The 71718-nt window shown below is 45.6% G+C and overlaps 2 protein-coding genes and 1 pseudogene across 3 annotated transcripts; 2 read left to right on the top strand and 1 right to left on the bottom strand.

The window, feature by feature from the left end:
- The first annotated feature begins 25721 nt into the window (after positions 1-25721).
- Positions 25722-26790, top strand: LOC102558343 (beta-1,3-galactosyl-O-glycosyl-glycoprotein beta-1,6-N-acetylglucosaminyltransferase 3-like; annotated as a pseudogene).
- An 8557-nt stretch (positions 26791-35347) lies between these two features.
- Positions 35348-38956, top strand: LOC102558113 (beta-1,3-galactosyl-O-glycosyl-glycoprotein beta-1,6-N-acetylglucosaminyltransferase 3). Its single transcript, XM_006272145.4, has one exon. It carries the CDS (start codon positions 35489-35491, stop codon positions 36809-36811), a length of 1323 nt encoding a protein of 440 aa, XP_006272207.3. The 5' UTR covers positions 35348-35488; the 3' UTR covers positions 36812-38956.
- Positions 38957-59379: 20423 nt separating this feature from the next.
- Positions 59380-69420, bottom strand: GTF2A2 (general transcription factor IIA subunit 2). 2 transcript variants are annotated; one of them, XR_009455625.1, is made up of 6 exons: positions 69284-69420; positions 68847-69000; positions 67162-67266; positions 64052-64178; positions 61450-62775; positions 59380-61187 (listed from the first exon to the last, which is right to left on the bottom strand). XR_009455625.1 is itself a non-coding variant. In XM_006260729.4 (5 exons), the coding sequence occupies exons 2-5, from the start codon at positions 68916-68918 to the stop codon at positions 62750-62752; spliced, it is 330 nt and encodes a 109-aa protein (XP_006260791.1). In that variant the 5' UTR covers positions 68919-69000; positions 69284-69420; the 3' UTR covers positions 59380-62749. The 2 variants fall into 2 exon arrangements, 1 of the variants encoding a protein (XP_006260791.1); XM_006260729.4 differs by having other exon boundaries at positions 59380-62775.
- Positions 69421-71718: the final 2298 nt, after the last annotated feature.

Here is a 71718-nt window from a genome sequence, read left to right as displayed (position 1 = left end):
AACTGTCCAGACATGACCAGACACTCCCTCTCCAAACTCTAGCCTCTGCTCGGGTCCTTCTCTGCACGTGCAAACCTGTTTTTCCCTGCAAACATCTGCCTGCACACCTGAACTGACCACCCTTCCAATGCAGTAGCTGGTAGACACCTGCAAACCCCAGTACCCTCTGTGGACTGTTGTGGGTGCCAATTTGAAGGCACATGCTGGCCCATATTAGTTATTGAGCATGGGACTTAAGGGTACCACAGACATCAAATACTGGAGGCTGTGAGAGGGAGAGGAATAGTGGGGAAAGAAAAAAACCCCCTGGGTGTAGTGCTTTTTTAAACCATGGCTTTGGCTAATTAGCAGCTCCCTGCTTAGCTGAGACACATTTGATGAGGATATGCCAATATCTACTGTAGAAGGAGGTATTACAGTTTTCTTGAATTTGGATGAAAAGTAGTTCTTTCTGAATACACTTTATCCTGGACAGTGCAGATTACCCTGAGCTGCCTTGGGAGCCTCCCTCCTTGTTTCCCTCTTCTCCTTGTCCTTTGAGAAGGCTTAGAGGAATCACTTCTTTAGCAATATGTTGATGTCATAATTATAGAATTATGACTTCACCGAAAGCTTCAGCAAAAGGAAAGGCAGGTCAGGAAGGGGGAACCTAAGCCCCAGCACCTGTCCTCACTGAGAAAGGGAATCCAGAGTGAACAGCCAAGTAAATTGCCTCTGCATAATTGCATTTCCTTCAGGTTGCCTGCATGGCAAGGAAGGACAAAGCAATCCTGAACAAAGTGATGAGCTCTCTCCAGGGGGGAGCACATTGAAGTGGAAGGCGGTGGGGGCCATCTGCAAACCCAACTCCAAAAAGGTGCTGCAAGAAGGGTTTTGTAAAGCAAACGTTGCATTGCAAAGAAAGCAAACGTTGCATTATATAGATTCATAGATGTAGGGTTGGAAGGGACCTTGTAGATCTTCTAGTCCGACGCCCTGCTCTGGGCAGGAGAGAAAACTGGGCTCAAATGACCCCATCTAGGTAAACATCAAGCCTCCTATTAAAGACCTCCAGGGCAGGAGCCAGCACCACTTCCCTTGGAAGTTGGCTCCAGATCCTAGCCGCCCTGACTGTGAAGTAGTGCTTCCTGATGTCTAGTCTAAACCTACTCTCTGACCACTTATGGCCGTTATTCCTTGTTACTCTGGGAGGCACTCGGGAGAACAAGGTCTCTACCAATCCCCACTGGTCCCCCCTAGTAAGTTTATAGACGGCCACCAGGTCCCCCCTCAGCATTCCCTTGTGAAGGCTGAACAGGTTCAGGTCCCGTAGCCTCTCCTTGTAGGGTCTGCCCCACTGTCCCCAGATCATGAGAGTGGCCCTCCTTTGGACCCTCTCCATGCTATCCACATCACTCCTGAAGTGCACAGTAAACAACCCCCCCCCAGACTTTTGCCATCCCTCCCCCCCACACAGACACACACATACACGTGCGTGCACACAGGGTCAGTGGACACATTACCTAAATATCACCCGGGACGCTGCGTACCCCAGGTGTCAGGTCTGGCAGGCAGCGTCCTGCTGCCCTTGGACTCATGGCTCTGGGATGGACTGTGATGAAGTTCAGGGTGCAATCTTAAGGAAGTCATGTAACCATTCACTCCCTCCCCTCCAAAGTTTCAAACTACTTGCAGAAAACTTACCATTATGCTGCTGCTGCCACTGCCATTGGGAGCCATGGTCACTGCATTGGCAGAAAACGGTGGGTGCAGGGGTCACAGCAGGTGGAGGGTACTGTGGGGGCTGGAGGACGGGAGGGTACACGGGCAGGGGGAGGACATAGACAATAGGTGGGGGGGCAACAATTAAGAGGGGGTAGAAAATGATGCTATTGCTCTCCCCTATTCTTTCAATCTTTTAAATAAAATAAGAATAAAATAAGAATAATGGTCAGTCCAGTCAACCAAGCAAACACATCCTGACCTGACCGCGGAGAAGGAAGGGGTGAGGAGTGAAAGAGGGTAAAAAAAGAACACACAGCGCCACCTACTGGCTAGAGGCTGGAACTCAGCGGCCCTTTGTGGCAAAGGGGATTAATTACAAGTCTTTGGAGTCTCTGGCTGTTTGCACGAACAAAATCCGCAGTTGGAGCAGTGTAATAGGAAAGCAATACAATTTAAAACATCTCTGAGTAGCATTAGTTTAAGGTGCTAAACGGACTTTAAAGCGGTGGGAAATCCTGGGTCATGCAAACACAAATGCAGTTGCATCAATGTAAATGGGAAATGGGTTTGTCTACACATGCCCATGGGTAGGAAATGGCAGGAATGAATGGATTCACTAATCCTTTTCAGCCTAGTCACATCCAAGACTAAGGTTAAATGACAGAATTACATGAGGAAGCTGTGCTGAAAGCAGTGTTTGTTCTTTGTACAAGAAGATATTAAAGTCAGTATAATGCTGTTGATTGACACCTAACCACAAACATTACATTCACTTACAATTTTTTAGCCAAGCCTATGCTGTGCAGTGATTTATGCTTTAGGATTCTTCAGGGTGATAAGAACTGATTCACAAAACAAAAATGAATTGGATTAAATACATTTGGCATTAGTTAAAAAATTTGTGTAAAAAACCCCCCAAACCCCTCCCCCCCAAATAAACAACAACAACAAAAACCTTTTTAATTGGGCATTTTATGAAATGCCCACAAACAATGAGCAAAATAAGGAGGCCATATTAGATATGGTATCATATGTGGATGGGAACTAACAGGACACTGTAGATCAATACAACCTAATCCACCCAAAAAGTAATAACTATAATTTTTCAGAGAGATGGGATACTTGATAACAAAAATCATCCAGGACATGAGAGCAGAAAGCAAATCAAATGGCTAGCAGTGAGATGCTTGCTCAGAGGAATGGGCAAATCAAGTGGCTGGCAGTGAGATGTTTACTCAGAGGAATGTTGTAGATTTGAGAAGTTAACTGGCTCTTTCTTTGCAGTACATGTGAGATCATGCATGTCCAGATTACTTTAGACAACTCCAGGGACTTCAGTATAAACAGTTAGAATAAATGTAAATGGAGTCAAAGAGCAATAAACATAATTAGGTATCTGAAGCAACTAATTCGAGATGAGATGAAGAAATTACATGGTCCTATGACAAAGGGATGTAATAAAAATATTAAACAGATATTTCATGAGGCCAGAAACTTATGGAAAAGGGGTTTCCTGATGTAGAATTAAAGGGTTATACATAGAAGCATTGGCATGGGAATAATAAAAGAAAAACAATCTGAGGAATCATTTCCCAACAGAGAAGGACATCAATTCAATTATGACATACTCTCCTAAAGAAAATACTGGGACTACCTGCACCCAAAGCGCTCAAGGATATAGTGACAGTATTACTTGTCACCTTGACCGTGGGACAGAGTGTTACTGCTCATCTGCTGAATGAAATTTAATATCTATACGTTAAAATGTATTATCCAAAATATTTTCATAAAGTATTAGTAAAATGGCCGAGTCATTATGTTTGAATTCCAATGAGTAACACAGTGTTTATCTTGTTCAAGCCAGAAAGGTATTATTTGCAGTGGATGGTATCATTGTATTAAAGTATTTGAACTACACTGTTCATGAATTAAACAAACAAACACCGGAACCAATAGTAGAGGCTGATCTCATGTATTCAAATTGGTCAGATCTCACATTTCCTTATACCAGAACCAGAAGTAGTGGTAATAAAGTAAGAAGTAGCAGACACCGCATACAGATCACTAGAGTTCCTGGTCTCAGGGTGTCATAGGCTAGGGACAGAAGTTGCACATAAACCAGTTTAAGTCATCAGAAACTGGTTTAAACCTGTAACAGAACAAAAGCTCAGTGCACATAAACCAGTTTCAAAATGGCTGAAACTGGTTTAAGACAAACCCTGTTGAATGTAGTATCAGGCTTAACTGATTTGGGTCAAACTGGTTTATGGAACTTCTGCCCCAGACCCCCTCCTGGTTCAAGTTAACTCACAGTCCCCCAGCATCCCAGCATGCTTTCCAGCCCTGGGCTGGGCTGGGCTGCGTTGTCTGCTCCAGCAGAGAAGGGTTGGGGGGCAAAGGCAGGGACTGTCCCCCTCCCCTCCCAGACAAACCCTGGCTGGGGTCTGAGGCCAGGGAGGCGAGTTAAATCCCTCTTTCCCCAAGTACAAAACTGCCCTGGCCTGCTAAATTTACTGAAAGTTACTGAAAGTTACTGTTGGCTGTGACTGGACTACAAGTTGCAGAGGCACCTGAAAGCAGCAGGCGGAAATAATGAGCAACCCTGCAGAGACCTGCTTCTATGATGCTGGACTGCACATCCCAGAGACCTTTGGGGCAGCAAGAAGAGGAAGTGCCAGAGAGCCATGCTCTAGTACCCCTGGCTTCTGGCCTAAGCTACTGCAGGCATATGGCTGTATTTCCTGAATCAAAGGTAAATGTGTGTCCAGTTGTTTCTCAGTTTAATCTTTGCACCTTAGACTAACCTGCAAAGACTGAATCAATTCAGCCTCGGGCTTTTTGACTGCCTGTACTCAGCCATAATGTTTAGTCCATCAATTTGCAAACAGAACAATCACTTTGTCTGTTGGGATATCTACCCATATTAGAGTCTGTCCTTTCCTCCAATACAAGGACAATTTTGAACCAAAATATTTGTAAGAAATAAAGTAAAGCTTCAAAATACTTTCTTTGAGACCTCCAAAAAGAATATTCAGACCCTAAATGAAATCAGAAAAAACATGGCAGATTGTCTAACTGAACAGCAAGTAATCATCTAAGTTACAATTCTCTTGTAGGCCAACCACCATTTCTCACCCTACCTTCTTGGTTGCCCATGTTCTTTTCTCCAACTAAACGCCCTTCTCTTCCTGGTCAAAAAAACATTCTTGCACCTTCTTCTCCTGCTGTGCTGTTGCAATACATTTTTGAACATCAATTATCTAGTCCTCCAACACAGATTGGACTTCACCTGCCTAAGATTTCTCAGATAAAACAATCTGAAGCATGTGTTCTTCTCCTGCTCATCTTCTTTATGATATACGAAAGACAGTCAAAGAAGTGTTTCTTCCCTTTTACACAATCCATTTAATATAACAAGTGCTAATAGATATGAAATAAGATCATAGAAAGATAACTTTTAGCCATCTTGGATCCCATTGTCAGATGTGATGTGTCATTCAAATGCCTAAGCTACTTTTGACAAGGGGTCAATATACCTTATATACATTTATAAAGTATATGGACTGAAACTGAAAAATAGGAGCAAGTCTTCAGTGTCTTCATTTCATTCTCTTGTGTAAAATATACCTATGAACATACCATTAACATTTTTCTAAAGGGACATAACTAAGGTATAAAAGTTATGTCCCTTTAGAAAGGGACTGACAAGAAGAACTTGAAGGTAAATGCCATTTAACTCCAGAAAATTATGAGGGACAAAAATAAAAGTTGACAGTTTTTTGTAACATTTTTCTCAGAGATTTTCAACATTCTGTTTCAATCAATATGGCCCATGAACTTTTGGTTTTTGTATTAATTACTAGCAGAATGTCACTCCAAAATATGTAAGAGTCTAATCCAGCTCCAACCTCACTTGGAATTTTCTCTTTCTATCAACTTTCAGGATGCATAGGGCTCAAAGCTATCAAAAAAAGTCTGGCTTGCCACTGGGCACGTGCTTCCTGATTTTAACAAACAGTCAAGCTCGGGCCACAAAACTCACTCAGAATGCAGAGCAAAACTGTCTGAAAATAATCCTCTAGCCCCAGAAAAGAGACTAGTTACATTCTTCCTTTATTACAAAAGAAACTGAGATGAGAGAAGCATGTCATTGCCATCTACTGTATTTAAATAACAGAAAAACTGAGGGCTTTACATTTTTCAGTATTCTGTGCAGCTCTAATGCCTACAATCAACCACAACTGGTGCAGCCTGATTTCCCCTTCCAGTATGGAAAAATAGTGTTGAGGATGTAAACAGGATCTTTAAAAGATCCTGGTGGATTTGTTCCATGACCTAAATATTCATCCTACATAACGAGTTTATTTTACTACTTATTTTTTCCATTTCACGGGAATAGTATTTTGTTTATTGAGGTAGGTAAATGGAAATTAATTCTAAAGCAAAGCATTAAAAGAATGAATGACTTTTGTAATGTTTTATGTTGACTATGAAAAGAGGCTTATCAGAGCTAGTAGTTAAATACTAGTGAGGTTTGTTATCTCAGAAGAAAGAACAATTGAAAAAAAAAACTCTCTCACACTCAGTTGGCTAACAATGAATTACTCGTTTCTTCCTTGTCAGAGAGATTACAGTACTGAAAATTGACTGCAAGTGTCAGAGGCAGGAACACGCCTCTATGGTTAGGAAACAAGATTATTCCCCGAGCCCCTGGAAATACACACACAAAGCTGCACCCTTCAGAGAAATGTTAAGAGAGTAAACGTTACTGGGAAAAAATGGGGAAGTGGGTTAAGCCCAAATTAATGCTGTTTCTCTAGTTCTCTAAACTCATTGCAAACCTTTTCCAAAGAATATTCAGGACTTTTGCTTTTCTTTAACCTCTTCCTGGTTTCCCTGCCCAAATAATTGACAAAATAACAGCCCAACCATGACCAACTTTCTGATATTTCCCTATAGCACCACAGCTCATTGTGTGTCAGACTGTGCAGGCATTCCATCCATTGTGTCTACTGTATATCTCATATGACTATTCTCAGTACCTGATGGAAAAGAGAAATCAAAGTGTATGACAGTGGTTCTCAACCTTTTTAGACTTGAGGCACCCCTGGATAAACTCAAAGCATCCCTTGGAAAATGCCAGACCTTAATTTTCACTCATGTTTTTTTTTACTACAGAAAACTAGAGCAGTTTTCCAGTTGCAAAGAACTCAGAAAGTTCTGTTGATTTCTATTTGAAATATCTAGGTTTATCTTATGAATCATGTTCACAAACCTAACAGTGCTAACATTGTTTGGCACCTGATTGGCACCCTTGAAAGGATCTCAAGATACCCTACAGTGCCATGGCACCCTAGTTAAGAATCACTGATGTATGTGGTAGAGGCACTGTAGTTTAATCACTTTCTGAAGTGGGCTAAGTGGGCTCTGAAATGGGAGATAGTGTTTTCTATAGTGGATCATATCTTCAGGCAGTTTTTTCTTGAAAAGAGGCCCTTTGATGCATCTGTGGACTAATTCCCTCTAGCTGATGAGAGTACTTGCCACTTGGTATTTGGAAGGGCTCAGGATTCATCCTATAGGCATAAGTGTATAAAAAGTCATGGGACCTTCTTGGAGACAGAAAACAAGAGCCTTTGTTGGACATAGGGCTGTGCGAAATTTTGGCAGCCATTTCGTTTCAGAGGTGTTTTGGGCCATTTTATCACCTGAAACACCGAATCCGAAGAACCCAGTGCTGGCACTAGCCCCAGCTGGCAGCGGCAGCCTGCTGTCATCCTGCACACAGATGTGGGGGTCCGCACCCCCTGGAGGGCTGTGCCAGACTCTTTCCAGGGCAGCGCGGGCCCCCAGATCTGCATGCCAAATGACAGCATGCTGCTGCTGCCGGCAAGTGATACTAGTTTTGCTTTGAACAGTTTCACAAAAAACCCTGCACCTATCTCCTTGAAAGTTGGCAGGCTTCATGCCCTCAGACAGGGCTACCATTCCTGCAATTTGCATCTGAATCAGGCAACAGATGACAAAGTTATAGGCATTTTAGTGATTCCCCATTATAGCCTATGGCTGAAACACTGAAACAATTTCGAAACTCTGAAACAGATTTGGCTGAATTGAAAAGGGACAGCGATCTGAAACAAGTAACTGTCCCTCCAAAACACTGAATCCCAAACTGAAATGAAACACAGCCATTTCACACAGCCCTAGTTGGGGGATCTTTCCACTGAAAAGTTTCTAGTTAGAAGCCAGGGTTTGTCTTTTGGATGGCCCACTATGTAAATGCTTTTTTTAATGGCTCCTGTAAATGCCAAAGCATTACCTCAAACGTCTGCATTTTTCAAAATATTAAAGAAAGCACATTTCATTTCATAACATCTGCTGGGCAAATCTCATTCCACTTTTTTTTTAAGATTTGATAATGCTCACAGTGTAAATTTGCACACAACTTCCATCAATCCAAGACCTAGTATAACTATGCTAATTTGCAGAGGGGGAAATTGAATCCTCATCACTAAAAAGGGACCACCCTAAGCATTTTGTTAGCTGAAATCTCTATTTAGTTTTAGAGAAGTGTAAACATGCACCACTACCCACATCCTATCCAATTTCTCACTCATCCTTCTGATACAAAGGCTGCTGATAGATGTTCACGTAGAGGTATTCTGATAACTCACCCCCAATCTCAACAGTCACACCTCCTGCCATGCCATATGCGTATGGCAGGACACCTGATTTTGGAATCAGATCCCAATCACCCTACTTGCCACTGCAGGGAGAGTCCTGGATCATGATCCCAGGCTTGCCCTCCACTGGACAGTTGAAAGCTGGGTGCCTGACAATAAGCCAATTGTCAGTTGGATCAGAACTGTACTGGGCTCAAACCAGCTCCAATGCAGTTCGCAAAGCTGGCCAATGACCAGCTGGCCAATGATCAGCTGAATCAGGACTGTACCAGGGCTCCAGCCAGCTACACTGTGGTCCTGGGAGCCATCTGATGATCAGTTTATCATTGGCTGGCACAGACCATACTGGTTCAATCCCCAGTCAATCCCCAGTACAGTCCCAGAGCCAGCTGATGATCTGCCAAAGGGGACTAAACCAGGGCCAGTTGTAGCCCCCAAACAGTCCTGGACCCAGCTGACAATCAGCTGATCAGCTGGCAGGGGTTGCACAGGGGCCAGTTTGAGTCCTGGTGCAGTCCCAAATTCAGTCAACCATCAGCTAATTGCTGGTCAGCAGGAACTCCACTGGAGCAGGTTGGAGATCCTGGTGCAGTTCTAACCCTGTGACACCTTCAATTTAAGGTGCAATGGAAACCAACCACAAAATTACTACACATTACTACACAAAATACTACATTATTTTGTGTGACTGGTTTCCATTTTTATGGAGCCATGAATTGCCTGAACTTGTGGCCAGGTTACCATTTAAGATGCAATTAACAGACTCATCACACCTTAAATGTAATGTCTACCAGGGCAAAAGAAACCTTTTCTACCTTTTCTCACTCCTTTGCCCATTGATAAATATCCATTTAAGTTTATTATGTTTGAGAATTACTGGTGATTTTAGATGAAAGATGCCTTTACAACTCAGATAGGTTTATAGTAGTTGCATTCTGTCTAGGGCATGTTTATGTAGCCCTTTACCGAAGCACGAGACATTCAACTTCATTGTCATTCCTGCAGTTCCCTTTGACTCCATTTTTTCCTACTCCACTGGGTGAAAGCAAATATTTTCATCTACAAATTAAATTTTTTTTAGGTAACCAGGTGATTTATCAATCAAAGTTCCTCCTTCAAATATATGTGCTAGGCATGTACATAGCAGTGAGAAATTTCTCTGACAAGTCTCAGTGGTAGGACAGTAATAGCCCATTGGCCAGGTTTTATATTCCATAAAATTAATGTAAGTGTGCGGGCCGGGAGCGGTCCGAGGCCCTTTTTTCGCGCGGCGGGCTGTGGCCAGCAGCCCAGACACGCCGGGTCGGGGAAGGCAGGCGGCACGCTAGAATTAGGCACGGACGCTTAATGATTGATTTAAGATTGTTTACTTACACCATAGATGGTCGCGGTGTAGGCTGGAAAACTTCCAGGAAAACTTCGCTTAAGTCCCAGTTTAAGGACTCGGACAGAGCTCTGGATTCACTCACATGAAGTTTGCTATGCTCCGTGGAACTTGCGCACAGGGAAGGGTACGTCGAGGGATCAGGCGGCAGCGGGGAGAGGCGAGAGGCTGATCAGACCCCTGTAGCCTTCTTGAAATACACGCTGGGTCCAATAGGCTCTGCAGAGCTTAGAGATCTTCACGAGACGTGAAGTCTCCTCCTCCTGATGTTCATGGAGTCCTCCAACTTGGGCGGAAACTGCTGAAGCCTCTTATACGGCTAGCAAGCCAATCGCTAGCCGCCACGTGGGAATAATTTAGAACTGGCCAATAGTGGGGAACAAATTTGCATGCGAATGGCGGGAACTCCTTGCAATGTGCATTTCTGTGTTGCAATGAAGAAATGCACCCTGCAAAGAAAGCTACAAGTGGCGGGAAATAATTTAGCAGTGCCGAAGCGCACACAAACAAAAAATCACACCCTTGGGTTGTGACATCCCCCCTTGCTGAAGGCATAGCTGAATTATGCTGCACGCTCGTCACTCGAGTAATCAAGAGCTCTTATCATGGGTCGTCGAACTAAACGGGTAAACACAAAATTCGCTAACATAAGAAGTTCATCCTCTAGGGATCGAATCAAATAATAACCAACACAAATACATATACACATAGTCAGATTCATAACAAAAAACTGCACGATCAGGGCTTCAGTGGGCGTCATGGCGAAGTCGCGCGTCAGGCCCTCACTTCTTTCTATGATGTTATCCTTCTTGGGGCTTCTCTTCACCACGCACTCTGAATTCCGGATCTGTAAATAAAACTCTCAAAAAATAAGTTAACGTATCTCAAAATATTTATAAAATTTCCATGGAACTATACTATCAATTTTAAAACATATAATACAGGTGTTTGCTACTTTGAACTACCCTCTCTTGTACGCTCAACTAGATGAAATCGTCGAGGAGCCGTCGTCTAATTCTTCTAGATAATGGAAACCTAACTCATAGGCCAGTTGCCATTGGCCTGCGTCCCCTAAAATCCGAAGTTGTCGCTTATTGAGTCCAGAACGCTGTAGGAGAAATCCAAACATGTATCGCTCCTCTGGTGTTCTTTGTGGCAATGATGGAAGATCGGATTCGTGATGTCTTGTGCCTTGAATCTCGGTCGGGTGTCGATGTTCCCGATCACTAGATAATCTTGGCTCCATCAGGATACGCATTCGAGACAACTGACGAAGGAGGTTACTCACAGGTTGGTTCACCATTGGGTTGAGCAGAATCCGGAGGACAGCGATGTTCTTTCGCCCGTAAACCTCAAGACAACTATCTATGCTGTGAACGGTCACTGGAACGGTTCCAGGATCTCATAGATGACGGCGAGGCCATGGTCTTATTTGCTGGAGTGATGTCAATCCCAGCGCACATGCTCTGGGGTTCCAGGCACAGTACAAGACTCCGATGATTGCCAGCATGAGATGTTCTGCGCCGGTATATTCTGGCCGTCCGTCATGCCATACGTGGGCTTTCTGACCGACCAGTCCTGCAACAAGCGCTGGCAGTGGAATAGGCCAGTGAACGTTAACCGCTACCATGTTGATGTCAGTGACATGTCCTCTACTCCATGAAGCTTGTCTTACCAAGAAGCTTGCTTCTTCCTGGTTCAGCAGGTCGGATCCAAGTTCCACGACCAAATGTCCCAACCATACAGCTAGAGTTTCTTCAGGTTGGATTCTTGATTCTCTGCATAAATCCTGTAGTTCAGTTCTGGTGCGAGCATAGTAGGCAGTAGCAACTCGGTTAGTTGTTGTTACAGGCTGAACTACTGCTGCGGGAGTTATTGTTGCTGTTATTGCTTCAGGCAGGAGGGGCGGATGCGCTCCTCCGCTCGATTCTCCCTTCCGTCGGCAAGAAGGCGTGGTCGCCGAAAGCGACGCTGCGTCGGTGGGCAGGATCACCGGAAACGACGCTGTGTCGGTGGGCGGAGTCGCTGACCGAACTCTCGCGGGTTTCTCCGAAGCTCCACCCTTCTCTTCTGGTTCTTCCATGCCGTCTCCCTCTTGCTCGGCACCATCTTGTCATGGCGTTTCAGGATTCTCTTTCGCAGCCGCTTCTTTGACCGCTCGAACGGCCATACGCAGCTGGGCTTTCAAACTTAAATTCTTATGCATTAGATCAGTTACAGTACGAAAAGTTGCAGTTAACACTCCCCCCTTGTTGTATTGTGGGGCCACCCTCTCATCTGCAGCACGTTCCTCCGTCTCCAGATCTTCGCGGAGCTCGGATGGAAGCTCGCGACCCCTTAATCTAGACACCAGCATAAAGGGGGTGAACCGGTCGATCAGCACCTGTTCTTCACTCTCCCGAGCACATCTTAGGCAACGGACACACTCCCAGGTGAGGGTTGGGTTTACTGCGCCTGCCGGGTTGACTCTGGCGAGGGACACAGTGTCGAGGGGCCTGAACAGGACCCGCTCATTGCTCATTATACACCCGAATGCCGTGGGGTGCAGATACACTTCCCTCTCTCTCGGGGCTCCGTCTTCGGAAGCTCCCTCTTCTCCCTTCAGCGAAAGGCATCCACTGATAAACCTCTCACCCGTTCCGCCAGCCTGGTGGTTGTGCGCGCCGGGTCTGACCCCGGGTCGCTTACGTTGCTCTGCACGCGGGCTGTGGCCAGTAGCCCGGGCAGGCTGGGTCGGAGAGGGCGGGCGCCGAGCTAGAATTAGGCACAGACACGTAACGGTTGATTTTAAGATTATTTTACTTACACCGAGATGGTCGTGGTGTAGGCTGAGAACTTGCTTGAGTTGCGGTTACAACAAAAAACACGAACACACGTGGAGGTTGCAAGGCTCCACGCAGACAGAACACGACAAACTCCGGATGTCCAGGACAAGCGCGCATTAAACTCGTCGTTACGTCTTATAGTAGGCTCCGTTCGAAGACGGGAAGAGGTGGTGGATCAGGCCGCCAAACTCCTCTGAGCGACACACAGGGTTTCTATTACCCTGCCGCACACACCCAGAGTCCCCATGAGATGGATGAGGAGTCCTCTTCGGCTTGGGCGGAAACTGCTCAAGCCTCTTATACGGCTAGCAGGCCAATCGCTAGCCGCCACGTGTGAATAATTTAGAACTAGCCAATTGCGGGGCACAAATTTGCATACGACGAGCGGGAAACCTTTGCACCATGCATTTCTGTGCTGCAAAGGAAATGCACCCTGCAAAGATCGCTGCAAAGTGGCGGGAACACTTCCCTGCAGGCGGGTTCTCTGCACAGCAGAACTCCTCCGTGCAACGAAGTTGTAAACCCACGGGGATAATTCTTAGTGCCGAAGCACACACAAAAAAAATCAGACCTTTGGGTCGTGACAGTGGTAAGCGATATGCGCCTCCAGTTCCATAAGGTTTTCTACTTGGCGTTTTCCACTGCGCCAAGGGCAGTTCTTAACTAATTCTAGCTCCAGCGTGCTTTCCCCTGATCCCATCCTCGTTGCCATGTGCGGGTCAGGAGCGGTCCGAGGCCCTTTTTTCGCGTGGCGGGCTGTGGCCAGCAGCCCGGACATGCCGGGTCGGGGAAGGCAGGCGGCGCGCTAGAATTAGGCACGGACGCTTAATGGTTGATTTAAGATTGTTTACTTACACCGTAGATGGTCGCAGTGTAGGCTGGAAAACTTCCAGGAAAACTTCGCTTAAGTCCCAGTTTAAGGACTCGGACAGAGCTCTGGATTCACTCACACGAAGTTTGCTATGCTCCGTGGAACTTGCGTGCAGGGAAGGGTACGTCGAGGGATCAGGCGGCGGCGGGGAGAGGCGAGAGGCTGATCAGACCCCTGTAGCCTTCTTGAAATACACGCTGGGTCCAATAGGCTCTGCAGCGCTTAGAGATCTTCACGAGATGTGAAGTCTCCTCCTCCTGATGTTCATGGAGTCCTCCAACTTGGGCGGAAACTGTTCAAGCCTCTTATACGGCTAGCAAGCCAATCGCTAGCCGCCACGTGGGAATAATTTAGAACTGGCCAATAGTGGGGAACAAATTTGCATGCAAATGGCGGGAACTCCTTGCAACATGCATTTCTGTGTTGCAACGAAGAAATGCACCCTGCAAAGAAAGCTACAAGTGGCGGGAAATAATTCAGCAGTGCCGAAGCACACACAAACAAAAAATCACACCCTTGGGTTGTGACAGTAAGCACTCCTTAAAATAAAAAAAAAAGAAAAAAGAAACCAAACTGAGCATGTAAATTATAGAAATAACAGATGTTCAAAAATGTCTTATGCCTCTCTCTCTAGCACTGCCAGCACAACATGAATGTGTTATCCATAACAGGCTAATACAGAGGGACACCTATATGTTAGAAGCTCTGTACTACAATCATGGGGTGGCAGGCATTTATAACAAGAATCTACCATTATAAATTCAAAATGCTGTGGCTCTCTTTTCTGTATTAGTATGTTGAAATGAAGTACAGATCAGCAGCTTTAGAAGGTGGATAGCTATTGCTTTCTAGAACAGAGAAAAATTTATACCGTTAGAGACAAGATCTTTAATCATGTTGCATCAACCCATAACAGTCAACCATTTGTTGTATCGTGTGTGCACAATTATCAGTTCAAGCTGCTGAAACCAGCTTTTTGTAATTCTAGCTGTACCATACTATTCAGAAATACACTTTCCGAATGCCCTCAGCCCAGCCCCTCTGCAGGTTTCTTTAGTTTTGTGAAGAGTACTCATCCAATTTCAAATTACAGATTAACTCTCACAGATATTTCTCAAACATCTCTAAGGCTAAGTAAAGACTGTCAAAAAGCCTGAGGCTGAATTGATTCAGTCTTTCTAAGTTAGTCTAAACTGAACCGATTAAATGGAAACAGAAGTAAACAGACATCTACCTGTGATTCAGGAAACACAGCCACATGCCTGCAGTGGCTCAGGCCAGAAGCTGGGGGTGGGGCACCCCACTAGAGCATCGCTCTTTGGCTGTGAGTTCACTTCCTCTTCTTGCTGCCCCCAAGATCTCTGGGATTTCTAGTCCAGAACAACAGCAGCAGGACTCTGCAGGGTTGCTCATCACTTCCTCTTCCTGCTTCCAGGTGCCTCTGGGATTTGTAGTCCACAGTTGCAGCCAGAGGTAAGTTTGAGTGGGGAAGGGGTGTTTAGCTCCACTCCCTGTCCCCAGACCCCAGCCGGGGTTTGCCAGAGGGGGGCAGTCCCCCCACTCCCCCACCGCCATAGACTGGGCTGCATCCCCAGCTGGGCTTGCCAACATCCCTCCCTCCCTCTTCAGCCAAACCTCACGAGGAAGCAAAGGGTCAGAGCCAGCCCTGCTCTCTGAAGCAGACAGCACAACTCAGACCAGCCCAGGGCTGCAAAGCATGCTGGGAGACTGATTTAACTTGAATCAGAAAAGGGTCTGGGACAGAAGTTTCATAAATCAGTTAAGTCTGATACTACATTCAACCAGGTTTATCTTAAACCAGTTTCTGTCATTTTGAAATTGGTTTATGTGCACTGAGCTTCTGTTCTGTTACGGGTTTAAACCAGTTTCTGATCACTTAAACCTGTTTATGTGTAACTTCTGTCCCTAGTCTAATTGTTTAGGATCTGATATGGTTTGCGATGAAACTCTCTGCTCTGGCTTTCTCAGTTCCAACTATACAGCCTGTCAGTCACATCTGCATAATGATAGAAGGCTGTGCAGATCACTGAATAGTTCAGAAGTTTTTCCCTGGTTCTCTTCCGAATTTGTGTATTCACCAGCAGGTAAGTCTGTAGGAGGGGAAGGGGGGGCAGATCAAGGCAGAGGGAGAAAAAATTATTTGGGGGCACACCTCCCCAGCAGGTAAGTGCCACCTGGTCAGGACCCCACTTAACTTACCCCTGAGAGACTGTCCTTCATAGTGGGGGCCTCAATCTAGCCCCTGCTCCTTCCCTCCCCCACAGACTGACCTGCTGCGCTGGGGTACGCATGTGCATGTATGCGGGCACTCAGTCCCCCACCCCAGCCTCGGATTGACTTCAAGAGGCTCTGAGATCTACTGCAAGAGGTTCCAAGATCTGGTGGATCGAGATCCACTGGTTGGTGACGAAGATTGGTTGGATGAAGATTCACCTCTGAAGCAAATAAACTATACAGACTAGGGCTGTGTGAAACACCGTCGTTTTGTTTTGACGTCCGTTTCACCATTTCAAAGGGACAGTGTTTAGTTTCATTTCATTTCAAAGCACTGTTCCGTTTCATTTCGTTGAAACTGTTTTGCTGTTTCAACATTTCGCGCATAGACTATAATCGGGAATCATGAAAATGCCTAAAACTTTGTCATTTCTGGTCTGGATGAAAATTGCAGGGATGGTAGCCACTTCTGAGGGCATCAAGTCTGATAATTTCAAGGAGATAGGTGCAGAGGTTTCTTGGAAACTGCACCTCAAACTTCAAAAACCAAAACTCATGACGCTTCCTGGGTGTGGCAGCTTCCTGTCATCTGGCGTGCAGATCTAGGGTCCCGCACCCCCAGGAGGGCTGCAGGGCTGTGCCAGACTCCTCCCAGGGGTGCAGGCCCCCAGATCTGTGCACAGGATGACAGGAGGCTGCTGCTGCTGCCTGGGACTGGTGCTGGGCACAGCCTGCGCCAAGCACCAGGAAGACTGCCTGGGGCCAGTGGCCTTTGGCAGCAACAGCAGCCTCCTGTCATCCCCCATACAGATCCAGGGGCCCCCACCCCTGGGAGGGCTGCAGGACTGTGCCGGACTCCTCCCAGGGGTGCGGGCCCCTGGATCTACACTGGATAACAGAAAGCTGCCACTGCGCCTGGGACTGGTGCTGGGCGCAGTCCATGCCCAGTGCCAGGGAAAACCAACGCTGCACTGGCCTCGGGCAACAGCGGCAGCCTCCTGTTATCCGGCCTGGTGGTAGGAGGCAGGGGAAAGCCAGGGCTGCACTCCGAGCGGCTCTGCAGCCCCATGGAACTTAGCCCAGTGGCAGGAGGCGGAGCACAGCCCTGGGTCTGCCCGCCTCCCACCGCCAGGCTGTGCTCCATGGGGCTACGGAGCTGCCTGGAGCTCAGTCCTGGCTCTCCCCTGCCTCCCACCACTGGGCTGCTGTGAAACTCAAAACATTTCGAGTGCCCTCATTTTGTTTCAAAGCTGTTTTGAAGCTTTATTTCATTTCAATTTTGCTGTTTTGAGCTCAAAATGCATCAAAAAAGCTTCAAAACGAAACACTGGCGAAATTTTGCACAGCCCTAATACAGACTTTATTTCAAGCTTATGGTTTAACATACCCCAAGTTTCTAATTGAATTTCAGATTGAATGAAAGTGAAGTTCAGTTTAAGCCAGTGAGTTCTGCCTGGTTTGGGGTGAAAAGCAAACCAGTCTTCTAGAATTTGTAGTGAAATCTGATACAGGCTCCAGTTTGGTTCAAAGGATTTAGATTCAGGTTTCAGGATTGGAATGAGAAAAAAAAATGTGCAAAAAAAGGTTTACAGCAATGAAAGCTGGCAAAAGGATTACTTCTTGTTTCAAGATCTGGGTATAAAAATACTATTGAGAGCACACTATTTGAATGGAAGCAAACAGCTTGCACATCTTGATAAGGATGCAAGCATCTTCCCCTTTTTGAACTTGTCAGTAAGGTGAGTAATAGGTGTTCAGCCTGGCCAAGCATTCATTCTGACTGTTAATTGCTGGAGTCTATCGCTACAAGAAACATGACATGGTCTTATAGATTTGAGAAAAATGTCAAAATAAAAAAACTTACTGAAGAGAAATAAATATCCCCCCCCCCCCCCCCCGTGCTACCCTTGACTTATAAATCTGCATGCAGGAAACTGGCATAATTACAATCCAACTAGTTTGTATAGAATTAAAAATATTACAGAATACAGGATGAAATCACACACACACACTTTAGTTGTCGTTGTGGGAATGGAATGTTAATTGCCTTTTCAGAGTTTTTACATAACCAGCTCTACCTGTAGCCTAACTCACCCTTTCCAAAGTCTCAGAAAATAACACAAAGTCCAATAATGCACAAAGGCTGAGGAGAGATAAAGGAAATGAAACAACATTGTGGGTAATGGATTTGGTTCAGAAAGACAAAGTTAGTTATCTGGTATATAAAGGAACAAGGTTGATAAAAATTGGGTTCCCAGGAAAAGGTCCTCACATAGCCTCACAGAAAAACAGAGCTGGAAGCAACCTCAGGAAGTCACCACTGCTGGTTCCCTACCAAAACACTATTCCCACTTACTGGAGGAGCAATCAGCTGGTGTTGGCTGTGGGCTAAAAGTACAGTGCTAAGAAGTGCCAAGGCCCCCATGGGCACAGGAAAGGACCATAGCAGCAGACTGACCAGAGTTACAGGGCACTGTTATGCCTGGGTTGTGGCTGGGATATACTTTAGGGATATCTGAGACAAGAGTGAGTAAGAGAGAAACTTATGCAGAAGATTTAAAAGGAGAAACCTATGAAAAGCATGAAACAGAGCAAGGAGGAAACGAAGAGTAATAAAGCCTCAAGGCTCCTTCTCTACAAACAATAAAGCTCTGGATTTGGTAGCAGCACTCATCTGTTTTCTTTGACATCCTATGGAATATGCAGTGTTCTTGGCAGAGTAGTTCTGCTGGCCAAGAAACAAGAAGCAAGGGTGTAGGCAGACAAGGTTCCTTCGGTGAATCTGATATCTTTTATTAGACCAACAAGCTTTCAGGTTCAAAAACCCTTCGTCGGGCTAAGGAAGTTTCAGCAGTTGGTGTGTGCTCTTCCTGGATGGAATGAAAATTCAAGAAGCCAGCAGCTGGGCTGGCATGCATACAAGACAGGTAGTCAGTGAAAATGTAGACTGAGGAGTCAATGGGTGAGAGACAGGCTGCGGGGGCGGGGAAGAGAGAGAAAGGGGATGAAAGTGGAGAGATACCTGGGGAGTCAGATGTCAGGCAGGTTATAATGTGTCATAAATCCAATGTCTATATTTAGTCCATGATTTTTAGTATCCAGGGGGTTGATGAAGTGGAGTTCATAGGCTCGTCTCTGAGAAGTGTTTTGTAAGTTTTGTAAGTATACTAAAAATCAGATAAATCACTAGCAAAGCAAATAGGGCCCGACAGTGTGTAACTGCTCATCATTCTGCGATTAGGTAGGCAGAAGTACTCTTAGCAGCAGCACTCCATTAAAAGGATGTTTCTCAGGGAAGATCAAACTCATCCTGGCTCTGAGAATGCTTTTATGTCCCAAGAGCCACAAGTATTTGAACTGAAATATTTGATTAGGAAAATAAATAAATACAGCACACTAAATGTGGTTTAAATGTTATATTCAAACAAATTCAAAGCTTTACGTGGAAAGAAATTATTTTTATTGGAATACTTGTAAAAATGTAAAGACAATACACAATAGCATGTACTTCCCTTGCATTGTTTATTTAAATTTAAGAAAAAAAAACAAAGGCACTGAAAAGTGTTGACACACTGATTTTAGCACACCCAAAGAACTGTGCATGATATGCCATGGTTGTCCACTCATCCACTTCAACAGAGTTTAACTCTCTTCCACTGAGGTCATTGTGACACCTCCAGTTTCACCGTCACTATTGGTAGAATCACTTGCACTACTTATTAGTTCCATTTCAGAATCAGACTGAGGCAAATCTGATTCAGAACTCATTGAACCATATTCTCTTTCACTTAAGGATGGTTTTACTAATGAGTCTATGGGTAAGGGCAACCTATCGTCACACTGCATCTTCTTCACTAATTGTTCTTCTGATTGATTCTCCAGAAGCAAGAGATTTTGAGAAATAGAAACAAGCTTAGCAGTGTATTCATTTGGTTTTGATTTGACCTGAACAGTCAATTATATGAATTCATAACTTGATTTTTGGTTTGGATTATTATGCGAATGTATTTACCCTCTTGTTTACAAATCAATAAAACATACGTGTACTCTCTCACACACTTTTAGGGATAATCACCTGAAAAAGATTAATTACAACTTTGAAACTGCCAAGCTTGCCTAATATTGTATAGGCATCCATTCGTTGTTACTAATGAATTTTATGAAACAATTAATTTTTTTAAATGGAAAAATTTCCCACAGAAAGATAAAGCACTGAAAAAATTTCTGCCCCACGTCTCTGGTTGTCATCAGTCCAGATGAGGAGGAAGAAGTTATCTAATATGCAAATTAGAAGAACCACGTGTTTCCACAAAGCCTGCAGATTTCTGGACTTTGCTTCTTGTTAGCGAGATTTATATAGGCAGGCTGAACGCTAACTGTTATAATTGTTGCTTGAAGTCAGATACAGAAGATATGCTAAAGGAAGTGGTTACCTAGGGTCAGTGGTCTAAACAGTGAATTAAAAAAAAAAGTTTACTGACCCTTCATAATCCTGGAGACTGCTGGTGTCAAGGATACAGAACACCATCAATGGCTTACCCAAGGCAGACCTGGATACCATGGCATGAAACAGAGCAGCAGCAAGCAAAAACATACGCTAGAAATGAGAGAAAGAGTACAGTGTAAAAAACAAAGGGCAAAGGTTGATCACATACAGGAGGCTAATAAACACTCACTGGGTGGATAACAATTAACTATTCCCAGTTCTTTTTTTCGAACTTGTCACAGCCAAACAACTGACTAGCTGGAGGGAAGAGGTTTCCGTTTCAAAGGCTCCTTTCCCATACATTTGCTTCAGTTCAACTTGAAGCACTTTGAAGTTCTTTGTTCCTCTTCCACTTTGGGAGAAAGGATAGTTTTATGATTAAAGCAATGAACTAGTAGTTAAGAAGCCTGAGCTCAAAGAGTTGGGGGAGAGAGAGCAGAAAAAGCAGAAAAGCAAGAGGGAGAAATGCATGTCCACATCAAAGAAAAACTGTCTTTTCACTACTTTTCCCTCTTTCCCAAAGCTAAGGAAATCATAGAATTTTCCACCTTCTGAGGAACCATAGAAAATTAGGGTTGAAAAGGACCTCAGGTGGTCATCTAGTCCAATCCCCTGCTCAAAGCAGGACCATCCCCAACTAGATCATCCCAGCCAAAGCTTTGTCTAGCTGGGTCTTTAAAACCTCCAAAGATGGAGAGTCTACCACCTCTCTGGATAACCTGTTCCAGTGTTTTACTACACTCCAAGTGAGAAAATTCTTCCTAATATCTAACCTAAACATCCCTTGCTGCAACTTGAAATGGTTGCTTCTTGTTCTTTCATCTGCCACCACTGAGAACAGTCTAACTCCATCCTCTTTTGAATCCCCCTTCAGGTAGTTGAAGGCTGCTACTACATCCCCTCTCAGTCTCCTCTTCTCTGGACTAAATAAGTTCAGTTCCTACAGCCTGTCCTCGTAAGTTACGTACCTCAGCCCCCACACCGTTTTTGTTGCCCTGCACTGGACTCTTTCCATTTTGTCCACATCCTTTCTGTAGTGGGGGCCCAAAACTGGACACAGTTCTACAGATGTGGTCCTACCAGTGTTGAATATAGGGGAATAATCACTTATCTTGACCCACTGGCAACACACCTACCAATGCAGCCCAGTATGCTGTTAGCCTTCTTGGCAACTAGGGCACACTGCTGACTCATATTCAGCTTAATATCCACTGTAAACCCCAGGTCCTTTCCTGAAGAGCTGCTGCCCAGCCAGGCAGCCCCCAGCCTGTACTGATGCATGGGCTTGTTCTGTCCTAAGTGCAGGACTTTTGACTTATTCTTGTTGAACCTCATGATATTCCTTTTGGCCCAATCCTCTAATTTGTCTAGGTCACTCTGAATCCTAGCTCTAGCCTCCAACATATCTACTACTCCCCCCCAGCTTGGTGTCATCTGCAGACTTGATGAAGATGCACTTTAAGCCACCTTCCAGATCGCTGATGAAGACATTGAACAAAACCGGCACCAGGACTGACCCTGGGGCACTTCACTTAATACCAGCTACCAACTAAACATTGAGTCATTGATTACTACTCTCTAAGCCTAATGCTCCAGCCAGTTTTCTATCCACCTTACAATCCATTCATTCATCCTATAATTCCTTAGCTTGCCTGTGAGAATGTTGTGGGAGACTGTATCAAAAGAACTGTCTCTCTAACGGTTTTGACCAGCCTAATGTTCAAGAGGGTCACAAATCCTATGCTGGTAAACCTAGAAACAATGGATAGGATCCAACAGAGCAGAGGAAGCCTTTGTCTATGAACTTCATTCCAATTCTGCATAACCAAGCATTAGAAATGGAAGAAACCCTGTTACTTCCCTAAACCCACAGTCTAGCCAATATTCCCTACTGCATTTTTGCAGAATATCCCCTAGCCAAGGGCTTCTCTTGGATGTATTATGCTAAACTGTATTAAGTAGGCATTTTGTTTATCATGAAAATATTAACTCATCCAGACGGACATTGCAATTGCTAAAGTGTATTTAGCAGGTTCTATTTAAAAGAAACTTTCCTGGTCCCTCAATTTTTTTTCCACTGGTGACAGGTAACAAAGCAGCCCACATTCTTGAAATAAGAGTAATGAATCTACCACAAATTCTAGTGCCCATGGAAGCTGAAGTCATACAACAGGTGAAAGGGGAAAAGACCTCCTTTGCTAATCACCCAGATGGTGAATCCTCTCAGCATTCGTATTTCAACAGTTTTTAGGGAAAAATCTAAGATCACTGTCCCAGCTCCATCCTAGCTCAACAGAGTCCCAGTCGTGGGATGAATCCCACCAGGTTTCTGTTAGCCCTACTAAACACCTATGACTTAGTAGGGCTAACAGAAACCTGGTGGGATTCGTCCCACGACTGGGCGGTACATATTGAGGGTTATAGGCTGTACAGAAAGGACAGGGTGGGGAAGAAAGGGGGAGGGGTTGCGCTCTATGTCAATGAGCAATATACATCGACCCTCATCAAGACGGAATCGAAGGATGAGGAAGTAGAAGGATTGTGGGTTAGGTTACATGGGGGGCAAGGAGAAAGGGATTTGGTGGTAGGGGTCTGCTACAGACCCCCACACCAAGGGGAAGAACTAGATTTGGGGCTCCTGAGGCAGCTCTCGGAGACCATAAAAGCTAAGGAGGAGGTAGTCATGGGGGACCTAAACTACCCGGACATCTGCTGGGAGACACAGACAGCAAAGTCCCACCATTCACGCAGGTTTCTAACCTGTGTACAGGACCTCCACCTGACACAGGAGGTACACGGTCCTACTAGGGGGAATGCCTTACTGGATCTGGTATTGGCAACGGATGACATGGTAGGGGACCTACAGATCGGTAGCCGTCTGGGGGACAGTGATCACCTAATAATAGAATTCTTCATAAGACGTTGGGTGGGTAAGGTAACTACTAGGGTGAAAGTGGTAGACTTTAGGAAAGCTGATTTCAATGAACTCAGGCGAGTAGTCAAGGATGCACTGCAGAGTAGGAGTTCTGAAGTGATGGGAGCCCAAGAAGGGTGGCTGTGCCTTAAGGAAATGATCCTTCGGGCACAAAGGGAGACGATCCCAATGCAAGGAAAAAAGGGAAAGGGCCTAGGAGGCTTCCTTGGCTGACCAGACAAATCCAGGGCAGCCTATGGGCCAAAAGGGGGGCACATAAAAAGTGGAAACGGGGAGAGATTACCAAAGAGGAGTATACCTCCTCTGCTCGTGCTTGTAGGGAGGCAGTTAGATGGGCCAAAGCTACTATGGAGCTGAGGATGGCATCCCAAGTAAAAGACAACAAGAAATTATTCTTTAGATATATAGGGAGTAAAAGGAAGGCCCAGAGAGGAATAGGACCCCTGCTAAATGGGCAGAAGCAATTGGTGACAGACAGGGGGGACAAGGCTGAACTCCTCAATGAGTTCTTTGCCTCAGTGTTCCTAAGCGAGGGGCAGGACATGGCTCTCACTGCGGTTGTAGAGAGGCAGCAGCAAGGCACCAGACTACCAAGCGTAGACCCTGAGATGGTGCAGAGTCTCTTGGAAGAACTGGATGCCTTTAAGGCGGCAGGCCCGGATGAGCTCCATCCAGGGGTACAGAAGGCACTGGCCGACGTCATTGCACAGCCACTGGTGGGAATATTTGAATGCTCGTGGCGCATGGGGAAGTCCCGGAGGACTGGAAAAGGGCCAATGTGGTCCCCATTTTCAAGAAGGGGAGGAAGGAGGACCCGGGCAACTATAGGCCAGTCAGTCTCACCTCCATCCTAGGCAAAGTCTTTGAAAAAATTATCAAGGCTCACATATGCGAGAGCCCGGCAGGACAAATTATGCTGAGGGGAAACCAGCACGGGTTCGTAGCAGGTAGATCATGCCTGACTAATCTAGTCTCTTTTTATGACCAGGTTACGAAATTCCTGGACACAGGAGGAGGGGTGGATGTCGTATACTTAGACTTCAGGAAGGCCTTCGATACGGTATCCCACCCCATACTGGTGAACAAGTTAAGAGGCTGTAACTTGGATGACTACACAGTCCGGTGGGTGGCGAATTGGCTGGAGGGTCACACCCAGAGAGTCGTGGTGGATGGGTCGGTTTCGACCTGGAAGGGTGTGGGCAGTGGGGTCCCACAGGGCTCGGTCCTTGGACCGATACTCTTTAACGTCTTCATCAGCAACTTGGACGAGGGAGAGAAGTGTACTCTGTCCAAGTTTGCGGATGACACAAAGCTATGGGGAGATGTGGACACGCCGGAGGGCAGGGAACAGCTGCAAGCAGACCTGGATAGGTTGGACAAGTGGGCAGAAAACAACAGAATGCAATTCAACAAGGAGAAATGCAAAGTGCTGCACCTAGGGAGGAAAAATGTCCAGCACACCTACTGCCTAGGAAATGACCTGCTGGGTGGCACGGAAGTGGAAAGGGATGTTGGAGTCCTAGTGGACTCCAAGATGAACACGAGTCGGCAGTGTGACGAAGCCATCAGAAAAGCTTATGGCACTTTATCGTGCATCAGCAGATGCATGACGAATAGATCCAAAGAGGTGATACTTCCCCTCTATCGGGTGCTGGTCAGACCGCAGTTGGAGTACTGCGTGCAATTCTGGGCACCGCACTTCAAGAGGGATGCGGATAACCTGGAGAGGGTCCAGAGAAGGGCCACTCGTATGGTTAAGGGCTTGCAGGCCAAGCCCTACGATGAGAGACTAGGGCACCTGGACCTCTTCAGCCTCCACAAGAGAAGGTTGAGAGGCGACCTTGTGGCTGCCTATAAGTTCATCACAGGGGCACAGAAGGGAATTGGTGAGGTTTTATTCACCAAGGCGCGCTCGGGGGTTACAAGTAATAATGGCCACAAGCTAGCAGAGAGCAGATTTAGGCTGGACATTAGGAAGAACTTCTTCACAGTTCGAGTGGCCAAGGTGTGGAACAGGCTCCCAAGGGAGGTGGTGCTTTCCCCTACCCTGGGGGTCTTCAAGAAGAGGTTGGATATGCATCTAGCTGGGGTCATCTAGACCCAGCACTCTTTCCTGCCTATGCAGGGGGTCGGACTCGATGATCTATTGAGGTCCCTCCCGACCCTAACATCTATGAATCTATGAATCTATGAATACTAAGCGTGATGAGTGGGAAAAAACCCCCCAAACCACAGCAGGTAAGAAGTTTGTTCAAGGAGCTCTAATATCCTGGTTCCTGCTCTGGAAGCAAATTTGGTGACTTAGGGTTCTTGATGACTAAGGGGACATAGTTTTTTTACTTAGTGTAACTATGTCTTCTAATCTTTTCAAACCAGCTGTGAACTTTCACCGCCTGTGAGGATATATGGTGTTGTGAGAGAAAGTGGTTTTGTCAGAATCACTACCTGCTGCTTTGGAACTTGCTCATGCTGTTGCCCATTACAGCGAGGAAATTCACTGTTTGGGAGTGCAGCTTCCAAGTCTGGGGTATAACCACCTTATAGTACAAAAGCCAGTGTAAAAGGGTTAATTCTAATCAATGCCTGAGGCTATATTCCATGGGCAAAATCACGTGCTCTCAGATCATTAGAAGGGACATGGAAGCTATGCAGGCAGCTTGCTTGTGCAACCTGGACTTTAGGAAAAAAAGGAAGTCTTTAATACCAGCAGACAGCCTGAAACTAATAGCAAACTGCAGGCTCTTCAAAGCCAAGAACTAGTTTCTTGAGGTCCCACTGAGTGAGGAGGTGGATTGTACCCCCCGCCACACCACATAGTTCATGGTGATCCACAACAACATTGAGATGTGTGAGAGGCTGTTGCAGGCCCTGTATGCCCCGCAGAATCTCTGCTGTGTCCATACAGATGCCAAGCTCCTAAGGACTTCCAGAAGGCAGTACATGGGATCGTATCCTGTTTCCCCAATGTCTTTGGGCCAGCAATCTGAAGTGGGTGGTCTATGCATCCTGGTCAATGCTTCAGGCCAACATCAACTGCATGGAAGACCTGCTCCAGCATCCAATACCCTGGCAATTCTTCCTGAATACATGTGGCACTGACTTTGCACTCAAGATCAATGCCAAGATCCTCCAAGCCCTGAAGCTTCTGAAAGTAAAAAACAGCCTGAAGCCAGAAAAGCCCTCAGAGGCCAAGAAGTTCCATCGCTGGAAGTTCGCTTATGAAGTGGGTGACTCTACCAGTTGGCCAGACACATTGAAAAATCCACCAACCTATGGCAGTGTCTATGTGGTAGTCACTCTATTGCCCAACAGATCCTACAGTGGTCAAAGGATACATATAGCCCTGGTGAACACATCTGGGCCACCCTGCAAAGTATGCCAGAGATGCCACAAGGAGCCACTTACAATGACAAGCATGAGTTGTCAGACCTGAATGCCACTGTGCAGCTAGTCAAGTGGCAAGAGCTGGAAGGGGAGGCTAGCAAAGGGGTGCCCTACCCACCCTGAGCAGGCAGACAGTCTGTCTCTGTGGTGTCAGTGGCTGGCCCTGGACGTTCCAGAACCACCATCTGCTCGTCGACCAGCTTGGCCCACAGAAAGACGAGCAACAAGCCGGTGCCTGGAAGAATACCTGTGCTACAAAGCAGTGCCTGGGAAAGAGTTCTGAGCAGGGGAAAAGACTGATGACAGGGACAACTGTAGGACCCAACCATCCCAGTGCAAAATCCTCTCTCTGCCCCTTCACAATGTCCAGCAGTGGGAAGCTGGACAAGAAATTAAGGCACAGAGCCAGAGACTGTGGGCTGGCATACACCACACTGAGCCCAGAGACCTCGAAATCAACCTTTTTTTTTTTTTTCTATGGCAAGCTCTAAATGCTGCTTGCATATCAGTGAAACCTGCACAAGTCTGTCAACCCCTTGCCTTAAAATATGGACCAAGATATCCAGTATAAGTCTGCTCCACTTTTCAAGAAAAACCACCTCCAGAAAACGGTTTTCATCAATGCCTGGAGAGGCTTCTTGAGACTAATTCTGTTGTGCTCCTGTTCAGATGAGGCATAAAACTGAACAGAGAGTACAGTATAGTAACTCTGCTTCTGTGGTTTGTGTAGCAGGTCAGTGACCACGGGGTGGCTGTGACACCCTCTGGTGGCCGTGCAGCTCCTGCCTGGCTCAGGCCTGACTGCAGCCCTTCCCTTTTGATCTTGCCTATCATGCCTTGATTTTAATAAAGATTATAAAAGGGAGGCTGGCTGTGGGCTCCACGTGAGCCTGAGCCTGTGTTGATCTCCACTGGGCTCTCCCTGAGTCACCTCAATAATGGTCCTGCGCTCCCAGACCAGCAGGTCCTTTCAATCTGCCTGTGCCCCTCCTGGGCACAATCACCTTAGGGGCTCTTTGTGTGGCTCCTTAACCTCCCCTATACCACGTCCCAAGCCTCGCGGGTGTTATCATAATTATATTTGGCTCTTTTGTACACCAGGCCCCTGGCCCTGTCTGCTGGGCCCTTGATCCTCATCTGCTCACACCCCTTTCAGGCTCCAGGCCTCTGGCCCCCTGTCTGGCCCTGTAGCCTTACACCGTAGCCACATTGTACCCACTCTAGGCTCAACTGCTACTCAGGCCTCAGGGCTGCCCCTGGCAGAGCTCAAGGCTATCGCATGCCGCATGGGCACTAATGGGACGCCCATAACTGTCCCATGGTCTCAGCCCAAACCGCCAGAGTAAACTGTAACATATCCATAAGTCCCCGGGATATAACAAAAATACCAAGGTGAAGCAGCCCTCTGCCCCTTTAAGAGGGGAACCTTCCCTCACCCCTTAGCTAGGCATACCTTCTGGCTCCCTGCTCCTTGTGTGTCCTGAGCCTGGCTGCTCCCACAAGCAGCACAGCAGTCAGCCTAGCTCCCCAGGATGGAGCACCTACCCTGCAGCTGTGAGAGAGAGAGACCCCTGACCAACTTGGACTCTAGGCTTAGATATTTCCAGCCTGAGCCCTCTTCCCATCATGTGCCTCTCATTAACTCCCTGCCCCACCTGCAAGCAGCCTCACAGGCTGCTAGTTCCTGTAAGGGAGCAGGCACACCCCAGTGCCCTGCTACAGTTTACACTACAGGCTAAGGAAACTTCTACTCCAGAAAGGGAAGCCTGATTTAAAGTGGTCACCCAGCTCCAGTTTAGGATTTCCCTCCTCCTCTTTTCTGTAACCTGTATTATTCTCTCTATACAGGAGTTGAGCATAGGACCTATTCAGTCTCAAGACAAATCTGATGGTTGTTTCAGAGTCTGGCCAGACTATCCAGAGCTGTAACTGGTAGTTTATCTATATCCTTTACAAAAATCAAGTGTTCTAATTTGGGTGCGGTGGATACACATGCACTTACATCTCAGAGCTAAGAGGTCTGGACATGCAGAACATGTTTCTACACAATGCACACAAAAAGAAACTGAATTGTAGATATCTGGTTTTTTATGCATCTGATGATCACAGTTCAGTTTGTTGGAACACAGATTGAACAACTACCATTTAAAGTTTTATTAAATGTTCTGCAAAAAAAATGTTTAAAATGGCGGGGTATGCATTTGGGAAAAGAAAGAAACCTTTAAAAATTAAAAAAATTGCAGGCATGGCATATTTCTTTGTGGAGGAATAGCACAAAAGAATAACTTTATCTACAACGCATAAAAGTTCTAAAAGCTCTTTCCTGAATTATGGTAGATTCACCTTCAAGTCAGGCAAAACCAGGACTTGAACCTGGAAACTGATACCCTAAACACTAGCCTCTTAGTTCTGGTGGATCTGTTTCTCTGTCAACAGAATTACCAATGATCTGGAGGTTATTACAAATACTAATCGGGAAAAGTTAATTTTTTGCATAAAGGAAACCATGTTGACCCAGTGCCAATGGATTCACATTAAAACCAAGTTGGTCCCTAACAGCTGCATTTGAGAAAGGAGTAGAAGTAGGCCCTGAATAACTCCAAAGAACCTTCCCTGAAACCTTACAAATAAAATGAAAAATAACTGCTAACTGAAGCATCCAATGTAGCTGACTATGAATGAATATTCAGACCAAGATCTTGCTGTCCTTCAAACCCACCTGTAAAGTAAAATGTCTACTTCCAAATCCGTTGCATCAATTTCTTTTGAAATTTTGAGTGGTTGAGCATGGGATCCCTGATTAGTTCCTTAAGATTTTGTACTAAAACATTTTTCTAGCATGTGACTTTCCAACATAGGTAAACTTTAAATGAGATAGAAATATGTTTTTGGGGAGGACAGGTAAAAAGCTGGTAAAATGGCAGTATTTCTAGAATGGTAGCATATAGTTTCATACCCAACTCTTCCCTTATTTGGGGAATTAATCAAATTAGGTTCTTCTTTTCTCATTTCTGCCCAGAAGCCCTGCCATTTTTAATTTAATCTAGTATGAAACCTTTCATACTAAATGTTTGTCTACTATTTAAAGTACAGCTAAATCTTTATTAGATTAGACCAGCAACAGATCCAGTGTATTCTACTTGGGCTCCCTTTGTACAATCATAATGTCAAAACAGACCCAGAAGTAATAACTTAACTAGAGAAAGGAGGATCTGGCACTGTAGAAGAAGAAGATAAAAGCTTAGACATCACAAGAGAAGAAGTAGAAGACATCAGAAGCATGAAAAATGGAAAAGGAATTGGCCTGACAATATACCTGCAGAAATACTAAGAACAGGAAACAAGACGATTGACAGACTGTACAAAGTCTGCAATATGATATGGAAAAGGAAAACCTGGTCAACACAGTGGACAAAAATCAATAATAATCCCTATCCCAGAGAAGGGGAATCTATACCAATGTACCAGCTACTGCACCATTAGCCTCATCAGTCATCCAAGTAATGTGCTTCTTAAAATAATACTAAATAGGCTCAAGCCGCAAATAGAGACTGTATTAGCAGAAGAACAAGCTGGATTCAGCTCTAGAAGAAGCACCACAGAACAGATCTTCAACCTCAGAAGCAAGTGTGAAAAATACTGTGACCACCAAAAAGAACTCCATCATAATTTCATAGACTTTTTTAAAAGCTTTTGACAGGGTGTGGTGAAAAGCACTTTGTCTGACAATGAAGAAGCATAACATCAGTTCAACTTTCATTCTTTGGAGATGTCAGAACAACTATGGAGTCTCCCTATGCCTGAAGAAGGGTGCTTGTGCTTGAAAGCTTGCAAAGAACGTTGTTCCAAATACTCAGTCTAATAAAAGATACTACATCTACACAAAGAACCTTTCCTGCCTAACATCAGTCCCACCTTAATAAGTCTTCTAGAAGAACTCTACAACAATACAAGTAGTGGAGTCCTGCTTAACAACAACATTGTGGAGTAGTTTGCAACCTCAGTAGGAGTATGTCAAAACTGTCTTCTTTCACCATGCTTATTTAATTTATACCTGGAACAAATCTTGTCAGATGCCTTAGAAAACTTCACTGGAACAGTGTCAGTTGGAGGATGAGACATTAACAATCTTCCTTTTGCTGATGACATTGACCTTATAGCTAGAACTGTAGAAGAGCTTAAGGAAATAACAGAAAGGCTGCATAAGGCTACAAAGAGATATGGAATGGAAATTAGTGTGGAGAAAAGCAAAGTATTTATAACATCAGCCAGTAGCAATGATGATGCATCAATAACAATTGGTAATGAGAAGCTAGAAAAAAGTAACACATTTTAAATACCTTGGAACAACCATCACAGAAACAAGAAAAAGCTACATCAGAAAAAGAAGTAAAAACAAGTATAGCCATTGCCATTGGACAACTAGCAAAGCTGAAGAAAATCTGGACTAGCAGCAATGTCACAATGAAAACCAAACTACACCTACTATATGCTGTTGTCATTTCAACAATTCTGCAAGACCTAGACACGCACTACAGCACTGGAAAAGCAAATAGAGACCTCTGAAATGCAGTGCTATGCATACCCTACACTACATGCAGAACAAATGAATCTGTGAAAGATGAAATCAGATGAAGTTGACAAATACGAACCCTTACTTGAAATCGTAAGAAGAAAGATGCAGTGGTTTGGACACGTAACAAAAAGGCCCAGCACTCTTATCAACACCATTCTACAGGGTGCTGTGGATGGACAAAGAAGAAAAGGAAGACCTAGGACAAGCTAGACTACCATCAAAGACTGGACAGGAATAAAACTGACTGATTGTACAAGGATTGCAGAAGACCAGGAAGAATGGAATAAAATTATTGCCACACCAAAAGTGCCCCAACATTCAGTGCAGTCTTGGAACTAACTTGACTTGTCTTGACTTGGGCCCCCTCTACACATTACATGTATCACACAAATACTGGGTTAACTGTGCAATTAATTTAGACTAGCTACACATGCAAATTAACTATCATGCTATGAAAAGGTCTAACCAGCTATAAAGCTATTGTTGGAAAATGTGTAATAACTTTATAGGTAGTTCCCACCCTACTATACATGCAAATTAAAGCTGGATCTGTCCCTGCAGCTCGGAGACCCTGCAGCAGACCGGTAGGGGTGTGTGAAGCAGGCCCTATTCGATTCAGATTTGGACTGAATCAGGGGCAGTGATTTGATTAGTCGATTCAGATCACTGACCCCAATTCAATTCAGCCGAATCCGAACTTGAAGATTCGATGCCGATTCAGAGAATCTGAGATTCGGACATAGACACAGCTTTAAATGTTTTTTCTACATACCTTGAGGTACCAGCGCAGCTTGTGAATGCTGCGATGCTGGGGCGCATGAAGCATCCCACAGGAGTGAGGGGTGGGGCCCTCCACATGCCCAGCAGTGAACCTGGAAGTGGACCGGAAGTACTTCTGGTTCACTTCCAGGTCCGCCAGGGAGTGCACGGGTGCCCCACCCTGCGCCCTCCCAGTTTGGCCAGGAGGCACCAGTCACTGAGCCAGGGGAGACATTGTGGGGGGGAGGGGGGCAGAGCGCGCTCTCTGGTGGACCTAGAAGTGGACCGGAAGTGCTTTTGGTCCACTTCTGGGTCTGCTGCCGAGCGTGCTGGGGTACACTCCATCCGCCCCAGCATTGCAGCATTCATGAGCCTCCTGGTACCTAGAGGTATGTAGAAAAAACATTTAAAGCTGTGTCTATGTCCCAATCTACAAATCTTTCCGAATTGATTTGGAGGGTTCTGATTCGATTCGGAGAGATTAAAGGGTCCTCTGATTTGATATGGATTTGGAGATTTGGCCAACGAATCAGGCCGAGTCTCTGCCAAATCAAATCAGGGACCGAAGCTTCGCACAGCCCTACTGACCAGGCTCTCCACTTCAGGGGTGCACCATGTGCAATCAGGGCTGGGAGCCCCACAGCTGAAGGGACTCTCAACCCCAGCAGTGCCCAGCAGCTGCAGACTCTGGGTCCCGGCAGCACCCCACACAGGGCCCGCCTCTTGTTCCCAGCCGCCAGCAGGTGCTTCTGCAATTTCCCAGCCCCAGGGGTGCACGGGGCACCCTGCGGCTGGGAGATCACAGCAGCTCTGGGATCGGGCTTCCCTTGCACCAGCAATAAGGTGCAATGAGATCTAATGGGCAATTCCCAAAATCACACTTCCTGTCATGAATGTGTGACGTGGCAGGAGGCTTGATTGCATGGATCACATCTTAGATCCCATCACACTTTTACCTGCAAGTGTAGAGGGGCCCTTGGTTTAAGCTACATTTTGCTGGTGAAACTGAATCTCAGCATACTTGTGTCATTCAGAAGTAGATGAAGGGTGGGGGTAGATGGAGGATGGGTGGGGACTAAGCCATGGCCAACATAGTTAGGCAGACAGATTTTGCAAATGTAGATCAGTCCTCAAATACCATGAGAAAGGTTGCTTGTGTTTGTCATCGCTATCGTGATCAGAACCAGTAAAGATCATGCAGAGAACAGCTGGCTTACCTCAGCCTGTGCAGTTCTAGATCACAACACCTTGTCCTAGCACCCAGAAACCAGACAACCTGCTTTGTTTTTTTACTTTTTTTTAGTTAATGCACCACTCTCCTAAAGGCTACTATGCAGAGAAAACATAACCCTAAACCTAGTGTTAAAAACCCATACATTGTTCAGATGCAGTCATTGCTACTGAGCTTCTGTGCCCTGAACCTGGCATTACGCAGGGGCGGGCAGTTATTTTGGGTGGAGGGTTGCTTAATGAGTTTTGGCAAGCCATTGAGGGCCGCATGACAGGCAGCCAGGGGCAATATTAATTTTGTAAAAATTTTAGGGGCCCCGCAGGCTGGACAGAATGGCCTGGCAGGCCGCCTCTGGCCCACAGATTGCATTTTGCCCAACTCTGTATTATAGTCATATTCACAGTACTGGGTGCCACACTTCAAAAGGGATGTGGCCAGCCTGGAGAGGGTTCAGAGGAGGGCCACCCGCTTGGTGAGAGGGCAGCAGGACAGGCCTTATGAGGAAAGACTGAAGGACCTGAACCTGTTCAGCTTCAGCAAGAGGAGGCTGAGGGGGGACCTGGTGGCTGCCTACTAACTCATCAGGGGAGATCAACAACAAATAGGCAGAGCGCTTTTCTCCCCAGCACCACCTGGGGTGACGAGGAACAATGGTCATAAGCTGATGGAGAATAGGTTTAGGTTGGAGATCAGAAGGCAATATTTTACAGTTAGGGTGGCCACAATCTGGAACCAATTTCCCAGGGAAGTGGTCCTCGCCCCTACCTTGGGCATATTCAAGAGGAGGTCAGATGATCACCTGTCTGGGGTCTTGTAAACCCAGCATTCATTCCTGCCTGTGGCAGGGGGTCAGGCTAGATGATCTGTTCAGGTCCCTCCTGACCCTAGCTACCATGAAACTCATGACATGGTCTCTATCCCTAACCTGTCTAGCAGTGCAGTATTAAAGTATGTAACTACCTTTCTAGGAATAGCCACTGATTTTGTCTCTAGTACTGGAAAGCCAAATTAGGAGCCTTTTTGCAGAAGCTAGTTGCCCTCACAGCTCCCTTTGGATGTTTTTGCCTAACAGACACAGCAGCCAGGAGAAACTATTTTGCTTTCTTAAATCTTGCTCTGACACAAACTAGCTGTGTGACACTGCCTAGGTCACCTGGCCTCTTGGACCCTGGCAAAAGTCGTGTTTATTCAATTTGCAGCACTGTTGTGAGAGTCACTGAAGGAAGCCTGTGAAGTGCTAGAAGACTTCTAGGCCCCTGGACTCTGTACAGGTTTGGCTCAGGCCCTGTGTGCAAAGCATTTTGCTCTGTTGGTGGCAGCGGTGAGAACAAAGACCTGGAGTCATGGTTCTTGTTATTCAAGGTCCCATAGCAAATGAGTAGTTTTGTTCCTGCTCCTTCTTGCCCTCTGGGACTGATTCAAATTAAGATTCACAGCATTTCTAAAGCAGCTTCCTATGGCTGATGTGGCATAAATAGTACACCCCAAAAGTTACTGTCCAGGGTGTGATTGATGATTTTATCAGTATTCATTCCAAGTAGCTGATTAAACCTAAAGAAACATTTATGTTTCTTTAGGTTTAATGAATTCTGTCAGACTCATGTCAGACAAATAATAAATTAATCCAGATTTCCTCTGCCTCAGGTTACTTCTCTTTCCTCCAGGGCAGAGGTCCTCAAACTGTGGTTCACGAGCCCCATTCAGGTGGTCTGCAGAAAGGTGACCTACAGCTGAAGCTGGCAAACATCACACCCGGCTTCCCAGAGCGTTGCTCAAAAAACCCAGGCACATCCATTGTATTAGAGTGGTAAGACTACGGATATTGCAACAGGAGTTGTGCGCGTTGATTTGCACAACAAAAACCAAACGTTTATGAAACGGTCCGCTGAGTGGTCTGCGGAAAAAAAAAGGTTGAGAACCACTGCTGTAGGCCACATCTGCGCCCGCGCCCCCAGAAAAGGGTTCCAGGCTCAGCCCGTGGGATCGCATCGAACTTAACAACAAAACCCAGTCGCCCGGCAGCCCTGAGCCACGTCCCGGCAGAGCGGGCGGGCGCAGCCGCAGCCGCAGCCGCAGCCCACGGCCGGGACGGGGAAGAGAAGGGGGACAGGGAGGCAGGAGGCTCCGAGGCACAAACCCCGGGATCGCGCCGGGGCAGCGCTTTCCCCGGTGCCCTTCCCCGCAGGCAGGCGGCGAGCGGCCGAGCCCGCGCTGCCCCCCCTCCTCCGCGCGGGCGGGGCGGGGCGGGGCAGGGCGGCTCCGTCCCGCGGGGACTTTCACGGACTTCCCCCCGCCCGCAGCGGGGCCGGGCAGAGCCGGGCGGGGCGGGGACCGGCGCTCCCTCCCTGCCCGCCGCGCCCTTCTTTAGCCGGCAGCCCGCACCCCTCCGACGCCAGGTCCGGCGGCACCCGGGGGATGCGGCGCTGCGAGAAGAAGCGGCTGCGCCCGCTGCTGCTGGCGCTGCTGCCCGCGCTGCTGCTGCTGGCGCTGCTGGGCGGCGCGGGGCGGCTGGGCGGCTGCAGCCCGCACGAGCTGGGCGTCGGCACCGCGCCGGCCCGGCGGCGGCTGTGCCGGGAGCGGCTCTACCCCGCGCTGCGCCTGGCCGCGCCCGCGCCCCTCAACTGCTCGCGCATCGTGCGCGGCGACGAGGCGGCGCTGCGGGCCGCGCTGGGCAGCAGCCGGGCGCTGAAGGACGGGCGGGCGCCGCTCACGCCCGCCGACTACCTGAACCTGACGGCGGACTGCGCGAGCTACCGCGCCCGGCGGCGCTTCGTGCAGGTGGCGCTGAGCGAGGAGGAGGCGGCCTTCCCGCTCGCCTTCTCCATGGTCATCCACGACCAGCTGGAGCTGTTCGAGCGCCTGCTGCGGGCCGTGTACGCGCCGCAGAACCTGTACTGCGTGCACGTGGACGCCAAGGCGCCCGCTGCCTTCCTGCAGGCCGTGCGTGCCCTGGCCGCCTGCTTCCCCAACGTCTTCGTGGCCAGCCGGCTGGAGCACGTCGTCTACGCGTCCTGGTCGCGCCTGCAGGCCGACCTCAACTGCATGGAGGACCTGCTGCGCCGGCCCGAGCCCTGGCGCTACCTGCTCAACACCTGCGGCACCGACTTCCCCCTCAAGACCAACGCCGAGATCGTGCGGGCCCTGCAGCTGCTCCGCGGCCGCAACAACATGGAGTCAGAGCGGCCCTCGGCCATCAAGCGCGAGCGCTGGCGCTACCAGCACGAAGTATCTGAGGGTGGCACCCTGGTGCGCACCGGGGTGACCAAGAGCCCCCCGCCGCTGGGCAGTGCCAACATGTTCACGGGTAACGCCTACATAGTGGTGACGCGGGGCTTCGTGCGCCATGTCCTGGAGAGCCCCGAGGCGCAGCGCCTGCTGGCCTGGGCCCAGGACACGTACAGCCCCGACGAGCACGTGTGGGCCACGCTGCAGCGCCTGCCGGGCGTGCCGGGCGCCTTGCCACCCAACGACAAGTACGAGCTGTCTGACATGAACTCCCTGGCGCGCTTAGTCAAGTGGCACTACCTGGAGGGTGACATACAGCGGGGGGCACCCTACCCACCCTGCACCGGCACGCACCGCCACGCCATCTGCATCTACGGCCTGGGGGACCTGCCCTGGATACTCCAGCAGCAGCACCTGCTGGCCAACAAGTTTGACCTGAGTGTGGACGAGCAGGCGGTGCAGTGCCTGGAGGAGCACCTGCGCCACGAGGCGCTCTTTGGCCCAGGGTCATGAGCCCACCGCTGCACATAGTCCGAGGCATGGGCAAGGCTGCCGAGCACAGAAAGCCCGATTGTCACCGCTGCCTGAGGGGCAGGGCCACCTACCTGCTAGGCAGCCATTGCTGAAGCAGGTCTGCCCTGTCCTTCCCCTGATGCTACCTCCAGCCCCTGCTTGGCTCAGGGAGGAGACCCAAGAGGCTAAGCTGAGCAGGCTCAACCCACAGCTCAGGTCCCCACAGCCTTCGGACTTAACTGTGCTTCAGCAGGGGAAGCCCAGGACTGGCAGCCCAAACCACCTCAGCAGTCTCCCTTCTCCCGGGATCTGGGTTGCTCTCTGCACAGGAAATACTGTCTCAGCCCAAACCTGGCTCTCATGCCAGGGGCAGGGCACATACTCAGAGCTGGTTCATATAGAGGCTGCTCCAGGTGGTCCTCTCAGGGGTCCCCAACTGTGGGGAAGGAGGAGAAGGAGCAGGGAGAACCTACGTTCTTATACCTCAGGACTTAGGCTCAGCTGCACAGAGCTTCTGCAATGCCAGAGGCTTTGCACACATGTGAATGGTAAAAACCTGTTCGTTTTTATTCTACTACTGTTCAGAGATATTCAGACCTAGTTCAGCATGTTTCTCATGGACCTTCTGGTTACTGAAATGTTCCATCAAGTTGCCTGTTAAAATTGTGCTTAAGAAGTTGGCTGCCCTTGTGAACATACCACTTATGGACAGCAACACGGACATTTGCAACATGAGTTGTGTCTTTTTGTGAGAAATTCTCTGAAAGGATTAATGCTTTCTATAACCCTTACAGCTTCAGAAAGTTGTTTTATGCAGTGCTGAAGATCACAGAAAGGTGGCCTGAAATGAGAGAGTCTCTTATGACTGTTTTTATTCCTTGCAGGACCTCCTCCCTTCACCCATACATAGGCAGCAAACTTGCTCTTCTAAAACAACTGCCATCTTCTGCTTCCCCTCTCCCTTCATGCTATCCCTGGCTTCCCTCTTGTTTCATTCTTTTATTCATCTTATCCACACAGGCATTACAGATTTATTGGTTCAGGAATGTTTACAGAACAGTTTTGGGGGGTTCATCTAATTAATCAATTTTCCACCCTCTTAATTTTGCTCTGCTCTTCCAGTCTCCTATTTTACCATACATACCTCCCTATTTAAAACACACTTCAAGTAAATTAAGGATGGACAGGAAATAAGTCTTGAAAGCATTGTCTCAGAGTTTTTCCCTTCTGTAGGAGCAGAACCTTAATCAACATTCACAATTTAAAGTAGTTTCTATAAGAGAACAAACTGCTTCATTTTTCTGTCCTCTCCCTTCCAAGCTTTGCTTCAGTATCTGAACAGCCACCCTCAGCACAAGCCTTCTTACTATGCAACTCAGGTCCACTCCTGGCTTCCCCCCTCCTCTCCCCTCCTTTGATTGCCTTGTATGGTTAAGCTTTGTTTGTTTTAAACAGGTACTTTCGTTAAAAGCTAACCAGAAGCCATATTGCAGATGGTATAAGTTACTTAACTTGAAGACGTGAAATCAAATAATATATAACAGACCAAGCCCAGCATCCGGTTCCTCGGGCATTTTCTAACTTTTATGACGTACCTGACGAGAACAGAAAGGATGATAGGTGACCGGATAAGGCCTGCCTCTGGGCTGTTGAGGGGGTGTTATGCTCAGTGACCAAAGCCATTTAACCACTCTAGACTTTGTTTACCCATCTGTATTGTGGGGAGGGGGACACACATGAAACAAAAGCACCAAGATTCTTGAAGAAAAAGTACCAGTGAAAATTACTTACCAAAAAAGGGGTTCTCTCAAAATTTACACAGCTGAGCGTTCAATGGAAAATGTGGCATTTAACCCTAATATTAGTCAATGATCATTCTTCTCTTGTAATCAATCATTTGTGGCTGGAGTAGCACACCCATTCATTTCTCTGTTGTACCTGCCTAGAGACATCTCTGTTTTTGCTCCGCTTTTCTTGTCTATCATGTTGAGCTTCAGTTCTGTCTTCTCTGGGCTAATACTTCAAAGCACATAAAAGAGTTACCCAGTACTTATTTTGAGTAGTAAAGCATTATATCAGGCCTACCTGGGGACATGAAGTATTACTGTATGAATGTCTGGGGCAAATAAAGGCTACTGAAATCCATCTTACTATCATCAGATTATTTTTTAAAGAAATTTCAATACGCTGAGGTTTTTGTCAAGCTACATGGCCGTGCGAGCTATTGTAACAGAGTTAAAATGGCTTTTTTCTAGAACTTAGCAGTACTAAATTTTTGGGTGTGTTTAAAAACCTGCTAGGACAATAGTACTGTTACTTAAAATACAGCAACCTAACTAAAAATAGCCTTAATCATAAATTCAGTAGTACTAAAGAAGTATGCAATCATGAAACTAGTGAGGGGAGGAGAAGGACAACAATTTCAGTGGATAGCACCACTACACATGAGAAGGTGTCCGAGTTCAGACACCTTATATAGGCAACCTACAAAATTATGACAAGGCTTTGATACTGTCAACACTGAGATGTGCGATTTTATTCATATGAATAGAATCAAGGGCTTAAATGAGATTACTCACATGCTTAAAACTAAGAATGAGCCTAAACACACGTTTGGTTTCCAAGAGCTAAATTGTATTTCTATAAAGAATAAGTGTGCTATCCACATTTGCCATTTTACAACATAACTGCTTCAGGTTTTAGCATTCACTGTTATTTTGATTTTTCCATGGATTAACAAGTTCATTCTAACTCTTTCTACATGCAGGACAAACATTTCAAGGCTAAAAGCAAGTTAACCAATTTATCTCATATATAAGCAGGTGGCATTTTCAAAAAAAAAAAAAAAAAAAAAAAGCAGAATGAGTGACTTCAGAGTACACACCCCAGCCACGCTAACTGGCAAGACCTGAGAGAGGAGGACAGCCTGGTTAAACCAGTTCAGCTTCCTTAAATGTGGGGAAGTTCAGTGTACTAGAAGGAAGTATTAGTTGCAGATAAAGCGCATACTTTCTTATAGGTACTGCATTTACGTTTGTGGTGTTCTCACAGCAAGAATAAACTCCCAAATACATAACTTCTCAGTTAGCAGTTGCAACTAGGATTATTCGGTTTCAACAAGATATGCTGGCACAGTTTGCACCTTAAATCCCACCTAAAACTAAAACTGTCTTTCAGACTTCAGGAAAAGTGGACACTTTTGTAGAACAGGTGAACACCGAATCAACCTATTCGAAATTCTTCCAATATTCCTTTTTTGTTGGAAAAAGCCAATTTGCTTTTCACAATAACATACTAAGTTCAGCTTTTCTCAGGTCTTGGGGTAGAGAGAAAGAGATCATATCAAACATCTTTCATCTAGAAAGCAGGGGTTGGGAACTCAAGTCTGAGTTTTTATATCATACAAAGTAAATATCTCCTCATGAGGGTACTGGGATTTTGAAGTGGGATCTCTCTCAAGTTTACCAGTTGGATATGTTCAATTTTGTATAAATTATTCGGGTGACAGAGAAATTCAGTCCATTGCTCAGTGGTCAAGACACTTCCTTGGAATGTAGGAGACTCAGATTAAATCTATCATTGAAGTGCCCAGAGCGGGGCTGGAAGTTCATCTCCCACATTGCAGAGAAATGTTTGGATCTCTGACTGTCCAGCAGGGGAAGGGCTCTTTCTCTCTCATTTAAAAACTTCTGAATAGAAGCACATTTAAACCAGTTGAATTCCCGACCACCACATCTGTGAAAGGAGCAATTCAGAGCCTGTATAAGAGCTTATAATGTAGAGTAATAAAGGACTGCTAGCAAAAACACCCACCTTGCCTGAGTGAAAGTGAAAGCTGTTGGAAGCAGGCCCTTTGCTGCTGTTCTTCCAACCTCTCTGCAAAGCATAGAATGGGAGAATACAACCTCCCTGAATAGATACAGAAGTGCATATATGCTTGGCTGCTTTAGCAGCTTTTACCTGTCTCCGAAGAACACCTATAGATTCTCTAGATTTAAAAAAATATTTTCCATGTTTTATGTGTTAGACAATTAATTGCATGTAAGAACATACGTTTTAGTACAGAACCTTAGGGAGTAGGAAGCAGGAAGGGCCAACCTGGTCTGGTCTGCCAAAGAGCCAACTAAAACTTTAAAAAAGTCCAGTTATAAACTCAACTTTTTAAAAAACCTGGAATATAAATTAGGTTGTTCTTTTTATTTCTACCTAAGACCCTGCCTGTTTTATTTTACCTAGAAGAAAAAATACTGCAATCCTCCCTCCCTCTGTAAAGGGCCAGATTATACCAGCAACAGACTCAGTTTATTCTATTTGGAGGAGCTGGTTTAAGTTCCATTTTTTCCTGAGATAACTGGATTCAGCCTAGTTGTGTCACTCAGGGATGGGCAGATATATCCAGGCACTTTGCACGGGCCTAGTGTTTATGTAGTTTCATTTCTGAATGACTTCTAATCTCTGATTTAGTCTGTAATGCCTTCTGCCTGCCTTCAGATGAAATGCCTCTTTCTAATCCAGTGCTTTTATTTTGTCTTACTTTACTTCTAGGTCTGAGTTTCTCATGGTATGCTGTGGTTAAGGAACAAAGAGATTTCCTTAACAAAAGGTTTAGGTCCCAAAATAGTCGCAGGTAGCTGCAAACACAAACAAACATAGGCTTTTCAAAAGAGTTGTTTTCCTCATGAAAGGATAGGAAACAACTCCCAGACTGGAGGATGAATAAATAAAAAAAGATTCTAACAAAACAATGTCTTCAAAAGACATCAAAATACATACCTATGAATCAGTCATTCCCGCTCCCATCTCTCAGTTCTAATCCTCAAAGGAAATTTACAAAACACCTTTCGTAGACAAGCCTCCGAATGTCACTTCAAAAATCTACTGGATACAAATAATCATGTACTCGATATAGACATTGGATTTATGACACATTACAACCTGCCTGACATCTGATTCACCAGGTACCTGCCTAACCTGACCTCTTACACTTTTCTTTCCCCCCTCCCACGTACTTTTCTGTCCTTTGTCTTCCTAATTTTCAGCTATTTCCTTTTTCACAGGCAGCCTCTTTATGTAGAGCAGAGGTCAGCAACACCCAGCACATGGTATGCAAGGCCATTATGCAAGGCCATTTTGCTCAGCACACCAGCACCAGCCCAGGCTCTCAGCAGCTGCTGCCAGCCACAGAGACCAGGCTGCTCCCAGCAGGGGGCTGGGAGGCTGCAAGTAGACCAGGCTCCATGGGCCAGCTGCAAACAGCTGCTCTGGGCTCCGGCATGTTGGTACTCCGGCACCTTCCAAGGTAGACGTGGGTTTTCTGGCACTCCGGCCAAAAAAAGTTGCCTACCCCTGCTGTAGAGGCTCTTCCCTTTCTCACCTTTGGCTCCCCCCCGCCCCACACACACAGTTTCTTCCCTACTCCCTTCCCTGCTCTACTTTTCGTTCTCCTAATTTCTACCTATTTACATTCTCACTGACATCCTGCCATGCTTTTAGCTTCTCTCATTCCTTGGAGACTCGGAACAGTAGAGGCTCCCTATGCCTGAAGAAGAGTGATTGCTCCCAAAAGCTTGCTAAGAATTTCTTTCCAACTACTCAGTTGGTCTGATAAAAGATATCACATCTACTCAAAGAACCTTTGCCTGCCTACCTATGAATCATGATATCATAAAAACTAATTAGCTTTAAACTGTAAATTAGCAGACCTATTTAAAATGTGGTCAAAAGTTATGATACTTAGTTCTCATTTAATACATTTTGTTCCTTAATTCTCAAAGCATGTTATAAAAGCAGCCAGTAGAGACTAGGTGATACATGTTGCTTAAGGTCTAACCTAGCTGCTAAACTGCAGAGCAGACAAATGAATAGAACAGGTTCTTTCAGCTTCAGGCTACTTACCCATCATCCACTAAGCCACATTATCACATGCAGAACTGGATCACAAGCTGAAGCTTGTGACCACCAAACCATGTGGCACCCACAAGGATAGCCCAGCCTGAAGAAGGAGAACATTGGGAACCTGCAAGCCATGGGGCGGACAGCAGTACAGCACAGGTAATCAATAAGCAGGTAAGAAATAAGGGGCCCCTTGGGATTCGGAGCTGGGGGGCAGCAAAGGCACCAGTCACAGGGCTCAAGTGCCTATATACTAATGCCAGGAGCATGGGGAACAAGCAGGATGAACTAGCGCTCCTGCTTGCAGAAAACACCTATGACTTAGTAGGGCTAACAGAAACCTGGTGGGATTCGTCCCACGACTGGGCGGTACATATTGAGGGTTATAGGCTGTACAGAAAGGACAGGGTGGGGACGAAAGAGGGAGGGGTTGTGCTCTATGTCAATGAGCAATATACATCGACCCTCATCAAGACGGAATCGAAGGATGAGGAAGTAGAAGGATTGTGGGTTAGGTTACATGGGGGGCAAGGAGAAAGGGATTTGGTGGTAGGGGTCTGCTACAGACCCCCACACCAAGGGGAAGAACTAGATTTGGGGCTCCTGAGGCAGCTCTCAGAGACCATAAAAGCTAAGGAGGCAGTAGTCATGGGGGACCTAAACTACCCAGACATCTGCTGGGAGACGCAGACAGCAAAGTCCCACCATTCACGCAGGTTTCTAACCTGTGTACAGGACCTCCACCTGACACAGGAGGTACATGGTCCTACTAGGGGGAATGCCTTACTGGATCTGGTATTGGCAGCGGGGGATGACATGGTAGGGGACCTACAGATCAGTAGCCATCTGGTAGTGATGGTAGGTAGGTAGTGATCACCTAATAATAGAATTCTTCATAAGACGTCGAGTGGGAAAGGTAACTAGTAGGGTGAAAGTGCTAGACTTTAGGAAAGCTGATTTCAATGAACTCAGGCGATTAGTCAAGGATGCACTGCAGAGTAGGAGTTTTGAAGTGATGGGAGCCCAAGAAGGGTGGCTGTGCCTTAAGGAAATGATCCTTTGGGCACAAAGGGAGACGATCCCGATGTGAGGAAAAAGAGGGAAAGGGGCCAGGAGGCTTCCTTGGCTGACCAGAGAAATCCAGGGCAGCCTACGGGCCAAAAGGGGGGCACATAAAAAGTGGAAACAGGGAGAGATCACCAAAGAGGAGTATACCTCCTCTGCTCGCGCTTGTAGGGAGGCAGTTAGATGGGCCAAAGCTACCATGGAGCTGAGGATGGCATCCCAAGTAAAGGACAACAAGAAATTGTTTTTTTAGATATATAGGGAGTAAAAGGAAGGCCCAGGGAGGAATAGGACCCCTGCTAGATGGACAGAAGCAATTGGTGACAGACAGGGGGGACAAGGCTGAACTCCTCAACGAGTTCTTTGCCTCAGTGTTCCTAAGCGAGGGGCGCGACAAATCTCTCACTGGGGTTGTAGAGAGGCAGCAGCAAGGTGCCAGACTACCATGCGTAGACCCTGAGATGGTGCAGAGTCTCTTGGAAGAACTGGATGCCTTTAAGTCGGCAGGCCCAGATGAGCTCCATCCAAGGGTACTGAAGGCACTGGCCGACGTCATTGCAGAGCCACTGGCGGGAATATTTGATCGCTCGTGGAGCACGGGCCAAGTCCCGGAGGACTGGAAAAGGGCCAATGTGGTCCCTATTTTCAAGAAGGGGAGGAAGGAGGACCCGGGCAACTATAGGCCAGTCAGTCTCACCTCCATCCTTGGTAAAGTCTTTGAAAAAATTATCAAGGCTCACATTTGTGAGAGCCCGGCAGGACAAATTATGCTGAGGGGAAACCAGCACGGGTTCGTAGCAGGCAGATCGTGCCTGACTAATCTAGTTTCTTTTTATGACCAGGTTACGAAACGCCTGGACACAGGAGGAGGGGTGGATGTCGTATACTTAGACTTCAGGAAGGCCTTCGATACGGTATCCCACCCCATACTGGTGAACAAGTTAAGAGGCTGTAACTTGGATGACTACACAGTCCGGTGGGTGGCGAATTGGCTGGAGGGTCACACCCAGAGAGTCGTGGTGGATGGGTCGGTTTTGACCTGGAAGGGTGTGGACAGTGGGGTCCCGCAGGGCTCGGTCCTTGGACCGATACTCTTTAACGTCTTCATCAGCAACTTGGATGAGGGAGAGAAGTGTACTCTGTCCAAGTTTGCGGATGACACAAAGCTATGGGGAGATGTGGACACGCCGGAGGGCAGGGAACAGCTGCAAGCAGACCTGGATAGGTTGGACAAGTGGGCAGAAAACAACAGAATGCAATTCAACAAGGAGAAATGCAAAGTGCTGCACCTAGGGAGGAAAAATGTCCAGCACACCTACTGCCTAGGAAATGACCTGCTGGGTGGCACGGAAGTGGAAAGGGATGTTGGAGTCCTAGTGGACTCCAAGATGAACACGAGTCGGCAGTGTGACGAAGCCATCAGAAAAGCTAATGGCACTTTATCGTGCATCAGCAGATGCATGACGAATAGATCCAAAGAGGTGATACTTCCCCTCTATTGGGCGCTGGTCAGACCGCAGTTGGAGTACTGCGTGCAATTCTGGGCGCCGCGCTTCAAGAGGGATGCGGATAACCTGGAGAGGGTCCAGAGAAGGGCCATTCGTATGGTTAAGGGCTTGCAGGCCAAGCCCTACGATGAGAGACTAGAGAAACTGGACCTTTTCAGCCTCCGCAAGAGAAGGTTGAGAGGCGACCTTGTGGCTGCCTATAAATTCATCACGGGGGCACAGAAGGGAATTGGTGAGATTTTGTTCACCAAGGCGCCCCCGGGGGTTACAAGAAATAATGGCCACAAGCTAGCAGAGAGCAGATTTAGATTGGACATTAGGAAGAACTTCTTCACAGTTCGAGTGGCCAAGGTCTGGAACAGGCTCCCAAGGGAGGTGGTGCTCTCTCCTACCCTGGGGGTCTTCAAGAGGAGGTTAGATGAGCATCTAGCTGGGGTCATCTAGACCCAGCACTCTTTCCTGCCTATGCAGGGGGTCAGACTCGATGATCTATTGAGGTCCCTTCCGACCCTAACATCTATGAATCTATGAATTTACATGTAGATAAGGGAATTCAAAGCTCAGATTGTCTGAGAAATCTTTGATGGGCATTTAACAGCTTATATAAAAGAAACGACCAGAAGTCATCTTACGTTCATTTGAACAAAGAACAGAAGTACACTTTAAGACCTATCATCAATAACCAGACTTGAAGTTTAAATACCATGCTCTTGGCAATCAGCTGTTTGCTAACAATTGAGTATCCAAGAATTATATAAGGAAGGAACTACTCAGTCCAAAATTTCAAAACCAATATGATCAAGTAACAGCCTGCTCACCAGCAGTTCTTAACCCCCCCCCCCCCCAACAAACAAAAAAAAACTACTGGAATTATGTGTTATTGTTGAGCCAAGTTTATCTAAGAAATTAAAAACCAAACTGCTTGTAGTTGAGAAAAAACCCATTTCATAAAAGAGCAAGGGGTTAGAGTCACTGTACTTATTTAAAATCTAAGGGAGAAATTATTTTTCATTTTTTCAAGGTAGTGAAAACATTGTTCCACATTTGACTCCTGTTCTGCTGGGACAGTTAGCAATTTAGGCCTCAATGCAACAAGTTCTAAGCAGGCAAGTACCTGCGCTTGCTCAGAGCATTACTGAAACTAAGGGGACTTCACATAGTAACAATATATGTCTTGTCAGAACTCCTTCAAATACAGGAGCCTTAGAACCTCTGTTGTTCTGGAGGGGAGGGGAACATGCTATCAAGTTTGCTAATAATCTTTTATGATCAAATTTTTTGGTCAGTTCTGACAACTGACTAGTTTCACAACTTTCTGAACTCAACTGACTTTAATGTCATTTAGCTTTACAGGAGAAATTTAAGAAGCTGTAGGTGGCATAATACCTAGGAGAATTATAGCAAGCCTTCTGCGGTTATCCCATCTTCCTTAGTTCTGTGCAGCAAAACTAGTAGTCAGAGAAATGCCTTTGTTTCCTTTCAGCTTACTCTTCCATATTTTTCTTTTTGTGTTTTAAAAGAAAAGAAGGGCTAAATGAAAAGGTACTGCATTAAGAGGACACTGAGCAGTAAACCACAAGCAGAACCAGGGACAAGGAAGACCCATGAGAAATGGAGCAGTCTAGGAAGTTAGCATCAGAAATAAATTCAAGAAAATTGGATCAAAACTGGAAATTGGCTCTTTTGATAATAGCCACCTTTGGTTGCTGTCAAAAAACTGGTTGGAGCAATAAGTCAAAATGTTTGGGTTTTGGAAAGACACAATATACCTCCTTTAAACATTTAAGAGGCAGAATATTGAAAAAACAAGAGATCAACTTACTCTTTAAAGTACTTGCTATGAAGACAAAAGTGCTCTTCAGCTGCAGTCTTAAATAACAGTAATCACAGCTGCACCAGAAACCCACTCACAACTACCCTTTTATAATCTATTTTTGAAACAGGGATTGATAAGTAAAAAGATTACAGGCTGCTAATAAGACTCATTAGGCATCCTAGGAGAGCCACCTGCCATCCAACAATCAGTTTTACCAGGTGACAGAAGTGCTTAGCTGCTCAGAAGGAAATATTAACCCTTTCTTCACCATTATCTATGTGTGAAATCCCTCCCACCCTATTACACTAATCTTGTGAATTACAGAAACAAGTTGACACAGATTAGAAGTCTAAAATGTTCATAGCCTTGCTGCTTGGACTTCATAGAAATGATCTCCTTTCAGTACCATAAAGGGAAAAACCCTTATTAGACCTCAGGCAGGCAAGGATCACTGACTGATACCTTTTATTAAATCAACTGAATAGCTGGAAAAAAGTTTTAGGCAAGCTTTCAGGCGCAGTCACCCTTCTTCAGGCATAGGGAATTATTAGACCTCAGTGTTAAGAGATCTGTGAAAAAAACTCTCCTGTGTGTCCATCTTCTTGGAGAAGCTCTACTGACTTCCTGCTGTGCAGAGGGGGCGGTCCTAACTATACAGACAGTATCAACAATTAGCAATAGTTGAGGGGATAAGTTCAGTCGTTCAATGTATTGTCATGGAGAGATGTAGTTTGTAAGATAAAATACAAACTGGTGTTCAGAAAGTGGCACAGCACAGCATCACCCCCAATTGGGATAGAGGTTTCTTTCAATACAAAATTACTTCGAATTAAAAACCAAAATGACATCAGCAAGTCCCTATAGCTAGTTAGTCACAGCTATTGTTTCTTTGCATAAGACTAAGTCAACTTTGCTAAGATGCCACTTTGAGAATTACATTTGATGGGCCATCATTAAATGCAAAGCACAATGTAAGTTTAAAGTATTAACTCTGTATTAAAGTCTATAGATATTATTCACCTGTGCACTTATGCAAACATATTATGCACTTATAAAAACACTTATGCACTTCAGCTGCTGGACTGTTACTTGTAGCTTCAAGAGTTATCATGCAGGATAAACTGATCTGAGGCTCTTACACTTGTTGTAAGTTACCAGGTAAGTTGTATTTAAGATTCACCAATTTCAACTTCGAGGTAAAAATACTGTTCCAACTTTTCTCTGAACATAATCTGCATTTAAAATGAACTGTTCCAAACAGGAGATTTTACCACACCTTCAACTCTCCTATGCCATATAAACTTTAATTTCTACCCAGGAGAACTTATACAATCTTTTCTCCTATGCCTGAAGGTTGTTTATGCCGAAAAGCCTGCAACTAAAGGTAATTTTTTTTTTTTTTGCAAAAATCTAGTTGGTCTAATAAAAGATATCATCTCTGCCATGAGTCCTGATTCCTTTTGCTTCTAGACCAATACAGCTACAACCTGGATACCTGATTTCACATGACACTTTAACCTTATCCACATTGTTCACTCCAACAAAACAAATGCAACATTCCTTCATGTGTGTCCTTCACTGAGAGCAATGGGGAAATTTTAATTAGGCACAGGTGCAGGTTCATAGGACTGGGCTGGCATGCTCTGCCATCTGCACTTGCCAATTTTTCCACTTTTTCCTATGCCAGCCAACTTGTCTGTCTTAAACAATAGACTAGTACATTTTGTACGACGTAATACAGTGCATTTCCCACTTTACCAGGATGCAAATAAAATGTCTCTGAGAAGAGGGAAGGACAAAGGAAGAGAAAGGCATAGGTCTGTATACTCAGGGAAAAAAAGGCTACAAAATCATAGGGACAAAAATATAGAAATACCATTGAAAAAAGACATTATAAATAGCAGTTGGATTGCCAAAAGCATCCAAACCATTTCAAGAGGAAAAGGAGTGTGCTCAAGGCCTGTATATCACCATTAAAGGCTTCAAAGATCATCAAACAGCTTAGAGAATCTCTGAAATTTCAGTCTCCAGAGCATCATTCTGTATTGCCTTGAACCTGATGTAGTTACACTTGTGCAGAGTGGCTGTTTTGCCTCTTTTGGCAATAAGGAACTCCAAAGTACTAAGATTTCCCTCTGTGGTTATATTCCATATATTTTATTAGGCCTTATATCTCTGCCCCTCCATCAAAGGCCATACTAACTCTATCTGTGTATAGCTGGCAAATGGCAGGGTGCTGGCTCCACTTCAAGCTGGAAACGGATCCAAATACAGCGCATTGCTGTTTGCTTTTGGGCTGGTGGGTAGGGCTCAGAGACTGGAATGGTGGTGGCTGTTGCTGAGTAAACACAGAACAGAAGCACTGCCAAGGTCTCTATTTACTATTCCCAAGAAAACCATGTCTATTGGACATGACACCAATTACCTTTCCCCTCCTAGAAATTGTGACCAAATTAAACAATAGATCCAAATAAAATAATTGGATTTCTTTTCTAATCACACTAAACAATGGTTTGGTGAAATTTTCCCTAAAAATCACTGTGTAATCAAAAAAGCACATTTATTGGTGAGTCTATTTTTTTTAGTAAAAATGTGTTTATTTTCTTACTCTAATTTATTGACCAGATTTAATTAAAACACACTCGGGGCCAAAAGGGACTAGAATTGCCTCAAGCGCTGATGCAGGTGTCCAAAAAAACCATGTAGGTCTTATTAGAAAAAATGGCAACCGGGATCAGATATTTTCTTTCTTCTCTGGTTTTCTAAATCTAAAAATCTATATTACAGCTAGATTCAAAAGCAGCCCTGAAGGCATCATACTAAGGGGAAAGGACCATAAATAAATGTGTGTGTGATTTCATTGGTTTCACAAAATACAACTTTTAAAGTTCTACCATTGTTTGCTGGTAACCCTAGAACCACTTACTTAGCAAGCCTTGCCTGTAATAGCAAAGAGATCATTGTTTGAACTAATTTGTTTTACTGCAGCATGCAATAGTCTTCTCTATATTACCTACCATTTTCCATTTTGCATCTACTGGACAGGTGAAACATTAATTTCCTTGCCTGTATAACCCCTTCCATCTCCCAGGCTGTAATCTCTGTGACAGTTCTTATGTGTCCTTGTCTCTGATCCTACATCTATAGCGCAGCTGTAGCCTCAGGTGTGGTTGGAAACAGGCAGAGAAGTGAGTCATCTAACATCAGGAGCACAATCTGAATAAGGATAGGAGCATGCCCACAAAATGGAAGGCAAAGGCTTTCCATATTTGCTTCCCCTGAAGGCCTAACTTAGGCTATGTGTAGATGAAACAAGAGATGTGTGTGCAAGACACTTTAAAGTGGGCTAAATGCTTTTCCACTGCTTTAATGGTGTTGGTGTTTGCACACATTGGCGACATATTGTGCATTAATTCCAGCCGCCGTAGGAAATTCGGCAGTGTAATGCACCTTAAGTCACTTGGGGCGCAGGAAAAAACTAAAACTCCTCCTTTTTAAAAACTCACTGCTTCAATTTAAGGTTTCATCTACACACACCCTTAAGCTCCAGTCCCTAGAGGCCAGAACCACCCTTCACCACCCTCAAGAGAACATCCCCAAGAGGTCACTGAAACCACAAGAGAATTATCCAGTTCCCAAGTTTACATGCACATGGGGACTGTCCAGGTTAAAGAGTTAAAAGTTCTGTGAATAAATCATGAAAACAAAACAAACAAACAAACAAACCCAGCAAGCAAATCAGTCAGTAATACAGTACATCATTTCTAGGGAAGGAAAGTGAGTACTCCTATCAGTGATATCCAGTTACAACCATTTACTTGGCTTCTCACACTGGGAAAAAAATCCAGGAGAAAGCAGCTAAGTACAGCAGCTCGTTTATATTAGTTGAATGGTGGGACACTTTGTGTTTGGCTTGAGGACAGATATGGAACCTGTTTGTGAACATTTCTGTTGGTCTTGTGTAAGAGCAAAAGGTGAAACCAAACAGGACAGAGTCTGATAATGAAATACTATTTGTCACCTGCAATGGCAATATCTAAGGCCCTCATCTGGTAAGCTGCTCTGCAAAGATCCTGTGCCTATAAGGCATCATAGGCATCAGCTTGTATGATCAGAACTAAATCTGTAGCAAACCATGTACCTGACATGTTTAATTTCTTTTTTGATTTGAATATTGTCTGCAAACAGACTTTGGCAATGTTTGAAAATATTGCAATCTGTAATTATTGACAAATGATTTAAGTGAACATACTCCAACTTTTGGACTTATTGTGATCCTTGCTTCACTATTTGGCATTTGCTATTCAAACTGGGTTATGCATATCATATCCTCCAATACAGAAAAAGAGTTTTCAAAAGTGATAACATTTGTATATAGATGTCTAGGTGAGGATTCCTGTACCCTCTCTCTCAAGAGAAAAACTCTGCTCTGTAGAGCATTAATGGAAAGAAAGTAAAAAGGTGAGAGGGCAAAGCTGTTTGAGGCAAATTCCTTTCCAATGTGTCCCTGAAATTTTTTGTAGCACTTGTCCCACTTTAACAAGAGTTAAAAGAGTCTTTAGGTTCTTAGCTTTCTTCTGAATCAATAAATACAGTAATACAATAACCACCTAAACCAGCAAAAATTATGATGCAACATTTCAGAAATACTGAAACTAGAAACCTGCTATGTTAACATCTGAACTTACTCTTTGTCTTCAGTTTAATTATTAATTTAATACAATATTAATTTAAAATGGTCATTAATTTAATTTAAAATTTAATTTAAAATGGTCAAGCACAAAACCTTATTGTCAGGGCTATATTGATTTGGAGCAGCTCAGGCAAGATTAAAGGAAGGCAAGAATGCACAGGATGATAGTTCTTTCTTGTGCTCCACATTCAAAATGAAAGAGAGTGTTATAGTTTAAATGCCACACAAATGAATGAGACTTCCCCAATTCTACATGTACAGCACATCTGTAGTCATAACTTTTCCAAATACACTCAGATCGTGCTAGCTTATTCCATCTCTACCAGAGGTAATTTCAGGTAGTTTTTGCAGATAAGTCCCTACACCTTGATTTAATTTCATTATTAACATACCCCTGTACAGCTTTTGGTTTTAAGTGCTGATGATTACTGGATATTCATCCCCGGTACATGAAAAAGCAGTATAGAAGAGGCCACAAATAAATTGGTCACTATGGCTGAATCAGTGCCTGATAGCCTGTAAACTTAACTTCGTCTTCTACTACTGAAGGAGTACCTCTAACCCTTTCTGAGGAATAGCAGAGAGAGAAGTTCCTGAGAATGCTTATGTCCAAGAGTGGAGGGAAACCGTTGGTCTCCTCCAGGACAGCCTAACATAAGCCACCACCTGAGATCACTTTAAATATAGATGAGCAAGTCAAACTCATCAAAGGGCTGGACTAAGAACCTCGTAAGATGCTGATTTTTTTCTCCTCCTGACAGCTATGGAGGATGGAGGCACTCAGCACATCTCAAGCATGAGATCATCACATTGCAGTATAGCACACATTAAATTTCTGATCAAAAATCCTTTTTCATTTGCTAAGAATCACTCATACATTTTTCCTTCTTTGCCCTCACCTAGTGCTAAAAAACTTCTCTTCCTTAAATGACGTCTATTTGATACCACTCAGTATGAGTTACTTAATATCCACCACCCAACCTGAGTTAACAGATCTGGCACTGCACTCTTTTGTTGCAAAATCCAGGAATTTCCTTAAGTTCACGCTTCTCGGAACAGTTGAACACCGCACCTCATAAGATAGAAGCACTTTAACTCTTTTGTGAGGCTTTATTTTTGCTCTACTTTTACTGTTCTTTTTCCTTGCTTCTAAATACACAGGTCTGTTGCCCCTCCAAGTTTGGACAAGTTGCTTTTTTTGGTTTCTTACTGTTGCAGGTTGATCTGATGCTTTAGAAACTGTAAACACTTCCAAAAAAACCCCTCATAATGTAAAAAAAAGAAAGGAGCCAGATGAGCAGCTGTCATTACAAACAATGTTGTAAGAATAACTGTGACCTGATATATTTACATGGAGAATATCTTATATCTTGATACTGGATGTGAAAATGGCTCAAGTCAAGTCTATGTTGAAGATGGAAGGGATTAGTGGTATTTGATTTATGTGGCATAATACGAGAACACTAAGGTGTTTAAGTAAAAGTAACTTACCAACATTTGATGGCAACTTGTTGTAAACTTGCTGTTATGATTTTATTAATGCACATTTACTTCTGCTAATGATGGTAGGATCAATATGCACAGATATGGCTTACCATCTCTCACAAAATCTAGTATTATTAAGAGAGGTTCATGCTTCAAAGATGGTAAAAAACAAGTCTCTTGTGTTGTTTTCCCCCCTGTATTTCTGAAAGGACATTTATTTATTAACCTTTCTATTTTCCTACTGCTTCAACATTTAGGTGTGTTTTATAAAACATCAGTAGAAACAGAGCCAAAAATTGCCTCTCGGCCTGCATGCCCACTTGCATGTATAACTGATAGCACTTGTGAAAAATGGTAGTATTAGCATACATAGTATCCATTTGAATCACATGAAGGCTTTCATTTTATTTGGAACACTGAATCAGATGTACACGTTCAGGCATGCAAAAAAATCCACATGCTCACACCCACATCTACACTAGCCAGTACTGAAGATCTGACCCACCCTATCGCTGAAAAAGCTATATGGAGTGCTGGAAAGAGAGGGTGGAGCGTTGTTATTTCATAGATTTCATAGACATTAGGGCTGGAAGGGACCTCAGAAGATCTTCAAGTCCAGCTCCCTACCCCAGGAGAGGGAAGTCAGCAGGGGTCATAGGATCCCAGCAAGATAAACATCCAAATTTTTCTTGAAGGCGTTCAATGTCGGTGCTTGAACCACCTCTGGTGGCAGTCCATTCCAGATGTTGGGGGCTCGGACAGTAAAGAAATTCTTCCTTATGTCCAGCCTGAAACAGTCCTGGACGAGTTTGTGACCATTCGACCTTGTTGTCCCCTTGGGGCGCTCTGGTTATTACTGGGCCTGCCAAATCTACCAGGAAGATAGAATTTGAGATGAAAAGCAGAATAATTCAATAAGAATAGAACATATTTTTTTCCCCATCCACAGGTAAATGATTGATAAGAAATTCATTAAACAAATGCAAAAGTAAATAAAGATTAGATGAGAATGAGGAAATCGAAGACAATGTATTTAATTCTATGCTGCACTCCTAAGTTCATTTATCCTTTCATTCCCTTTGACAAGGGAAACAAAAAAATAAAAATGCTTAATTTGTCTTTGTTAGGTCTCAGAAAGCAAAATCATGACTCATTTAATCTACAAGTACAGGACAGCATAAAACAATCTTCCACTATTATAGTGCAATAAAACACTATTGCCTTGGAGATCAACATTGTTTCCTCTGTGTGCTGTTACTGGGCCTTTCTATAGAGCACATATGGCTATGAACCTTTACCGTATAACTTGTGGTGCTAGTTCCATATCTCAAAAGCTAGTGGCCTTTGATTTACAGAAAAATACAACACCCTGTGGCATTTGTTTTCCTAATCTTTATTAAACGTCAATGACTTTTATTGTAGACAGTTGGGGCATGTCATGTTGGGGTATGTCAGATTGGCCTGCAACGTCATCCTAGATAGTTTCAAGCTTTCCAAGGAGAAACTAATTGTTCTGATGCACAACTGAAGATGAGTAGGGAGGCGCCAAGCTGGAGTCATAACTGATCTAGGTATACAAGTTAATGAAAAGAATCTTCTACTTAGGGCTTTCATTTCAGAATTGCACCATCTTTTCCAAAGATCAGTTGCATGATGAGAGAGAGTAGAGTCCTCTCCCTCATAAGGGCATTAGAGCTTGCAAATGAAAGGTAATAGGTGGGAGACAGCAACCGTAACTAAATACCTACAGATCTGCTGATGTTCAGGTGCATGGCTTTTCCTGCATCTAACTTCTATTTCAACATTTGAGGCTTCTAGTTTTGTGTATCATCACTATGTACCTTATATTTCTTGATTTTTACACAGCATGTATATCTGTTTGGTTTGGCTGTTGTCCACTCTGCTTACAAGTTCTTTGTGGCAGAAAGAATGGTCTCATTTTAACCAAGGGCACAGGGGATTTCAGCTGCTTATGCAGTGCTGCCATATAGCTGTCCCTCACTTGCCCAGAAGAAAATCTTTTTCTTTTCTGAATAGTCACTGAGCTATGGCACATAAGCATGTCAACTAAACTGCATTTCTTTTAATATAGATAAAGTGGATACTGCAATTTTTGCTTTCCATGTATCAGGATCAGAGAGTTGAGACTGTAAAAGTACAGTGGGTACCCACTGAGTGGAGGTTGTGGGTAGAGCAGGGGAGGGCAATTATTTCAGCTGGAGGGCCGCTTAAGGAGTTACAGTGAGCTGTTGAGGGCAGCTCCGTCCCTTGATAGGTGCCCCACCCTCTGGTCACCATTTTGGGACCAGCAGTCCAGCCCCTAACCCCTGACCTTTGCCACCACAAGTCCCTCCCTTTGTCCCAGAAGTAGTCTGTGGGGGAGGGGGGGGGGTGCTTGCCAGCTTGAAGCTGGAAAAAAAAGTCAAATCATATACTTAAAAAAAATCAAATATCTACTGTAACTTATTTTAAAAAAAATATTTTTGTCCTGATGTATGTGTATAGTGTATCTAGAGGCAATTGCATAATAGCTCAAAATACAGGTCTTATTTTTGTTTATTGTGGGGTGGGTAAGGGGGTGTATGTTGGGGGTATGGTTGGGGAATGAGTGTGCACGTGCGTGGGGGGTGGGTATGATGGGTGGGGGAGGGTGGAGGTGGGTTATGGTGTGGGGGGAAGTATGTGTGGGGTCTGTAGGAAGGCGTGGGTGTGTTTGGGGTATAGTGCAGGCTGGGATGTGTGGGGGTGTGAGGGCCGAGGTCCTCAGAGGCCCTGGAGCTGCATGTGGTGACAGCCAGCAGGACCTGCTCTGTCCGGCCCCACAGCGTGCAGCTGCCTGTGCTCTCACCCATCCCTGGCCACAGGTAGTAGCAGAGTGCAGGGCCAGCCCCATCTGGCCCCATAACTTGCAGTTCCTGTCCAAGTCCTTGGCAGCACATGGCAGCAGTGTGCAGGGCCAGCCCCACCCTGCCCAATAGCGCTCCTGCCCGAGTCCCCAGCCTTATGTGGTGGCAGGGTGCAGGGCCAGCCCCACCTGACCCCATAACATGCAGCTTCTGCACTTCCACTTGAGTCCTTGGCTGCACAGTGGCATGGTGCAGATCCAGCCCCACCTGACCCCACAGCATGCAGCTCCTGGACTCCTACCTAAGTCTTCAGCCATAGGTGGCAGCAGTGTACAAGGCCAGCCCCACCCAGCCCCATAGGGATCAGCTCCTGTACTTCCACTTGAGTCCCCAGCCGCATGTAGTGGCAGCATGTGGAGCCAGTCCAACCCAGCCCCATAATGCGCAGCTCCTGCAGCGTGTGGGGCCAGCCCCACCTGACCCTATAGTGCATTGCCCCCCACACTTTTACACCCTTTCTCTGAACCAGAGTTCCTGACCCCAGCCCAATGGGGCTCTAGCCTCAATTCCCAGTCTCGCAGACAGGGAGGGCTGGGAACAGCTGTGAGGGGTGGGAGCAGGTGATAGCCTCTGCCAGGCAGAGCTGCCTTGTCTCCAGGACCCCCTGGCTCAGGGCTGGAGTGCATCAGGCCAGGCTGGTGTGGGGGTTTGTTTCTTAGCAACCAGAGCTGCACCTCCCACATGGGTGCACCTGCTTGCAGAGGGGCAGCAAGGGCAGGGCTTATGAAGGGGGTCTCACAAGCCCAATGGAATTGCCTGTATTGTGCCTGTGCCTGGGAGACAGTAATACACTCACAGCCCAGAAACCACACTTCTTGCAATATGGAGAAGAGTGCTGTATGCTGGCAGTGTATTTGCTTAGGATGCCATCTGCTTGGGGAGATGTGGTGTCAGGATACAGGGAGTGGCTTGGCTCCTAAGAAACTACAGACCATTCCCAGCAAGGAATATACCCATCTCAGACACCACCCTTCAGTCCCAGGGGATAGTAAGGAATACTGTCACCCTTCAGGCCCAAGGAATACTAGCTAGGGCCTATGTCCACCTCAAACAGCCTGCTGGTCTCTCAGCCACATCTGTACACTTGTGTGAGTTGGGCTGCCTATTTCTGTATGACACCAAGAAAGAAGCTAACACTCCCTCCTCCTCCCCCTGACCCCTGCTGGGACCGTATGGAGAACATCAGTTGCCTCCAGCAAAACCATTTCCTGGAGAAAGCACAGGAGGGATTAACTGTGGTTATAGAAAAAAAAAAAAAAATCAAAGATTTCAGGTAGGAGAGATGATAGAATTGCCTTACATGATAAAGTTACCTGATAAATGGATGAACTTGAAACCTAGGGGACATAATGAAGAAGTAGAGATAGAGGGAAAGCCCATCAGTGTCACAACCCAAAGGTGTGATTTTTGTTTTGTGTGTGCTTTGGCACCACTGAATTATTTTCCCGCCGTTTTGAAGCTTTCATTGCAGGGTGCATTTCTTCTTTGCAGCATAGAAATGCACGTTGCAAGGAGTTTCTGCCATTTGTATTAAAATTCGAGCCCCATTATTGGCTTGTGTTAAAATATTCCCACGTGGTGGCTAGCGATTGGCTTGCTAGCCGTATAAGAGGCTTGAGTGGTTTCCGCCCAAGCCTGAGAACTCTGAGGAGAACCTCGCAAGGGAGGACTCCATGAACACCAGGAGGAGGAGACTTCACGTCTTGTGAAGATCTCTAAGCACTGCGGAGCCTATTGGACCCAGCGTATTTCAAGAAAGCTACAGGGGTCTGATCAGCCTCTAGCCTCTCCCCGTCACCGAGCGCAATCCTCGACGTATCCCTCTTCCCTGCGCACAAAAAAACCGATCCACAGAGCCTCGACAACTCCGTGGGAGTGAGAGTTTTTGTCTGAGTCCTCAAACTGGGGATTTAAGCGGAGCTTTGGCTGGGAAACTGTCCGGCCTACACCACGACCATCTATGGTGTAAGTAAACAATCTTGAATCAACCATTACACGTCTGTGCCTAATTCTAGCGTGTCGCCTGCTTTCTCCAACCCAGCGTGTCCGGGCTGCTGGCCACAGCCCGCCGCGTGGCCCCGAGGGCCTCAGACCGCTCCCAGCCCGCACAATCAGAGGTGTTAAAAATTAAAGGGCAGTTACCATATGGTACAGAGAAGTTGGACAGAACCATTGGGTGTTTCCAAGAGCCACACATTGTAATAAGTGATTAGTAACCCATTCCTATCGCTGATGTACACAAGTGAAAGTTTAGCACAGAGTTCTCCAATTACCCAGCACCATTCCCTTTGAAGGCAAAAGCAACTCCAAGGGCTAAGGCATTCAAAAATACATCCAGCAAGTACAGCAAAAAGGGCCAGTAGAGAAATGGCACAGGGATCTCATATGCTAAGCTTTCTACTCAAGGCACTAGGGTGCCAAATTCTGTCCACTTGTCTTCATTGCAGGATTGTTGAGAGATACTGGTTCTGTGCTGCATACTGTGTGCACTTCTCTGTGCAAATACCTTATTAGCTGTAAAAAGTACCAACTTTTACTTCAATAAAAGCTCATCATTCTAGATCACTTGAACTAGGGCTGTGCTATCAAATAGATGTATTTGGAATTATTTGCATCCTTTAGGTGATAGAAGGGTAATAATTTGTCTTGATAAATGAGTTAATTTCATGCATCATTAACCAGACCAAAATACATCCAATAAACGCAGCAAAAAAGGGCGTATGATAGAAACAGCACAGGGATCTCTTACATTAATGTTTCTACTCATGGCAGTAGGGTGCCAATATTATGTAAGCATATAAGACTCAAGAAGAATAATCAAGCTTAAAACGAAGACTTCTTCTGCAAGATAGTCACAATATGTAGGAAGTATAGCAGAGTCACCATCTATTGGAATTCTACATGCAACATTTAAAACAATGGTTTCAGACCAGTGACTCCTTCCACTGCATTAAATCAAACAAAGATATACAAGGAAGCCCGTGGCTTGCCTTCAGATTTTTCCCCCATTCTGGTACAATTGTCTGTGCTGCATCACTTCCATTTGAACTGTCCCCTAGCTGTGTTCAGACACTGATACATGGCATGAAAACCTGGGTTAGAGAAAGGGAAAGGCAGAGTCTACCCACTGGTAAAGATGATGTTGCTGTTATGATCACCATTCCTCTTCACTCCATGTGTGCCCAAAACACTCATCTCCAAAATTCATGTTTGCATATGGCTTGATCAACAATTTATTTGCTCTGGATACTTTTGCATCAATTTAAAAATTTTACAAGAAAAACAATGCAAGCCATTCATAGAGGATAATCCACTGTAATGTAATAACTGAACTGACTGCTTAAAGGGGTAGAATGTTGGAAAAGCATCTGTCAAGGTAGAAAAAGCCATCTTACTGCCAAAGAATGTCATCAGAAGTCAGAGGATCTAGACTCAGATTATCAAAAGCTGCACAATACAATTATAGCTGAAGTAACCGTGATTGTGTAAGGGTTTGGGCATATGTTCAAAATGCTTCAAACCCCACCTTTATTTAAAGAACCCTCAGTCTGAGCACATCAGTACCTCACAAACATGCAGGCCCTCCCAGCTCACATGCCTCAAAATATGTAGGAGCTGATGCAGTTGCACTGCTCCACAGCTGGTGGTGGTTCCCAGCATCCCTCATTATGAAGCCTGAGGTTTCAGAGGGCGGCTAACCAGAAGCATCACACCTGTCAGCTTCTGCTCTCTGCTTTGCAAGCCTGGCTGGTTTCAAGTGCACTGCATTCCCAGTGGGACTAGACAATAGGTGCTTATGGCTTTCTTGCCCTCCAGTCTCTTAGACATTAGCATCTCAAGGTACTGCTTCTGCTCTTCAGGTCACACTTTACCTACCTTACCATGCTTTTTATCTCTTTCACTGATGGAACACATGCACACCTGTACCCAGTACAGTGACTGTAGTACAGGGGTGTGCAATTTGGGCTGGAGGGTCCACTTAATGAGCTTTGTGAACTGTTGAGGGCAGGAGGGAGAGAAGGGGGTTGGGGAGATGCTAATTGAGCCTATCCAGCCTGCTGGCCGCTGCCAGGAGCCTCAGAAGGGAGGGCTGTGCCATTCTGCTGTGCTGCAGCAAAGGCCAGGCTATACTGCATGCAGAATCCACCTCACCACATCCAGGCACCCAACCTGGCTTCCTGTTGGCATTGTGCAGTCCTGGCATTGCAGCCACCAGCATCTGGGCCTGCATGGGACAGGGTGCCCTGCAGTGTGCCAAGTAGGTGTCCTGCCCACCCATCTGCCATGATAAACTGCTGCCACCACACTGCACCAGGAAGTTGGGGGCAGCTGCCCAAGGCTGAGCCCCCTCCTCTGTGGCTGGAACAGACTCACCTCCTAGTGGTGCTGTGGTAGCAGTGGCTCATCGTGGAGGGCAGGTGGGAGGGCTACTCAGCACACTGCATCACATCCCATCCCATGTGGACCTGCCTGCCAGCAGCCATGGTGCCAGAACCGCACCGCGCTAACAGGAACCTGGCTGGGGCAGGGGGGGAAGGGAGTCTTTGTGTTGTGCGGCTGAGCCCAAATATGGCAGAGCCCTCCCTCCTCAGGCTCCCAGCAGTGGCCAGTGAGCAGGATAGGATCAATTTACAAGCTGGATACAGTCCTCAGGCTGTAGTTTGCCTTGTACAAAGCAGGCCTCTGGAGTCCTGTGGCTTGTTTGAGAAGGGAAATGTTTAGTGATGCTCCCAGAGCATGGGTGTGTGCTACTAGTCACTACTGTGTTTGGTGTGCAGGGCTGGTGCTCTAAGTACCAAAAGGATGACAGGGAAGTCATCCAAAATAATGGCAGGATAGTCAGCTGGTCTTCTCCAATGTTGATGCCATGAGCTGTCTTGTCCCAGGGGCTGGTATGACCCAAGCTCAGTGGTCCTGAATAGAAGGGCCTTCCCCAGGATCCTCTTGTTTCAGACTGGAGCCTTCTCAGTGCTTTGGGTCCACAGGGCTACTGAGGTGGACACTGAGCTGTCTGACAGAGTTGATAACAAAGGCATTATCACCTACAAGAATTTTGAAGAGTTCCTTAAATATACCACCCAACAGGCACTTGGGACAGGGCTACCATCACAATATTGTCTGTCTTCGTGATGTTTGCTTTGGCTCCACTGATGCAAGTGCTAGTTATGCCCATGAGTGACTACTTCTAATGCAAGCTGCACATACACAGCTTACGGGTCTGCTGAGTGCTCTCCTTACTTTACCTACAAAATTAAGTTGAGCATTTCACTGACCTTCTTGGTGCACTTCATTTATTCAGTGGATGAGTAGGTACTTGAATATGTTCACACAGTACACAAGAAGTCAACTTTCAGCCACAATTGTCCAGAAAACGGTGGCTGCATTATGCTTCTGCACCTGGGTTTAAGAAGATGATGTCACACGTGAAAGACTATGTGACCCTTAGGGCAGTACAGATGGCAGTAAGGCACAAAAGGGGGAACCTCACAGGAGACGGAAGGGTGGGAAGAAGCAGAACATTATGAGACGCTGGTAGCTGAACAATTTCCTGTGTCACTCTAGACAGAACAATTTGAAGCTTTTCACAGCAGAGCACTTCAGAGTTGTTCCCATTTCATCCAGGATAATTTTATATAGTTCAGGCCAATTTGGAGCGCTAGAGCACTGTGCATTGCCTGCTCCTTCTCTTCCTATAGTACCTGAAAAACACTTGAAGCACTGCAAACATTACATCTGTTGATGACATAAAAGTAATGCAAAAACATAGGAGAGGGGGGAAGGAATCTTTCCAACTGTAAGTATGGTTAAGTAACTGGAGAGGCTGCTGAGGGAGGACACAATGTCCCTCTCATTGGAAGTTTAAAAACAAACAAACAAACAAACAAACAAACAAACAAACAAACAAACAAACAAACAAACAAACATTTCATTTAGGTCCATTTCATTCTGCTTTAGAATGAAAACGAGTTAAATGACTTCTTGAGGTCCTTTCCCAGCCTAAGTTTCTGCAGTTCTGTATTTTTAGTTGGCTTTAAATTAATCTGTGGATAAAAAGCAGAAGTCAACTCCTTGAAATCAATGCATATGAAAAAATTGGACAAGGAGAGCATTTGAGCAAGATTATAATCATTTTCTATGTCCAGGATATTAAGAACACTGCAAGCTAGAGTTCTCCCAGAAGTAATGGATGTAGCCCAAGAAAGCCTCTATGTCTAGTTTCTCACACCAACCACAGTTCACTCAGGGCCTGGAGTATTTTTGTGGCAGGTTGTTTTCAATGAACCATCACTTACCTCTCTAGAATTTTTTAAATAAAAAGTTTTATTAGAGAAATTACTTTGAACAAAAAAGGACAACAATATTTGTTTTGTCATTTAAAAAAGTAACTGTTTTCTTCATGCCCTATAAGGTGAACCGAAGAAATGCTACAAAGATCTCTTCCTGCTGCCATTCTGTGATGGATTGGTTTGTATCTGCATCACTACAATAAATTATGAACAGTCCTTTTCCACGCTGCTCTCCTGAAAGTGCTGCATATTAACAGAAAATGTTGCACACAAACCACATTTCTATTCATTCTGCAGTATTGGAACCAGTATCTAGAAGAAAAAAAAAAAAAGGAGGAAATAAATGTAAACATATACAGATAAGATATCACAAGCTGGTAGGAATTAACATTAAATCAAACTTTTCTTTTAACTGCTATAACATGCATCAAAAACTATCTATGTGGAAAAGACAAGATGCATGCCCAGGGCTGGAGAACAGTTACGTGCGGAATTACTTAAAGCAATTGTTCAGGAACAATCTTAAACTGCCCCCCCACCCCAGTCAGGCCAGTGGCAGGGAGCCACAAAGCAGGGAAAACTCTGCATTCTTTTTTCCAGGGAATCTTAAGTAGCTGGAACAAATCAGCCAAAGGCTATAAAGATTATTCTTCCAGGCCAGTTTCAGATCTTATAAATCAACCTGTCAAAGCAATCAAGTGTTGTTTTTTTCCAGGAAAAGCATCTGAACAACACATTTTCCTAAATAAAGTAAATAATCAGATATTCTATGAGCAGTATGCATGCGGTGGTCATAGATTGTAAGGCTGGAAGGGACCTCGGAAACTCGCTGGGTCCAGCACCCTGCACCAGGCAGGAAAAATGGCAGGTGGGGTCAGATGATCCCAGCAAGATGACTGTCCAGTATCCTCTTGAAGATTTCCAAGGTAGGTGATTGCACCTGGAGGGAGCTTATTCCAGAGTCTGGACACCCTACTTTCTTCAGTTCCCTGGAATATTGAGCCAGCTGTCACCAGTGTTCAACCACTGTGATTTGCTTACTGATGCTAGGCCAACACTGGCATTCTTTAATGTACCAATTGCTGAAAATAATATTTTTGCTTTGCTTCAGTATATCATGGTGGTAATGTCATAACCGCAAGGTTAAGCGGACAGACAAAATAATTCCTATTTTGTTACCATATTTTTTGAGCTGTATAACTTAATCACTGAAAAATAGGGGTGGTCATATTTCTGTTTGGCAGCACTCTAGATTTATTTATTCATACACTTAAAGACTAATATTAAGGCAACTGTAATTTATACATCAGCTTTAACTAGGACTCAATGATGTAGCCCAGAACACTCCCCCCCCTCCCCCCACATCTGAGCTAATTAATTATCTAATTTTTCAAATGATCTTATTTCTGTACAGAAGAGCTGGCATTCCCAGTTTAAACTGAGTTTAGTAACCAAAGACAGACACAGCTCCGGTCACAAACATTCCCTCAGTCAGTTAATGACTCTGGCTGAGTGAACCAGTTTCATAAATCCACTTAAGCTGGATGTCTCTACTAAGATAATATTTACAATGTATTTCAGCACTTACTTTTTCCATCACACGCTACAATTTTCACTTTATCCACTTTCACGAGTTCAGTAACCTCCCTAAATTCAACATCGTTCAGTACAAATGTCCATACATTGTCACAGAACCTGTATGTATTCAGGGAGCCCTTTAAAAGAAAGATATAGCATAAACAATTATATAATGGATATCATCAATATGGTAACAAAGACAAGGAAGTTTAGCAGTTGAAAAATTCTTATCTTATCCAACTATCAAAGTAGCTATTTTACACAGTTTATGGATACTCGCCAAACAAAAGTTAACAAAAAGTTACTTTAACTTCATCAGACTCTATGGACGTTTTATCCTTGGTCTTTGCTACTGGACTATTTGCTAGGCAGAACATGCAAGCACAAAACTAGGTATTTTTAGGCAATTCTAAGGAAAACTATGTAGTTTGAACGCCCCCATGTGGCAGAAGTTGCTCATACTCATGTATGAACATTATATTTTAAGGAGAATCATACACGGCAGCTAGAAATAATGAAGGATTTTCCTGGCGTTAGAGGAAGAACAGTCAGTCAGACACTTTTATTGTCAGCCAGGCTGGGGCATGGGTCAATCAAAGCTATTACTGTGATCCTTTAAACAAGATATATGCTCTATACGAAACAAACAAACAAACAAACAAATCTCCTAACTCTTTATCTGACTTCCTGAACACACCAGAACAATTATTTGGTCAGGATTTAAATGCAAGACATGTGGAGCATCTGATAAGCAACTCAGCTAGGTGGCTAAAGGTAGAGATCAGCAAATATTATTAAAATATGAGGGTATTTTAGGGCTTTTGTAAATTAGCAGATATTTTGCTTGTTACTGCTCATAAGCAGCAACATGTGCAACTGTCAACCTGTACACCCAGAGCACTACTGATTTCTGACTCATTCTGACTCAAGAGCATTTGAAACTTAATGCCAGAAGTACAAGATATTTTGCAGTTTACCACATGCAACTCAATTTATCCCATGACAGAACATTTCAATAGATTCACCAGTATGAATCTTCTCAAAATCAAATTCAAATGTACATTAGACAAAGGGTTTGTTTCACCTAAATCTACTGCAGTAAACACACACTATGTGGAACATTTTTTGCATAGGAGTGTAAAAAATTCAACACGAAGAATTATCTAAAATCTTGTTTATGAGCAGTACCTGAGTTAGGAAGCTTCATGGCAGCTCAGAGAAAATGTGTACTATGATCATTGTTTAACTCAATACCACAGGGTAGATTATGTACATTAATTGGATAGTTTTTAAGAGCTTACTTTTTTCTGCACTTCAAGATCTGGAATAGTATAATAATAATAATAATAATAATAATATTATTATTATTATTATTATTATTATTATTATTATTATTATTATTATTATAAAAGGTTAACTATAACATGCATTCCAAAGTCTGGAATGAATTACCAGATAGATTAACCAAAGATAAATAAAACAGATATGTTTATAAAGAGCTCAGTCACAAAAATACCCATCATGTATTTTCTGAATTTTACTTCAGGTTCCATTTTTCATGGGAGTTTTCTAGAACTGAATCCTAATTCTCCTGTTATCTTGATGGTGGAAAGAAAAGGAATCCCTCCCTCCTCCTCTTCCTCCCCCCAAAAAGCACTGCCCCCCTCCTGTTGCGTCCAGACAAGCATGCATGTGCAGTTTGCAGCACCTCAAAACAGCCTGAGATTTTGCAAACTGCACACGGCATGCATGCACCCATTCACCACACTGTTAATTTAACAGAATCATAGAAAATTAGGGTTGGAAGGGACCTCAGGAGGTCATGTAGTCCAACCCCCTGCTCACACTAGATCTAGTCTCCAACTAGATCATCCCAGCCAAAGCTTTGTCTAGCCGGGTCTTAAAAACCTCCAGAGATGGAGATTCCACCACCTATCTGGGTCACCTGTTCCAGTGTTTTACTACCTTTCCTAGTGAGAACATTCTTCCTAATATCTAACCTAAAAAACTTTCTTTGCTGCAACTTGAGACCACTGCCCCTTGTTCTGTCATCTGCCACCACAGAGAACAGCCTAGCTCCATCCTCTTTCAACCCCCCATTCAGGTAGTTGAAGTCCTCATATGCCATGTGTTTCAACCCCCAAACCATTTTTGTTGCCCTCCGCTGGACTCCCTCCAATTTGTCCAAATCCTTTCTGTACTGGGGGCCCAAAATTGAACACATTACTCCACTGGCCTCACCAGTGCTGAATAGAGGGGAATAATTTTCAGCATGGTGGTTATTTTTGACACTGGGAGATCCTGGCGTCAAAAAACAGCCACTAAAAAGAGTGGTGTGGCACACGCAGCAGCAGCAGCAAGCATTACTAGAAATGGAGCCTAACTGGCCAGAGACATGCTCTGGCTGCTGGCCAGGCTCCAAGCAGCCAGCTTGGTGCCACTGCTATTTGTCCCACAGGAGATGTGCGCCCCTGTACATGCGTGCTCATCTGGATGTGCCCCATCTCCATCTTCTCACTCCAGAGAAGATGGATTCCTTTCCTACTCTCTGTTGCTAGGGGTTATCACCTTGTTATGAATGATCCTTAAACTTACATATGCTGCTGCCTACTGGTTTCTGTGAGCAACAGAGCAAAAGGCTTTTGAAATTTTCACTGCTTGGAGACAGCACCATTCTTGCATTTACTGAGTTCGTCGCAGCAAAGAACTGCAGTATTATAGGTCATTTCTGTATATTAATCTAGAAATATAACAAATAGCCTGCCTCCAGATATAAAGCTCAACTAGGAATGGAAGAGATCAGCAACACAAATACACCCCCACAAGCACAACCCTGACAAGATGTAACCTTTGCAAGTTCTGTGCCAGACAGGTGACAGAATTATAAGAAACTTGAACAGCCTATGAACAGGGAATCTATCATAACCAAATACAAAAGCAAGAATTAAATTCAATATTATAGAGATAATGGTTATATACAGATGCAGTCTTGCTAGAATCAAAATGAACCCTTAAATAGACTTTTTCAATCATGGCATATACAGATAAAATTCTCTTTGCTGCCACTGAATACCAACACCTGCTTCTTGGGCATGTTAATAATTATAAAAGTGCACCTACCCTGAAATTGACTCTGTTCCTGACCCGCTGCGCCAATGCTGAATTTATAGCCTTGTCAAACTGAAGTAGCACTTGCAGGGCAAGCTGAGGGGTGATTTGCTGTGACTATAAAAGGGGAAAAAATAATGAGAACATATGAGACTATAAGGGAGAAAAAAAAAAGAAAAAAGAGAAACACATTACTTTTCACTTTTTCTAGCTAGAGAACATTACGGATTAAAAATACACAGATACGGATTACATAAAACTATCAAAGCAAAATTTATATGATACAAACTCTTGGATACAGCTTTACTGAAAAGAGATTTCTGTTTTTATTCTGTTTCTCTCACAAAAGAAAGGTATAAATTCTTGTGTAAACATGGTAGCAATATATCCACATGGGGAGACGCCTATTTTCTAGAAATATGGGTAATAAAGCCAAATTCCAATTGTCTTTCTATCCAAGATCTGCATTCTACCCAGGAGCCACTCTCGTGATTAGTGATCCACTAAGCCAAAGCTAACAGGAATACAGCCAGACTGTAGCATAACCCAAAATTATTTGGCCAAACTGACTGAAACTAGCAGTTCTGAAATTTAAGGACAGATCTCCAAATGTAATTAAATAAATTCATAGACTGCAAGGCCAGAAGGGACCTCAGAAGATCATTGGGTCCAGTCCCCTGTACCAGGCAGAAATGACAGGTGGGGTCAGGTGACCGTCCAGTCTCCTATTGAAGATTTCCAGGGTAGGTGACTTCACCACCTCTGGAAGGAGCTTCAGTACATCCCAACTGAAGAAGGTTTTCCTAATGTTGAGCCTGAAATGGTCTTCCAGGAACCTGTGGCCATTACTCCTGATTTTCCCCTCAGGTGCCCTGGTGAACAGTTGTTCACTGAGCCCCTGATATACTCCCCTGACCTAGTAATGAGCTACTACCAGGTCCCCTCTCAGTCTTCTCTTTTTCAGGCTGAGAAGTCCCAGGTCCCTCAGCCATTCCCTGTATGGTCTGCCATGCAAGTCTCTGATCATATGGGTGGCTCTTCTCTTGACTCTCTCAAGTTTTACCATGTCCTTGTTAAAGCGCAGCACCCAGAATTGGACGCAATACTCCAGTTGGGGTCTCCCCAATGCTGAGTGGAGTGGGAAAATCACCTCCTTATAAAATATAAATACTGGAAGGGTGAAGAACCTGTTAATCAGTAGTCATGGAATTGTTATATCACCTCAGTGTCTCCATCTCCAGGATGAAATTGAACACTTTACAATCAAGCTATTGATGAAGATTTCTATACTCATGAAAAAGCAGTAAGTTTTCCACTGTAATGTTTCTTCCTAATTAAAGACAGCACAGTTGCACTCACTCCCCAGGCACTGTTTATTGTCATGGCTAAAAGAGAAACAAATCAAGTGGGCTATTTCAGAATATAGTTTAGCCATTCATTTACTAGGAAACAGGAATGCATTTTGTTCTGCTAGAACATTTTATTTAAACACTGCCCCAGAATTTAATTCCTGCTTTTGATTTCAAAACAACGAAGTCTCCACACCTCAAGAACAGAGGATCGGTAAGGTCTCTGCAGATGAACCAGAGAGCCCTTTGTATTTTAAACTGCACACCAGTGGCCCAAGCACTTGGCATATTTCAGCTCCACTCGTTCACTGCTCCATCACCCTTCAGGCTAAGCCACTCGTCTCCCACCTGTATGAGCTCATCCAGGCTCTCCTGAAGGCTGTTCCCCAGGGTGGTATTTCTGTACAGCTGATATGCCATGGTTTACTGAGGGAAGGTGGAAACGGTCCTGCTTATGCACGGCTCCAGACCCGCTGCTGGGGCTCACGCTGTCATTGAAAGCCTGGGAAAGCCAAGAGAAAGGGTTACGCTGGGGGTGCAGCGGCTCTGACCCGAAACATAGCAAAGCCTCTGCTCGGACTCGAGAGGAACCCAAGTCCCCCAGGGAAGGGCTTCCAGCCTGAGCCCCTTCCCCGGGCGGCACCGCCACGGGAAGGGGGGCGCTGTGGCGCCGCTGTCCTGCCGCGGGGCGGCCCCTGCGGCCCAGGCCAAAGGAGGGCGTCTCCCCCGGGGCCGGGGCGCAGCTCCGGGCTCCCCCTGCGGGCGGCAGCGGGGCCCGCACGCACCTGGCGGGGCGGGAGGGACGTGCTCCCTCGCGGCCGCGGGCGCCGCCGCCTCCCAGTCCGTGCGGATCCCGCCGAGCCCGAGCACCGGAAGCCCCAGGCTGCGCCGCGCGACCCGGAACCGGAAGGGCGCCACCACCGGAAATGCCACTTTTTAACCCCACACAGGCTCGAGGGTTTCTTTTAACCCCGTCACAGTCGTTCGGCCCCGCCCCCCCGGGCCCCGCCCCGGGAAACCACCGCTGCGGGAAGGGAGTTCAGCGGCCTCCCACTCCCCCTCCCCCTCCCCGCGCAGCGGGCGCTCAGGCCGGGCCCTACGCGTTTCATTGCAGGCCGAGGCTTGCTGGGAGCACGGGAGCCCCCGCCACAAGCCCTGGCCCGCGGGGCTCCCCGAAAGGGCACGGCTCCCGCCTCTCCCGCACCGCAAACCTGGGATGTGTTTGCCCCCCCCCCCTCCGCATTAGTTTCCCCTCCGTTTCCGGGCAGGGGCGGCTTCGTGACACTGGCTGGACAGGCGGAGCCGCGGGCCCGAAAGCTGCTCCTGCCTGAGCTGAGGGAGGGCGGCGCAGCAGCCGGGCTGGGAGGCCGGTGACAGGACACGAAGTGCGGCAGCCTCGTGTACTTCGGAGCCAGCCTTCGCACGCGGCGGCCCGCTCAGGCTGGAAAGAGGAAACGCCAGGAGGGGCGCGATAGGATGCCTAGCGCTTGCTGCCGAGATACTTATCCTTTAGCGCCAGTGTCGGTCTGTACAAAGCACGTTACCCCCTTTTAAGAGTGGTGTGAAACAGTTGTTCTCAGCCTTTTTTGTACCAGGACTCCTTTGTAAACACGGATGGTCAGTCCTGACCCCGGAAATTGTTTAAAGAGAAAACAGCCCCCTGGCCCTGAGGTGCCGCCCGCTCCAGCCTCACTGCCTGCCCCGCTGTGGGACGGGGGGCAGGGGAAGCGTGGGCCCTGCTGCTTCATGCAAGCACAGGTCCCAGCCTGGGACGGCAGAGCAGGGTGGCAAGATCCGCTGCTGCCAAGACGCCCAAGCCAGCTGTGCTGCCAGCAGCATAAGTAGCAGATGGCAGGGGGAGGGGACAGCGCACTGTCCTCACCTTCTGCTACCAACTGCTCACACACCGTGGCTACACCCTGCCCCCAGGGCCTGGCTGCCACCAGCACCACTGCTCTCAGGCCACCTGCACAGCCCACCACCCCACTTCCCCTCCAGGGTACAGCTGCGACTTGGGAGTGGTGGGGTCCAGGCCATGGTGGCCAGGTAGAGCTGGGGCCTAAGTGGCAAGGGGCTGGAGATAGGAGAAGGTGAGGACAGAGCACCTCCCCCAGCCATCGCTCTTTGCGCTGCTGGCAGCATGCAAGTCCTGGCAGCGGCAGCAACCAGGCTTGCTAAGCAGCTCTAACCTCCCACACTAGGTTCTCTTTACTGGCCTGAGTTGGGTCCTACCCCTGCTGGTCTGACCAGGCTTTAGCCTTGGGTACACAAAGTGGTGGTGGTGGATGGTTTGTCTCCCTGTGCCCTCCTGACCTGTTGCTTGTGCCCTCCCAACTCCTCCCTGAATTTGCATCCATGGCTGCCCCCTGCCCATAGACTTACCAGCAGGGAGCTGCTCTCCACCCTGCCTGGCTGTCACATGCATGTGTGCACCCATGCACATGGCACCCACCCCCTGCCAAATCACCCTCCTCCCAGTCCCCACAGCCCTGAGCCCCACTGTGGAACGCTGCCAGCCTGCAAGGGGAAACCCGCAGGAGAGAAAAATCCCCGTTTTCCCCAAAGCAAACGGGAAACCCAGATCCCTGTTTATTAGTAGGCAAAGCATTAACATGGTGAAACACAAGTAGCATCTGTTTTTTTAAAAAGTATGCAAAATATGATCCATTTTTCACGACCGTTTCATGCATTTTTGCAACCCGCTTTTGGGTCACGACCCACAGGTTAAGAAACTCTGGTATAAAAGATAAAAGCACTGTTCTTCAAAGAGCACCCTTGTTTATGGAACTATACTCCTCCAGAGAATGACCTGCATCCACAAGAGTTAGAGTATGATAGTTACCACAGGAACTTGCAAAGTAACTGTAGGAAGCGCTCTTGTTGTCAGCCCTGACTGGCCCCTTTTCTGAAAAAGATGTTAATTTGCAACTGAATGAGATTTTAATCTTTGACACAAATGTGCTTTTGTGACTCTAGAGTTAACCATCCTCACTTTACAAGAAGAGGCAAGGTTTATTGAGATCTTATTGGACGCACTAAAATACTAAAAAAAATAAAAAATAAAAATAAAAAATAATTCGTCTCTTACATTTCCTGGGCCATCTTTGCTCTAGCAATGCTCCAGCCCTGTTTTTCAACACCACACCTGCATTAGCTTCAAAGAAAGCACTACCCCTTTAATCTTACACAGTTCTTGTCACAAGAGACTTTTCCAAGGAGG

This window comes from Alligator mississippiensis, chromosome 11 (genome assembly GCF_030867095.1).
Source record: "Alligator mississippiensis isolate rAllMis1 chromosome 11, rAllMis1, whole genome shotgun sequence".
Taxonomy (NCBI): domain Eukaryota; kingdom Metazoa; phylum Chordata; order Crocodylia; family Alligatoridae; genus Alligator; species Alligator mississippiensis.
The sequence above is the reverse complement of the archived record's forward strand: the minus strand, read 5'-3'. Positions and strand labels throughout refer to the sequence as shown.

Bases quoted from the DNA above. Each gene is read 5' to 3' on its own strand.
- GTF2A2 (XM_006260729.4), bottom strand. From the start codon at position 68,918: ATGGCATATCAGCTGTACAGAAATACCACCCTGGGGAACAGCCTTCAG. The intron at 67,267-68,846 runs GTGGGAGACGAG...CCCCTTTTATAG, and splicing joins GCCTGGATGAGCTCATACAG to TCACAGCAAATCACCCCTCA. The intron at 64,179-67,161 runs GTAGGTGCACTT...TTTCTTTTAAAG, and splicing joins GGAACAGAGTCAATTTCAGG to GGCTCCCTGAATACATACAG.
- LOC102558113 (XM_006272145.4), top strand. From the start codon at position 35,489: ATGCGGCGCTGCGAGAAGAAGCGGCTGCGCCCGCTGCTGCTGGCGCTG.